The sequence below is a fragment of the Copadichromis virginalis genome, linkage group LG8, assembly GCF_057382275.1.
Source record: "Copadichromis virginalis isolate Kocher_CV1m ecotype Utaka linkage group LG8, C_Virginalis_male_GT1.1, whole genome shotgun sequence".
NCBI classification, from domain to species: Eukaryota; Metazoa; Chordata; class Actinopteri; order Cichliformes; family Cichlidae; genus Copadichromis; species Copadichromis virginalis.
In genome coordinates, this window is record NC_140625.1 from 498,549 (window position 1) to 560,702 (window position 62,154).

General features: G+C 41.8%; 3 protein-coding genes and 2 long non-coding RNA genes across 9 annotated transcripts in view; 3 read left to right on the forward strand and 2 right to left on the reverse strand.

Annotated features, from left to right (window-relative positions):
- Positions 1 to 7,019, forward strand: part of LOC146702456 (uncharacterized) — a 19,763-nt gene extending 12,744 nt beyond the window's left edge. The window contains exons 16-28 of the mRNA XM_085467289.1: positions 341 to 467; positions 1,077 to 1,247; positions 1,332 to 1,366; positions 1,601 to 1,765; positions 1,874 to 2,008; positions 3,557 to 3,595; positions 3,677 to 3,817; positions 4,417 to 4,496; positions 4,621 to 4,644; positions 4,875 to 5,128; positions 6,136 to 6,252; positions 6,327 to 6,448; positions 6,541 to 7,019. Of these exons, the coding sequence (XP_085323415.1) occupies positions 341 to 467; positions 1,077 to 1,247; positions 1,332 to 1,366; positions 1,601 to 1,765; positions 1,874 to 2,008; positions 3,557 to 3,595; positions 3,677 to 3,817; positions 4,417 to 4,496; positions 4,621 to 4,644; positions 4,875 to 5,128; positions 6,136 to 6,252; positions 6,327 to 6,448; positions 6,541 to 6,615 (1,485 nt within the window). The 3' untranslated portion in view covers positions 6,616 to 7,019. The remainder of the gene's footprint in view (positions 1 to 340; positions 468 to 1,076; positions 1,248 to 1,331; positions 1,367 to 1,600; positions 1,766 to 1,873; positions 2,009 to 3,556; positions 3,596 to 3,676; positions 3,818 to 4,416; positions 4,497 to 4,620; positions 4,645 to 4,874; positions 5,129 to 6,135; positions 6,253 to 6,326; positions 6,449 to 6,540) is intronic.
- A 12,207-nt stretch (positions 7,020 to 19,226) lies between these two features.
- On the reverse strand, positions 19,227 to 38,987 carry LOC146702457 (uncharacterized). 3 transcript variants are annotated; one of them, XM_085465338.1, is made up of 28 exons: positions 38,850 to 38,987; positions 36,070 to 36,869; positions 33,447 to 33,508; positions 33,110 to 33,148; positions 32,657 to 33,001; positions 32,220 to 32,446; positions 31,803 to 31,978; positions 31,551 to 31,595; positions 28,892 to 28,967; positions 28,658 to 28,759; positions 28,522 to 28,556; positions 27,635 to 27,787; positions 27,334 to 27,462; positions 27,087 to 27,125; positions 26,421 to 26,546; positions 25,779 to 25,905; positions 24,999 to 25,169; positions 24,880 to 24,914; positions 24,481 to 24,645; positions 24,238 to 24,372; positions 22,651 to 22,689; positions 22,429 to 22,569; positions 21,750 to 21,829; positions 21,602 to 21,622; positions 21,118 to 21,371; positions 19,994 to 20,110; positions 19,798 to 19,919; positions 19,227 to 19,705 (listed from the first exon to the last, which is right to left on the reverse strand). In XM_085465338.1, exons 2-28 carry the CDS (start codon positions 36,586 to 36,588, stop codon positions 19,631 to 19,633), a joined length of 3,555 nt encoding a protein of 1,184 aa, XP_085321464.1. In that variant the 5' UTR covers positions 36,589 to 36,869; positions 38,850 to 38,987; the 3' UTR covers positions 19,227 to 19,630. The 3 variants fall into 3 exon arrangements, with proteins under 3 accessions (XP_085321464.1, XP_085321463.1, XP_085321465.1); XM_085465337.1 differs by having other exon boundaries at positions 21,602 to 21,625; XM_085465339.1 differs by lacking the exons at positions 19,227 to 19,705; positions 19,798 to 19,919; positions 19,994 to 20,110 and having other exon boundaries at positions 21,329 to 21,364; positions 21,602 to 21,625.
- Positions 31,950 to 32,439, forward strand: LOC146702458 (uncharacterized). Its single transcript, XR_014921831.1, has 2 exons — positions 31,950 to 32,015; positions 32,356 to 32,439. It is a non-coding gene; the product is annotated as an uncharacterized LOC146702458 (long non-coding RNA).
- Positions 38,988 to 39,950: 963 nt separating the features above from the next.
- Positions 39,951 to 59,713, forward strand: LOC146702459 (uncharacterized). 3 transcript variants are annotated; one of them, XM_085465334.1, is made up of 28 exons: positions 39,951 to 40,088; positions 42,071 to 42,870; positions 45,432 to 45,493; positions 45,792 to 45,830; positions 45,939 to 46,283; positions 46,494 to 46,720; positions 46,962 to 47,137; positions 47,345 to 47,389; positions 49,973 to 50,048; positions 50,181 to 50,282; positions 50,384 to 50,418; positions 51,153 to 51,305; positions 51,478 to 51,606; positions 51,815 to 51,853; positions 52,394 to 52,519; positions 53,035 to 53,161; positions 53,771 to 53,941; positions 54,026 to 54,060; positions 54,295 to 54,459; positions 54,568 to 54,702; positions 56,251 to 56,289; positions 56,371 to 56,511; positions 57,111 to 57,190; positions 57,315 to 57,338; positions 57,569 to 57,822; positions 58,830 to 58,946; positions 59,021 to 59,142; positions 59,235 to 59,713. In XM_085465334.1, the coding sequence occupies exons 2-28, from the start codon at positions 42,352 to 42,354 to the stop codon at positions 59,307 to 59,309; spliced, it is 3,558 nt and encodes a 1,185-aa protein (XP_085321460.1). In that variant the 5' UTR covers positions 39,951 to 40,088; positions 42,071 to 42,351; the 3' UTR covers positions 59,310 to 59,713. The 3 variants fall into 3 exon arrangements, with proteins under 3 accessions (XP_085321460.1, XP_085321461.1, XP_085321462.1); XM_085465335.1 differs by having other exon boundaries at positions 57,318 to 57,338; XM_085465336.1 differs by lacking the exons at positions 58,830 to 58,946; positions 59,021 to 59,142; positions 59,235 to 59,713 and having other exon boundaries at positions 57,576 to 57,611.
- On the reverse strand, positions 46,501 to 48,018 carry LOC146702460 (uncharacterized). The gene is made up of 2 exons (XR_014921830.1): positions 46,925 to 48,018; positions 46,501 to 46,584 (listed from the first exon to the last, which is right to left on the reverse strand). It is a non-coding gene; the product is annotated as an uncharacterized LOC146702460 (long non-coding RNA).
- Positions 59,714 to 62,154: the final 2,441 nt, after the last annotated feature.

Here is a 62,154-nt window from a genome sequence, read left to right on the forward strand (position 1 = left end):
GAGATAATGTGTCTAGATTTGGATGCTACTTATCTTGAGGAAAGCACAACTGCAAAACTATAGCGATAGTAAAGAGAGACTGCCGATAAGCTGCTCGCTGAGCAATTCTTCATATGCTCATGCGCACTAGTATTTATCACATTACAGCATTAGTGCAGGGGTCATGTTGAGCATGGCTCCAGTGCATCATTGAGCCAGGATTTCTGACTCTTGAATCCAGTGAACTCCACAATAAAGCTGTACTTAGTTCACTCTTTCCACGTGTGCTTAGCACTTGTTTTCTAACATTTACAATGTGAAGGTAAAATGTTCAGAATACATTTTCTTTCTTGTGTTTCAGGTGTTTATCGAATTTCAGTCTCTTCGTGATGCTGATCGCCTTGGCGTTTGGTACAGCCTTCTAAAACGGCCCACCGGCCACAAATTGTCAAGGCTGAAAATACCACAGTGTGGATGTACCTCACTGCGTAAGTGTTTTTTAAATGGGATTTTAAACAAATATGAATTAAACGGAAACAAAAAGATGGGTTAAGTTAATGGAAGGTCAGACCTTTCTTTCGCTTTCTGTTTGTGAAACACTCATGAATAGATTTTTCAGGTCTCCCCTGGGCTGTGGATAAAGTGCAGACAAAACTGCTGATTTATTGTTGTTCACAATCAATCATTGTGACACATTCCCTCAACTTTTATCCACTAACACTGTGATTCTGGTTCCCACAAATCCTTTGATGCTCATTTGCCTTATTATCTCTCTGACCTCTTTTCTGGCCCCTCCAGAAATCTTTGCTCCATCAGTGGTCAATTTCCTTCTGCTTGTCTCTGCCCCAGACACATGAGCCAGAGCCATTACTTAAACTGCACTTTTTCAGTCTGGCATTTGATCTAACCCACTAATCGTTGTTTTTCTGATGTCTATGATACCTTGGGTATCTGTAAAGGTGCTTAAAGTTCAAATAAAAGTCAAAACATTGATATTACTGGATCATTGTAAACATTAAAAACCTGTTTTGCACCACTCGTTTTTCCTTTTCTTTCCCCCACAAAACTTTTAACAAAACTTATTTTTGCTTGTGCAGCACCAAGATTGCCAGACAAAGCTTTGCCAGACAGCGAGGTTGCTGTTGATGGTGCAACTGTCCCAACAGAAGATATTACCATCCCACAACGCAGCACTTCACCATATTGGATCACAATGACAACTAGTCCCTTTGTGTTCCCCACTGTCTCTCCTTGGTTCACAATCCCAGGTGAGAGAAACAGCTGGAAACTAAAATTAACCTCCAGATATAAAGTGTTGACTGTTACTAACTGTGTCTGTTTTACACTTCTAGAGTATTTAACTGTCAGTGAACCTGATGACATTGAGGTGAGTGCATCTTATAAACCCAGGTTTCATGTGTTAAACAGGAATCCTTGAGTAAATACCAAGAGGTGTCCATTTTTCCAAATACTCACCTCAAAAACCACATTTCTTTTTTTCTGCTAAAGTTGGTTTCATTTTGTCTTCTCTATGTGCTCAGTAATAATAATATATTTTTTAAAAAGTACCGCAAAGTTTCTCTTCGAATAAACTTTGGTTCTTGAACCTTGTGTCTTGCAGAAAGCCCAATCTCAAGGTTCTACGTTCTCCACCATCATGTTGACCGGTTTGCCAGAAGGAAACTACAGACAGGAGGATGTCACCAAGCTGGTGTGGCGTTACGTCCCTGATCAGACTGTTCAGACTCTGTACTACAAAATAATCGTTTTATCACTGCAGAGGAGGGTGAGGAGTAGACCCAGCAGGCTGATACAGAGAAATTTGCATTTGCAAATTGAATTCAATTTAATGATTGATATTGAATGTTTCCTCTGCATCATTTTTCCCCTCCAGGCCTTTGTGTTTTTTAACAGCTGGGATGCGTGCTGCGATTTCGCCAGGGATTACCTCAAAAATCCAGTTACTGTTGGAGAGTGGACGCTCAGAATCCACATTGTTTTACAAGACATGCTTCCTGGTACAAGTGAGGTATGAAAATGGAGCAATCGGGGGCTGTTAAATCGGGGGCATGCTCCTGTTTCACTCAAACTATTCAGATCCCAATCAAAACAGATTTCTCCTCTAAGGAGTGAGCACAGCATCATCCTTCTCTGGGCTAATATTACTAGAATGAGAATACTCAGAGTACTTTATTGATCCCTGGGGGAAATATATTGGTTACAGTACAAACAGTAACACAGACAGATACAAGAAGTAAGGAATAGCACAATATATACAATATATACATACATATAAGTCACTCATTGATAAATATCTGAATAAGAAATGGAAAAACTAAAAATATGCATGAATTTCAAATCAACTATTTATTGTTACTTCGTCTGTATTTGTTCCTTCCTTTTTGCAACAGCAGCACAAAAGCTGCATGAACTTTATCCACTTTTCTGTTCGTAGGCGACAACCCACGTCATTCCGCCACCACTTTAAATTTCCACAGAGCTCCTTGTGAAGTCAGCCCCGTGTAAACTTTAAAGACCCAGACATAGGTTCCAGAGTGTTTTACTGACTATTAAGTAATGCCCTTACTTATTTTGAAACTTCAGTCGCTGCTAACCTTCTAGCGTCAGCGTTTCCCCTCTCAAGTTTCCTTGTGGGCTAGCTATTCAGGAGCTTTCTGAGAGCTCTCTCCACAGCTACATGTTAAGAGGAATTGAGGTCTGACAACTGTTGCGGAAAGTCACTGAGTGTTAAGGATGGTGAGTTAGTGAACCCAGACGCGGACCTCTCGTTAAAGTTGAACAGTGTCTTTATTTACAGTGAAGCCAATCCACAGTTATCCATAGTGCAAGTCCCTTCAGTGCTCCTCTCCCCGTCTCTCCTCGTGTGTCCACACAACTCCCGTGCATCAGTGACGTCTCTCCTTCCGTCTCTCCGCCTCGTTCGCTTCCTGGCAAAAGGCAAAACAGCCACGATTAGCCTCCCTCCGCTATCAAACACTTGCTTTACCCTTGCTGAGCTCGAGTCACTACCAGGCTTGGTGCAATACTCCAGCGCTGTCTGTCACTCAGCCACACCATTAAATAGCTCTGCCAACGACGGTGGATGATTGGCAGCAGCTGGCGAGGAATCAGTCGCAGGTGGGACAGCAGCTCAGAGCGGCAGCACTTCCGGGTCGGAGATCTCCCATTGCTACGCGACCGCGTACCAATCGCAGCGGAGCAGGAGAGGAAGAAACAGAGCGAGAGAGAGGAGAACAAACACACACATACACACAGGGCGCCGGTCGGGGCACCGTCAGACCTGACACTGAGACTCAAATAGCATCAAATAGTTCCTGCAAAACCTTGTTATATGTTGTGTCGTTACTGTCCTGAAGTATGAATCCTTTGCCACAAAGATGCAAACCAGGATCGAGTCACTTCTCACTTACAGTGGAGTCCAATATTTATCTTATTAAATGTGCTCAATAGAAGATTAAAAACACTCTAACCAGGAGGAGAGTTATTCAATATTTATTGTACAAACAGAGGATCAGCGATTGATGTAATCCCCTTTCATCTTCTGCTCTTTTCACAGGAGAGCATGTATAGAAGCATGATGAAATGGAGCACCACTGTAAGGCAGCAGTCACATAAATCTGTCTTGTAAAAGCAGCAGGCTCGGGTCTCCCTGATCTTAACGCTGGTTGTTTTTCAGCATGTTCCAGAGTCGGAGTCTCTGGAGGACCGGCTGCTGAGTGTGGAGGTCTCCGAGGTGAATGTGGACCTTGTCATGATGATCATGGAAGTGGTGGCGTCCATCGCTGCTTTTGTCAGATTCTTGCCGCTTGCCAACAGGGTACGATTTCATAAACACGTGCAACTGTTTTATGTTTTACAGAAGGCTGCAAGGCTTGTCATGGTGTCTGCTGTTCTTTTCATATTGAGAAACATTTTAAATGAGTCTGAAGGAGACTTTGTGGTTTTTTAACACGAGTTGAGCAAGTTTAAATATTCCATGTACAGACAGTCCCTGCGGCAGGCAATCTGAATTACACATGCCTTTGCAAACACTGGTGAAGAAGGACTGCCTGAAATGCACCAAGTTCTCAACCAAGTAGTAATCTTATGACCTGTTCAGCCTTTTGTCCTGGCCCATCGAGCAGGGGAGATCCCTGCAGTTTGAGGCAGCGCTAAGTTATTCTTTTAGTGTTTCTTGCTCAGTGGTTTTATTGTTCAATCAAAACTTTGCAAAAGTATAGAAATATGTTTGCACTTATTTCCCATTTGCAAGTTTAAAACTCCAAGATTTTTTTTTCTTTGCCTTGTACTATCGTACAGGGCAGTAAAGAAACTCGCCAGGACAAATTCTTTATCGCCCTGTACAATACAAATCGTGCCTGTAGCACACCCATTGAGTACCACTGTGTTGCTCAAATATCCGTTCTGTTCTCTCAGATATGCATTGAGATGGCCGAACCTGGTGGATTAACACAGGTGATGGAGAGCAAAGTCACCAAGGACTATTTATCTGCTTGGTAAGTGTGTCCCACGATCAGAAGTGAGAAAAAGAGGAAATTTATTTTACACTGTGTTTCTTCATTTTCTTTAAAGTGTCTTCATGTCTGTCTGACCTTGTGCTTCTTTCTCTCCTCTTCATAGCAGTAAAGCTGGACGTATTGAGTCGTGAGTATCTTTCTTTTTCAGCTTTAGTGGCAGAGTCAAATATACCATACGCTCCTCAAGGTCGTCTGTAGTAAACAGTTCCCAAAGATGCAAAAAGAGCAGCATGTGATTTAGATATAAGCAACTCTAGATTAGGAATTTGAAATGGAATTTCTTATTTCACATGAACATTTTGTGACAACAAACCTCTTTTCGTGGTAACCTACTGGCATCTTTGCTTTCAAATTCAGTTTGAAGAGCCTGAAACAGCGTCTGCAAGACTCTGGTGACAACCTCAAAATGAAAACCAAGAAGACCGCAGAATCGACTGATGCAGTGACCAAAGGTGACTGCCAGGCGGAGAGCCAGAGGACCGAGGAGGAAGCAGGGACCCAGCCCGATGCTGCAGCCGCCCCTGCTGGACAGCAGCCAGAGCCCAAGTGTCCTGATGACGAGACACAGGAGGGAGAGGAGAATGATGGATGGAGCATGGCCGACATTAAAGGTACAAAGAGCTGCTTTAAATCAGCAAAATACACCGCTCTGACAGCCAAAACACAGTAAAGTGAATATAAAAAGACAAGTTGTGATATTTTGTGGCTCTGATCTCATATTTGTGCTCCTCACTGTGCTACAGACATTCAGCCTGGTGGTAGTAATATATTTTATATATGTGGTGTTTAAGAAATGCTCCGTTGGTGCGATGACTATGTCCCACACCATCACCAGCCTGAGATTTTGATACAAGGCAGGATGGATCCAAGATTTCTGACCCTACCATCCTAATGTCACAGCAGAAACTGAGATTCAACAGACCAGGCAGCGTTTTTATTTTACAGCGTTGCTGAGCCTGTGTGAATTGTACCCTCAGTTTTGCGTTCTTAGCTTAGAGAAGTCGAACCCAGTGTGGTCTTCTGCTGCTGTAGCTCATCTGCTTCAGTCTTGGATGTGCTGTGCGTTCAGAGATGCTCTTGTGCATTGTAATAAGTGGTTGTTTGGCTTGCTCTGGCCTTCCGGTCAGCGTGAAGCAGTTATTTCATTCTCCTCTAAACTCAAAAATGCATTTCCTCCAGGGAACTGCCACTCACTGGATATTTTCTGTTTCAGACGGTTTTATGTAAACCCTAGAGATGCTTCTGTGGGAAAATCCCAGCACATCAGCAGTTTTTGAAATGCTAAGCTCAGCAAACATGCCACGTTTAAGTGACTTAAATTATTTTTCTTCTTCATTCTGATGCTCAGTTTGAATTTCAGCAGGTCATCTGACCATGTCTACATACCTAAATCACTAAGTTGCTGCCATGTGATTGGCTGATTAGAGAGTCGCATTAATGAGCAGTCAAACAGGTGTACCTAATAAAGTGGCCGATGAACGTTTCAGCTTTTCAAGTAAATCGAAATCATTTGTTCAATTATTATTGAGTTATAATTGAATGTTTAAATATGTTATAAACCCAGTGGCTCCTGTAGCAGATTCGTTGATGATTAACGTGTCGCTCTTTTCATTTTCAGTTGTGGCTAAACGCAGGAGGGAGCTTGTCGGAGCTGAGGCAAAGCGATCTCGCTCTCAGTCTCCGTGTGTTGTAGCAGATTTCAGACTGCCTCAGTTCAACCCTAACAGCCCCATCGGTCAGACACACACACTCTAAATTCAAATGTGTTGTTAATACTTGTCTAATCTTCCTGTTTCTGCTTCTCTGCAGGTCAGGAGTTTGTGGTCCCTAAATCAGGATTTTTCTGTAACATCTGCTCTGTTTTCTGCCTGAATGAGAAGACCGCCAAGGAACTCCACTGCTGCAGCCAGAAACACTACGACAACCTGCAGGTACGCACGCACATACATATACACGATTCAGCACACAAAATCACACTGTTGGCCTAACGATGTTTGTTTTCTCACTTTTCCCTTTTTTTTAGAAATATTATGAGGAACGTCGACAAAGAGCTACAAAAGCTTTGTCTCAGACGTCTCCAGGCTCCGTTTCTGACTGATGGACCTGATCTACTGTATTTTTAACACATAACTGTGCAGAGTGTATATATATGTGTGTCCTGGATGACTGTGGATATGTTTGCGGTTTTGTGATTTGTTTCTTATTTCCTGTTTTACTTTGAAAGTTCATGTCTTATGTCAGTGTGTTCAGTTTTACCTCTCCCCTGTCTCGTTAGCCTGATTTCTCCCAGCTGTGTCTCCCTCCCTCCCGCCCATTCCCTAATTACTCCCCTGTGTATTTAAGCCCTGTGTTTTCCTGGGCTCCCTGTCGCGTCGTACCTTCAACCTGCTGTGTGTTTGTAATGTCCAGTCCTCCAGCACCTCGCTTTAGAGTCTTGTTTTCCTTTTGTAAGTTTTATTTTGTCAGTCATTCTTCCAGCAATAAAGCTGCGTTTTCAGTTTATTCCCGTCTCCAAGAGTCCTGCATTTTTGCGTCCACCGCTTCTGCTCGCCTGCCACACAGCCAACCATGACAATAGCAGAATCTAGTATAACATGGAAACACCTACCTGAAACACAGACTTTATGTATTTTAAGTACTTGAGTAAATGTTCCCACTACTATCTGCACTCACTTCTGAAGATATTTAGACTAGTGAGAGAACTCTGAGCTCCTCCGCTTCATGTGAGATTCACTTTCCACTGTTTCCTTTCTTTCTTTCTTTTTTTTTAAATCCCTTTCCATTGCATTAATGTCTTGAAATACCAGGAAACCAAGCATCTGCCTCTGGAGACTTTTGACTCAAAAGGCAATAAAAACCAAAACAAATGTAAAAAAAATGAATACAGGAAAAATTCCATTTTCACAAATGTCAAAACATTTTTTAATTAAAATTAATCTTTTTTTCCTATTAAAAAGTTGTAAAAATGAGTCCAAGGCCATGATGCCATAGCAGAGGATGTACTTCCTGAGGGAGCTGAAGAAATTCAACCTGCCAACACGGGCGATGATGCAATTCTACACTGCAATCATCGAGTCCATCCTCAACTCCATCACCGTGTGGTACGCTGGAGCCACTATCAGGGACAGTGGCGGTCCTAGCCTGTTTGGCGCCACGGGCGAACACTCTCTCTGCCCAATGGTGTGCTTGGTTATCCTTTCATGAGTTATTTACAAGTTTCTCTTTGTTCACAGCCATTGATATGTCGAAGAGGTTAACATGTTAGGAGCGGATCGAAATTGTGTTGATATCTGGTGAACGCAGTAACCGGGTCATTGCAGCAGATTTCAATGCAAGACACCCTACGAGACCACCCATCTCCCATGCTACAGTCAGCAAACTGCTCGCTAAGTTTTGTGAAACTGCTTCAGTGTTTATTTTGCGAAGCAGCAGGCGCACCTCGCAAACGGAGGGCGCCCTTACTCCCAGCAAATGGGCGATAGAAAACCGATCGGTGCCTGTACCATTCCCAATATGCGCCGGCTGATGTCGGGGCAGCATGAGTACGAGCAATTTTTTATTTTTTTTTTTCTCGCCGATGCCCGTGATGCCGCCCCCCACCACGATGCCGCCCCGGGCAACCCTTGTGCGCTCTGCTGAGAAGGTGATTGGCTGCAAACTCCCATCTCTGCAGGACCTGTACACCTCCAGGACACTGGGGCGTGCAGCTCAGATCACAGCTGACCCTTCTCACCCTGGACACAGTCTGTTTCTGTTAAGAAAAAAATATACCATCTCAAAAGAAACACAACTCAAACATGCACACAACAAGACAACACAGCCTGTTCCCCTACAGCACAGCAGATTTCAACATAAGCCACAGCACTATAACCCAGCTCAGTGTATTCATCAGCAGAAATATCTTATTTTAATAGTTTTTAAATAGAGTGTTTGACAGCTTCGCGTGTCATTTTTCTACAATGCCAATCCGATTACTCATATCATGTGAGGATGAAGACAGCACTGCTTGATAAGATTGTCAAGGTGTGCTGTGTTTTGGTGAATATGTGCCCCAGTGTGGTTGTCAGGGCCGTGGCATTGAATTCTGTAAAGTGGTTTCAATAAAACAGAAAAGATAAGTATGTTTTGTTTTCAGGTTTTTTTATTCAAGATGTGTTCACATGTACTTAGCAAGCGTGAGTACACAGCGTGAGGAAGGCGAAAAGCAAGGCAAGTGTATGAAGGTAATATTGAAGTAGGCTTAGTTTTGAAGTGGTGAAAGGCAAAGGCATGAGTGTAAGGTAATAAAGGGTAATAAGAGAGATGTAGAGGGGGCGGAGGACTTGGCTGGAGCAGGCAAAAAGGAAACGCGAGTGCGCTTCCCCGCCCCCCGCGCAGGGCCGTGGCATTGAGTTCGTGGGGGGTTCGAACTGGCGGAGCTCTGTAGCAGGGTGCTCCGCCACATGTCATGCGCCAAACGGCCGGCCGAGTGAATGCTTAAAAAAAAGGACATTTATCATTTCTTCTTCAGACACCTTTTTTCCCCATTGTTTTTACAAACTACACATTAAGCTTCTTCTGCAATGACACACTAATTACACATGCAAACCTACCTATTTCTTTCTTCATTGGAAACAATTACACTTTATGGAAAGTGCTTTCAATAAAACACAAAACAAAAGTACCTTTTCTTTTACTTTTTTTATTCAACATCTCTTCACATGTACTTAGCAAGAGTCACTACACAGCGTTAAAAAATCCTACTTAGTGTAGTGAGGAAGGCCAAAAGCAAAGAGAGCGTATGAAGGAAGTGGTGAAAGGCAAAGGCATGAGTGTAAGCCTCATTGGGATTTTCGGCTAATAAAAGGTAATGAGAGAGATGTAGAGCAGGCGGAGGACTTGGCGAGAGCAGGAAAAAGCAAAAAGGAAACGCCAGTGCACGTCTCCCCGCCCCCCCCAAGCGAGGCACTGAAACGGCAGGCCAGAGAGGGCTTGAAAAAAAAGGACATTTATCATTTCTTCTTCAGACACCTTTTTTTCCCCATTGTTTTTACAAAGTACACATTAAGCTTCTTCTGCAATGACACACTAATTACACATGGAAAGCTACCTACTTCTTTCTTCATTGGAAACAATTCTGTAAAGTGGTTTCAATAAAACAGAAAAGATAAGTATGTTTTGTTTTCAGGTTTTTTTATTCAAGATGTGTTCACATGTACTTAGCAAGCGTGAGTACACAGCGTGAGGAAGGCGAAAAGCAAGGCAAGTGTATGAAGGTAATATTGAAGTAGGCTTAGTTTTGAAGTGGTGAAAGGCAAAGGCATGAGTGTAAGGTAATAAAGGGTAATAAGAGAGATGTAGAGGGGGCGGAGGACTTGGCTGGAGCAGGCAAAAAGGAAACGCGAGTGCGCTTCCCCGCCCCCCGCGCAGGGCCGTGGCATTGAGTTCGTGGGGGGTTCGAACTGGCGGAGTTCTGTAGCAGGGTGCTCCGCCACATGTCATGCGCCAAACGGCCGGCCGAGTGAATGCTTAAAAAAAAGGACATTTATCATTTCTTCTTCAGACACCTTTTTTCCCCATTGTTTTTACAAACTACACATTAAGCTTCTTCTGCAATGACACACTAATTACACATGCAAACCTACCTATTTCTTTCTTCATTGGAAACAATTACACTTTATGGAAAGTGCTTTCAATAAAACACAAAACAAAAGTACCTTTTCTTTTACTTTTTTTATTCAACATCTCTTCACATGTACTTAGCAAGAGTCACTACACAGCGTTAAAAAATCCTACTTAGTGTAGTGAGGACATGTTTTGCCTGCTCCAGCCAAGTCCTCCGCCCCCTCTACATCTCTCTTATTACCCTTTATTACCTTACACTCATGCCTTTGCCTTTCACCACTTCAAAACTAAGCCTACTTCAATATTACCTTCATACACTTGCCTTGCTTTTCGCCTTCCTCACGCTGTGTACTCACGCTTGCTAAGTACATGTGAACACATCTTGAATAAAAAAACCTGAAAACAAAACATACTTATCTTTTCTGTTTTATTGAAACCACTTTACAGAATTGTTTCCAATGAAGAAAGAAGTAGGTAGCTTTCCATGTGTAATTAGTGTGTCATTGCAGAAGAAGCTTAATGTGTACTTTGTAAAAACAATGGGGAAAAAAAGGTGTCTGAAGAAGAAATGATAAATGTCCTTTTTTTTCAAGCCCTCTCTGGCCGGCCGTTTCAGTGCCTCGCTTGGGGGGGGGCGGGGAGACCTGCACTGGCGTTTCCTTTTTGCTTTTTCCTGCTCTGGCCAAGTCCTCCGCCTGCTCTACATCTCTCTCATTACCTTTTATTAGCCGAAAATCCCAATGAGGCTTACACTCATGCCTTTGCCCTTCACCACTTCCTTCATACGCTCTCTTTGCTTTTGGCCTTCCTCACTACACTAAGTAGGATTTTTTAACGCTGTGTAGTGACTCTTGCTAAGTACATGTGAAGAGATGTTGAATAAAAAAAGTAAAAGAAAAGGTACTTTTGTTTTGTGTTTTATTGAAAGCACTTTCCATAAAGTGTAATTGTTTCCAATGAAGAAAGAAGTAGGTAGCTTTCCATGTGTAATTAGTGTGTCATTGCAGAAGAAGCTTAATGTGTAGTTTGTAGGGTTAGGGTTAGGGTTAGGGTTAGGAGAGGGTAAGGTGGGGGCCCGATTGGGTCCCAATGCACAGGCCATCCTTGCTCCCGGCTCAAGGAACCACGTCCCCGATTTGGTGCCCTGAAAAGGGATTGTTTTAGCATCCTGAGCATGAGGCCTCCAGATGGGGAGGGAGGGGAGGAGGGAGGGAGGGAGAGCGAGAGAAAAGGGTGAGGGAGAGGGAGAACGGGGAGGGAGGGGGGGGGGGGGGGGAAGGAGAGGAGGGTTTTTGGGGTCAAGGGTCAAACCAATATGGGGTTCAAGGTGGTTAGGGTCAGGATTGAATTCAGGGCTGGGCATCAAAGATGAGGTTAAATCCAGCGCAGGTTTCGAGCCGGTTAAGGTTAGGATAAAACCTCATGGTCAGGGTGCTTCAGCAAATATATACAGAGACCGGTGGAATGATGATAACAGCAATAATGATGATGAGTATAACAAGCATGGCAACAAGCATAGCAACAACAAGACACTAATAAACAACAATTATGTACACTGTGTGGATTTTATGTCCCTTTAAAAACTTTTTTCATTTAACCCCTTAGGGTGTACAGTGTCTAATTTGGCAATCCAGCCTCTTTCAGCCTTCCTCCTCTGCTGAGCTGTCCATCTGGGGTTTGCCTGTATCACTGTTGCTTTGACCGATTTCCAGCCGTGTGACAGGAAGTGTTTCACCAAATGTGTGTGTGTGTTCCTTTTCCTTAACACATTGTACCTGTGCTGGGTGAATCTGGTCAGAAGTGTGTTGCCTGTCTCACCAACATATTGGATGCCACATTGGCTGCAAGTAATCACATAAATACAGTTCCTGGAGCGTGGGGTACCGTTACATTGTGAGTGGAATACATTTCCATTTGAGAAGCTGCGCAGCCATGTTTGGTGCTTAAAAAATTGCCCCTGGTCTCTGAGTTTGGGCTCAGAGAGAGGTGAAAGTTTTGCCTTAATGAGGAAATCCCTCAGGTTTTTATTCCTCTTAAAGGCCGCTATCACCTTATGATCACCCAGTAATTGGGTTTTCTGGACAAGATCTTGAAAGTTGTTCTTAATCACTCTGATCAGTTTACATGTTGATGGGGCATATGTCACAATCACTGGTAGGATAGGGGTCAGATCAATAGGTTTGGTCTGTAGGAATGATTTAAAACATTTCCTAAGGAAAGAACGACAGTACCCCCTAGTGGCGAGAGCTGCAAATAGAATTTTGGTCGCTGCTCTGAAATCACTCCGCTGGGTGCAGATTCTGTGGAATCGCAATAATTGGGACTTAATTAGACCAGCAAAGGTATGTTTCGGGTGGAAGCTTGTTTTATATAACAATGCATGCGTGTCCGTGGGTTTGAAAAACACTTTAATGTCCAATTTGTGGGTCTGTGAAAAATTTGGGCCTTTAAAGGTGGTTGTGTCCAAGAAGTCAATTGTAGAGTCGCTAATTGTGGATTTAAGTTTAATTGAGTCATTGTGATCATTCAGAGTGGTTAGAAACGTTTCAAAATCTTGTTCAGAATGAGGCCATACTCCCCAGATGTCATCAAGAAACCTGTAATAATACAGCGGTTTTTTATTACATTTTGCCAGGGCTGCAGTTTCCCATTCAGCCATGAATATGTTGGCGTATGCTGGGGCAAATTTCTTACCCATGGCTGTCCCTTTTATTTGTAAGAAGTAGTCCCCGTTGAACTCAAAGTCATTTCTTGTCAGATTGATTTCCAATAATTGCAATAATTCTTTTTCTGGCCTTTTCTTTTCTGGATATTTGTGGAAAATATTCCTAATGGAGTTCATTCCCTCCTTAATATCAATATTGGTATAAAGGCTGTCAATGTCAATCGAGAAAAGAAATGAGTTTGGGGGTACCTCTGCCTGTTTCACCTTCTCCACAAAGTCATATGTGTCTTTAATATAACTGTCATGCTTTGTGGACAAGGGGTTCAGGAAAAAGTCCAGATATTCTGCTGTGTGGTATGTTTCACTTTCACAATCAGATACAATGGGACGCCCGGGAGGCACCTGGAATGGTACAGACCACTTTGCCGGGTCTTTGTGGATTTTGGGAAGCAAATAAAACAGCCTTCCTCTTGGCTCAGAGGAGCCCAATAAATAGTTTTTCTGTTTCATATTAATGAATTTCTTTTGATAAAGATTATTAATTATTTTCTCCACAATAGGCAGTGTGTCCAAATAGATGGGTTTCTTCAATTTTGAGTAGTATGTTGTATCATTTAGTTGTCTGTAGCCCTCCTGTAAATATTGATCTCTGTCCAGGATGACCACAGCACTTCCTTTGTCTGCCGGTTTTATAATTATTTGTTTATTTTCTCTTAGTTCTTTTAGAGCTTTGGTTTCTTCTCCCTTTAAGTTAGGTTTGATGCGGTCAATGTGGAAATGATTATCAAAATATTCATAATCAGCTTTCACCAAGGTGGACACCTCATGTGGAAGCTGACCCAAGGGAGGAGACCAATTAGATTTGGGAGTGAAGGGTTGGATTTCTGTGTCAGATTTATCTCCATAATGTATAGCCAATTTGACCCTTCTGTGATATTGTTGAATGTCGTATCTACATTGTAATAGGAAATTTTTATTGTGGCCCTTTGTGGGAATAAAATTAAGGCCCCTACTTAAAAGGGTCCGCTGAGCAGTGGAAGGCTGAAAGTGTTTAGATAAATTGATGACACTGTTGCAATTGACATCACTTACCCCCTCCCTGTTAGCTGGGTTCACGGGGATACAACATTTACATAGTTGCTCCAATGCTCCAACATACACATCGCTGTCTTATCAGTCCAATGGATATTGTCCTTTTCTGTGTGGAACATTGAATCAGGAAGAGTGGGTATGTGTTCGTCCAGACCTGCAATAAAAGTGTTCAAATGTAGCAGTGTTTCCTGCTCATTCCGGGGCAGAGTTGAGGAAAAGTTAATAGCTGGAATGTAGATGTCGGCCTCAGGAAATCTTTCCTGGGCTGTCTGCAGTGCCTTTTTCAGCTCTGTGACCGGTGTGTCTTTGTCTCTTTGTGACCTATTGTTTAGGCCAAAAGATAACACCAGTGTTTCCAAATCTTCGTCGCAGGTCGCTTTTTCCAAAAGGGCTTGTGCGTGGCACCATTTCGCCCCGGGAAAACTGTCAATTTGTATTCCTGGTGCTGAAAAGGATGGGAGTTTACACACATTTGAGTCACCCATGATGAGTGATGTTTCTCTGATGTGAAGACTCCAGTCTTCCAGTTTCTTCTGCGTGTTCGGGTGTCTTGTTGGAGGGTGCGTTTGCTGAATGGGTGTACCTGGTGAAGAGGGAGGAGACAAGGAGGATTCCTCAATTCTCCTCGTTTGGAGGCGGGTCTGCACGCAGGATTTCAGTTTATCCTGAGTGGTGCGTGGCAGGCTGGAGCGTGAAGCTGTCGGGGATTTGGGCGCTGTTCTTCTGCCTCCCTTGGATTTGGTGGGGGTGGATTCCCCCTGTGTGAGGTCCATTACCTCGATCTCCATGTTCTCAGAAGGCTGTGGAGGCTGAGTGGGTGGAGGTGACTTCTCCCCAGTGGGGGTCACGTGGAGAGCGTCGAGGACCCTTCTCACTCTCTGGTCTTTAGATGACATTGGTTCAGGCTCTGGTTCAGGAGGATCTTCCTGAGGGGTGGTGGTGGGCCTCAGGTCACCGTTCTCCTCCACCAGTCCCTCTGTGAGGGGTGACCAGTCACCTCTGATGGGGTCAGTCATGGTCGTCGCTGTCACCATGGTTACAGCGCTCGCTACAGGCGGAGCATGGATCTGCGCAGTAACTTTAATGGCCCGGCTGGTGCTGGGCTGTGGTGTGGCAGGTCGCGTGTGGGAGGAGGCTGGCTGCAACACCTCCACCGGAGGTTCGACAGGGTCGGGTTGTATCAGGTCCTCCCTCGCCTCTGGTTGTCGTCTCGGCTTGCCGGCTGTATGGTCCCGCTCTGCCGATCTGGTGTCTGCCAGCCTAGCTACGATGACTGCCTCGGTCTGTTCTAGCGACTCAGGCTGGAGGCGGCGGCCCAGGTTGCGTTTGGCCCAGGATGTCGCCACTTCAAAGGGTCCCCTCCAGTCCTGCTTAGGGAACTCAAAAAGGCTTTTTAATTCCTCCTCCATCGCCTCAGAATAATGTTCACGGAGGATTGAAACAGTGTTGTGCGCCCAGTTTTGAGCATTACCCTCAATCAGCGCCTGTGTCCGTTCATTTGGGACGGCCGGCTTAACAACAGTCATCAAGTTCTGGGCTATTTTATTCAAAGAGGGCGGGTATGCATCCCTTGAGACATTTTTAAGGTGGTGGACTGATTTAATGAGTCTATGAATAATACGCACTTTGATAGAAAAGTCTGGGTCATCAGACGGTATTTTGTTCGTGGGAGGCTCAGATCGCTCGGATCTGGCGTGTTTCACATACCGTCTATTCTGGGCTGGTCTCTGTTCAAAACGCCGCTCTCGGTGACGGGCAGTATGGTGGTCCGCAGTCGTTCGCCATCTCTGCTGGTTTGGCTGCCATGTGTGCGGGATTTCTCTCACCTCCCGGTGGTCCCGTCCTCTCACTACCGATGCGTAGGTCCGGCGCCCATTGCGGGACGGGTAGCTGGTCCGTCGGGGTGACCTCCGGTCGCTCGTGAAGTAGCGATCTCCCCGTGTGTCCTGGGCTCGCCCCCGTTCAAACCGCTGCTCTCGTTCAGTCCGATCTCTGTGTTGGGCAGCATAGCGATCCTCAGTCGGCCGTTCTCTCCGCTGGTTGTGCTGCCATACGTGCGGGATTTCTCTCTCATCCCGGTAGTCACGTCCTCTCACCACCGATGCGTAGGTCCGGCGTCTGTTGCGGGACGGGTAGCTGGTACGCCGGGGTGATCTCCGGTCGCTCGCAAAGCCGCGATCTCCTCTCCGGTTTCCACGTCGTCGGACGGTGGTCCACCGGTCCTCTGCTGTAAACGTGGGCATGTTTGCGGTCTCACTCGTGGCTTTAACTTAACTAACTGGTCACTTGTGACTGTGCTAGCAATGTTAAGCAGCTGTGCGCAAACTGATGACACTCACGTTAGGGGTTAGTAAAAGAAAAAGTAAAAGAAAAGTACCTTTTCTTTTACTTTTTTTATTCAACATCTCTTCACATGTACTTAGCAAGAGTCACTACACAGCGTTAAAAAATCCTACTTAGTGTAGTGAGGACATGTTTTGCCTGCTCCAGCCAAGTCCTCCGCCCCCTCTACATCTCTCTTATTACCCTTTATTACCTTACACTCATGCCTTTGCCTTTCACCACTTCAAAACTAAGCCTACTTCAATATTACCTTCATACACTTGCCTTGCTTTTCGCCTTCCTCACGCTGTGTACTCACGCTTGCTAAGTACATGTGAACACATCTTGAATAAAAAAACCTGAAAACAAAACATACTTATCTTTTCTGTTTTATTGAAACCACTTTACAGAATTGTTTCCAATGAAGAAAGAAGTAGGTAGCTTTCCATGTGTAATTAGTGTGTCATTGCAGAAGAAGCTTAATGTGTACTTTGTAAAAACAATGGGGAAAAAAAGGTGTCTGAAGAAGAAATGATAAATGTCCTTTTTTTTCAAGCCCTCTCTGGCCTGCCGTTTCAGTGCCTCGCTTGGGGGGGGGGCGGGGAGACGTGCACTGGCGTTTCCTTTTTGCTTTTTCCTGCTCTGGCCAAGTCCTCCGCCTGCTCTACATCTCTCTCATTACCTTTTATTAGCCGAAAATCCCAATGAGGCTTACACTCATGCCTTTGCCTTTCACCACTTCCTTCATACGCTCTCTTTGCTTTTGGCCTTCCTCACTACACTAAGTAGGATTTTTTAACGCTGTGTAGTGACTCTTGCTAAGTACATGTGAAGAGATGTTGAATAAAAAAAGTAAAAGAAAAGGTACTTTTGTTTTGTGTTTTATTGAAAGCACTTTCCATAAAGTGTAATTGTTTCCAATGAAGAAAGAAATAGGTAGGTTTGCATGTGTAATTAGTGTGTCATTGCAGAAGAAGCTTAATGTGTAGTTTGTAAAAACAATGGGGAAAAAAGGTGTCTGAAGAAGAAATGATAAATGTCCTTTTTTTTAAGCATTCACTCGGCCGGCCGTTTGGCGCATGACATGTGGCGGAGCACCCTGCTACAGAGCTCCGCCAGTTCGAACCCCCCACGAACTCAATGCCACGGCCCTGCGCGGGGGGCGGGGAAGCGCACTCGCGTTTCCTTTTTGCCTGCTCCAGCCAAGTCCTCCGCCCCCTCTACATCTCTCTTATTACCCTTTATTACCTTACACTCATGCCTTTGCCTTTCACCACTTCAAAACTAAGCCTACTTCAATATTACCTTCATACACTTGCCTTGCTTTTCGCCTTCCTCACGCTGTGTACTCACGCTTGCTAAGTACATGTGAACACATCTTGAATAAAAAAACCTGAAAACAAAACATACTTATCTTTTCTGTTTTATTGAAACCACTTTACAGAATTCAATGCCACGGCCCTGACAACCACACTGGGGCACATATTCACCAAAACACAGCACACCTTGACAATCTTATCAAGCAGTGCTGTCTTCATCCTCACATGATATGAGTAATCGGATTGGCATTGTAGAAAAATGACACGCGAAGCTGTCAAACACTCTATTTAAAAACTATTAAAATAAGATATTTCTGCTGATGAATACACTGAGCTGGGTTATAGTGCTGTGGCTTATGTTGAAATCTGCTGTGCTGTAGGGGAACAGGCTGTGTTGTCTTGTTGTGTGCATGTTTGAGTTGTGTTTCTTTTGAGATGGTATATTTTTTTCTTAACAGAAACAGACTGTGTCCAGGGTGAGAAGGGTCAGCTGTGATCTGAGCTGCACGCCCCAGTGTCCTGGAGGTGTACAGGTCCTGCAGAGATGGGAGTTTGCAGCCAATCACCTTCTCAGCAGAGCGCACAAGGGTTGCCCGGGGCGGCATCGTGGTGGGGGGCGGCATCACGGGCATCGGCGAGAAAAAAAAAAAAAAAAAATTGCTCGTACTCATGCTGCCCCGACATCAGCCGGCGCATATTGGGAATGGTACAGGCACCGATCGGTTTTCTATCGCCCATTTGCTGGGAGTAAGGGCGCCCTCCGTTTGCGAGGTGCGCCTGCTGCTTCGCAAAATAAACACTGAAGCAGTTTCACAAAACTTAGCGAGCAGTTTGCTGACTGTAGCATGGGAGATGGGTGGTCTCGTAGGGTGTCTTGCATTGAAATCTGCTGCAATGACCCGGTTACTGCGTTCACCAGATATCAACACAATTTCGATCCGCTCCTAACATGTTAACCTCTTCGACATATCAATGGCTGTGAACAAAGAGAAACTTGTAAATAACTCATGAAAGGATAACCAAGCACACCATTGGGCAGAGAGAGTGTTCGCCCGTGGCGCCAAACAGGCTAGGACCGCCACTGTCCCTGATAGTGGCTCCAGCGTACCACACGGTGATGGAGTTGAGGATGGACTCGATGATTGCAGTGTAGAATTGCATCATCGCCCGTGTTGGCAGGTTGAATTTCTTCAGCTCCCTCAGGAAGTACATCCTCTGCTATGGCATCATGGCCTTGGACTCATTTTTACAACTTTTTAATAGGAAAAAAAGATTAATTTTAATTAAAAAATGTTTTGACATTTGTGAAAATGGAATTTTTCCTGTATTCATTTTTTTTACATTTGTTTTGGTTTTTATTGCCTTTTGAGTCAAAAGTCTCCAGAGGCAGATGCTTGGTTTCCTGGTATTTCAAGACATTAATGCAATGGAAAGGGATTTAAAAAAAAAGAAAGAAAGAAAGGAAACAGTGGAAAGTGAATCTCACATGAAGCGGAGGAGCTCAGAGTTCTCTCACTAGTCTAAATATCTTCAGAAGTGAGTGCAGATAGTAGTGGGAACATTTACTCAAGTACTTAAAATACATAAAGTCTGTGTTTCAGGTAGGTGTTTCCATGTTATACTAGATTCTGCTATTGTCATGGTTGGCTGTGTGGCAGGCGAGCAGAAGCGGTGGACGCAAAAATGCAGGACTCTTGGAGACGGGAATAAACTGAAAACGCAGCTTTATTGCTGGAAGAATGACTGACAAAATAAAACTTACAAAAGGAAAACAAGACTCTAAAGCGAGGTGCTGGAGGACTGGACATTACAAACACACAGCAGGTTGAAGGTACGACGCGACAGGGAGCCCAGGAAAACACAGGGCTTAAATACACAGGGGAGTAATTAGGGAATGGGCGGGAGGGAGGGAGACACAGCTGGGAGAAATCAGGCTAACGAGACAGGGGAGAGGTAAAACTGAACACACTGACATAAGACATGAACTTTCAAAGTAAAACAGGAAATAAGAAACAAATCACAAAACCGCAAACATATCCACAGTCATCCAGGACACACATATATATACACTCTGCACAGTTATGTGTTAAAAATACAGTAGATCAGGTCCATCAGTCAGAAACGGAGCCTGGAGACGTCTGAGACAAAGCTTTTGTAGCTCTTTGTCGACGTTCCTCATAATATTTCTAAAAAAAAGGGAAAAGTGAGAAAACAAACATCGTTAGGCCAACAGTGTGATTTTGTGTGCTGAATCGTGTATATGTATGTGCGTGCGTACCTGCAGGTTGTCGTAGTGTTTCTGGCTGCAGCAGTGGAGTTCCTTGGCGGTCTTCTCATTCAGGCAGAAAACAGAGCAGATGTTACAGAAAAATCCTGATTTAGGGACCACAAACTCCTGACCTGCAGAGAAGCAGAAACAGGAAGATTAGACAAGTATTAACAACACATTTGAATTTAGAGTGTGTGTGTCTGACCGATGGGGCTGTTAGGGTTGAACTGAGGCAGTCTGAAATCTGCTACAACACACGGAGACTGAGAGCGAGATCGCTTTGCCTCAGCTCCGACAAGCTCCCTCCTGCGTTTAGCCACAACTGAAAATGAAAAGAGCGACACGTTAATCATCAACGAATCTGCTACAGGAGCCACTGGGTTTATAACATATTTAAACATTCAATTATAACTCAATAATAATTGAACAAATGATTTCGATTTACTTGAAAAGCTGAAACGTTCATCGGCCACTTTATTAGGTACACCTGTTTGACTGCTCATTAATGCGACTCTCTAATCAGCCAATCACATGGCAGCAACTTAGTGATTTAGGTATGTAGACATGGTCAGATGACCTGCTGAAATTCAAACTGAGCATCAGAATGAAGAAGAAAAATAATTTAAGTCACTTAAACGTGGCATGTTTGCTGAGCTTAGCATTTCAAAAACTGCTGATGTGCTGGGATTTTCCCACAGAAGCATCTCTAGGGTTTACATAAAACCGTCTGAAACAGAAAATATCCAGTGAGTGGCAGTTCCCTGGAGGAAATGCATTTTTGAGTTTAGAGGAGAATGAAATAACTGCTTCACGCTGACCGGAAGGCCAGAGCAAGCCAAACAACCACTTATTACAATGCACAAGAGCATCTCTGAACGCACAGCACATCCAAGACTGAAGCAGATGAGCTACAGCAGCAGAAGACCACACTGGGTTCGACTTCTCTAAGCTAAGAACGCAAAACTGAGGGTACAATTCACACAGGCTCAGCAACGCTGTAAAATAAAAACGCTGCCTGGTCTGTTGAATCTCAGTTTCTGCTGTGACATTAGGATGGTAGGGTCAGAAATCTTGGATCCATCCTGCCTTGTATCAAAATCTCAGGCTGGTGATGGTGTGGGACATAGTCATCGCACCAACGGAGCATTTCTTAAACACCACATATATAAAATATATTACTACCACCAGGCTGAATGTCTGTAGCACAGTGAGGAGCACAAATATGAGATCAGAGCCACAAAATATCACAACTTGTCTTTTTATATTCACTTTACTGTGTTTTGGCTGTCAGAGCGGTGTATTTTGCTGATTTAAAGCAGCTCTTTGTACCTTTAATGTCGGCCATGCTCCATCCATCATTCTCCTCTCCCTCCTGTGTCTCGTCATCAGGACACTTGGGCTCTGGCTGCTGTCCAGCAGGGGCGGCTGCAGCATCGGGCTGGGTCCCTGCTTCCTCCTCGGTCCTCTGGCTCTCCGCCTGGCAGTCACCTTTGGTCACTGCATCAGTCGATTCTGCGGTCTTCTTGGTTTTCATTTTGAGGTTGTCACCAGAGTCTTGCAGACGCTGTTTCAGGCTCTTCAAACTGAATTTGAAAGCAAAGATGCCAGTAGGTTACCACGAAAAGAGGTTTGTTGTCACAAAATGTTCATGTGAAATAAGAAATTCCATTTCAAATTCCTAATCTAGAGTTGCTTATATCTAAATCACATGCTGCTCTTTTTGCATCTTTGGGAACTGTTTACTACAGACGACCTTGAGGAGCGTATGGTATATTTGACTCTGCCACTAAAGCTGAAAAAGAAAGATACTCACGACTCAATACGTCCAGCTTTACTGCTATGAAGAGGAGAGAAAGAAGCACAAGGTCAGACAGACATGAAGACACTTTAAAGAAAATGAAGAAACACAGTGTAAAATAAATTTCCTCTTTTTCTCACTTCTGATCGTGGGACACACTTACCAAGCAGATAAATAGTCCTTGGTGACTTTGCTCTCCATCACCTGTGTTAATCCACCAGGTTCGGCCATCTCAATGCATATCTGAGAGAACAGAACGGATATTTGAGCAACACAGTGGTACTCAATGGGTGTGCTACAGGCACGATTTGTATTGTACAGGGCGATAAAGAATTTGTCCTGGCGAGTTTCTTTACTGCCCTGTACGATAGTACAAGGCAAAGAAAAAAAAATCTTGGAGTTTTAAACTTGCAAATGGGAAATAAGTGCAAACATATTTCTATACTTTTGCAAAGTTTTGATTGAACAATAAAACCACTGAGCAAGAAACACTAAAAGAATAACTTAGCGCTGCCTCAAACTGCAGGGATCTCCCCTGCTCGATGGGCCAGGACAAAAGGCTGAACAGGTCATAAGATTACTACTTGGTTGAGAACTTGGTGCATTTCAGGCAGTCCTTCTTCACCAGTGTTTGCAAAGGCATGTGTAATTCAGATTGCCTGCCGCAGGGACTGTCTGTACATGGAATATTTAAACTTGCTCAACTCGTGTTAAAAAACCACAAAGTCTCCTTCAGACTCATTTAAAATGTTTCTCAATATGAAAAGAACAGCAGACACCATGACAAGCCTTGCAGCCTTCTGTAAAACATAAAACAGTTGCACGTGTTTATGAAATCGTACCCTGTTGGCAAGCGGCAAGAATCTGACAAAAGCAGCGATGGACGCCACCACTTCCATGATCATCATGACAAGGTCCACATTCACCTCGGAGACCTCCACACTCAGCAGCCGGTCCTCCAGAGACTCCGACTCTGGAACATGCTGAAAAACAACCAGCGTTAAGATCAGGGAGACCCGAGCCTGCTGCTTTTACAAGACAGATTTATGTGACTGCTGCCTTACAGTGGTGCTCCATTTCATCATGCTTCTATACATGCTCTCCTGTGAAAAGAGCAGAAGATGAAAGGGGATTACATCAATCGCTGATCCTCTGTTTGTACAATAAATATTGAATAACTCTCCTCCTGGTTAGAGTGTTTTTAATCTTCTATTGAGCACATTTAATAAGATAAATATTGGACTCCACTGTAAGTGAGAAGTGACTCGATCCTGGTTTGCATCTTTGTGGCAAAGGATTCATACTTCAGGACAGTAACGACACAACATATAACAAGGTTTTGCAGGAACTATTTGATGCTATTTGAGTCTCAGTGTCAGGTCTGACGGTGCCCCGACCGGCGCCCTGTGTGTATGTGTGTGTTTGTTCTCCTCTCTCTCGCTCTGTTTCTTCCTCTCCTGCTCCGCTGCGATTGGTACGCGGTCGCGTAGCAATGGGAGATCTCCGACCCGGAAGTGCTGCCGCTCTGAGCTGCTGTCCCACCTGCGACTGATTCCTCGCCAGCTGCTGCCAATCATCCACCGTCGTTGGCAGAGCTATTTAATGGTGTGGCTGAGTGACAGACAGCGCTGGAGTATTGCACCAAGCCTGGTAGTGACTCGAGCTCAGCAAGGGTAAAGCAAGTGTTTGATAGCGGAGGGAGGCTAATCGTGGCTGTTTTGCCTTTTGCCAGGAAGCGAACGAGGCGGAGAGACGGAAGGAGAGACGTCACTGATGCACGGGAGTTGTGTGGACACACGAGGAGAGACGGGGAGAGGAGCACTGAAGGGACTTGCACTATGGATAACTGTGGATTGGCTTCACTGTAAATAAAGACACTGTTCAACTTTAACGAGAGGTCCGCGTCTGGGTTCACTAACTCACCATCCTTAACACTCAGTGACTTTCCGCAACAGTTGTCAGACCTCAATTCCTCTTAACATGTAGCTGTGGAGAGAGCTCTCAGAAAGCTCCTGAATAGCTAGCCCACAAGGAAACTTGAGAGGGGAAACGCTGACGCTAGAAGGTTAGCAGCGACTGAAGTTTCAAAATAAGTAAGGGCATTACTTAATAGTCAGTAAAACACTCTGGAACCTATGTCTGGGTCTTTAAAGTTTACACGGGGCTGACTTCACAAGGAGCTCTGTGGAAATTTAAAGTGGTGGCGGAATGACGTGGGTTGTCGCCTACGAACAGAAAAGTGGATAAAGTTCATGCAGCTTTTGTGCTGCTGTTGCAAAAAGGAAGGAACAAATACAGACGAAGTAACAATAAATAGTTGATTTGAAATTCATGCATATTTTTAGTTTTTCCATTTCTTATTCAGATATTTATCAATGAGTGACTTATATGTATGTATATATTGTATATATTGTGCTATTCCTTACTTCTTGTATCTGTCTGTGTTACTGTTTGTACTGTAACCAATATATTTCCCCCAGGGATCAATAAAGTACTCTGAGTATTCTCATTCTAGTAATATTAGCCCAGAGAAGGATGATGCTGTGCTCACTCCTTAGAGGAGAAATCTGTTTTGATTGGGATCTGAATAGTTTGAGTGAAACAGGAGCATGCCCCCGATTTAACAGCCCCCGATTGCTCCATTTTCATACCTCACTTGTACCAGGAAGCATGTCTTGTAAAACAATGTGGATTCTGAGCGTCCACTCTCCAACAGTAACTGGATTTTTGAGGTAATCCCTGGCGAAATCGCAGCACGCATCCCAGCTGTTAAAAAACACAAAGGCCTGGAGGGGAAAAATGATGCAGAGGAAACATTCAATATCAATCATTAAATTGAATTCAATTTGCAAATGCAAATTTCTCTGTATCAGCCTGCTGGGTCTACTCCTCACCCTCCTCTGCAGTGATAAAACGATTATTTTGTAGTACAGAGTCTGAACAGTCTGATCAGGGACGTAACGCCACACCAGCTTGGTGACATCCTCCTGTCTGTAGTTTCCTTCTGGCAAACCGGTCAACATGATGGTGGAGAACGTAGAACCTTGAGATTGGGCTTTCTGCAAGACACAAGGTTCAAGAACCAAAGTTTATTCGAAGAGAAACTTTGCGGTACTTTTTAAAAAATATATTATTATTACTGAGCACATAGAGAAGACAAAATGAAACCAACTTTAGCAGAAAAAAAGAAATGTGGTTTTTGAGGTGAGTATTTGGAAAAATGGACACCTCTTGGTATTTACTCAAGGATTCCTGTTTAACACATGAAACCTGGGTTTATAAGATGCACTCACCTCAATGTCATCAGGTTCACTGACAGTTAAATACTCTAGAAGTGTAAAACAGACACAGTTAGTAACAGTCAACACTTTATATCTGGAGGTTAATTTTAGTTTCCAGCTGTTTCTCTCACCTGGGATTGTGAACCAAGGAGAGACAGTGGGGAACACAAAGGGACTAGTTGTCATTGTGATCCAATATGGTGAAGTGCTGCGTTGTGGGATGGTAATATCTTCTGTTGGGACAGTTGCACCATCAACAGCAACCTCGCTGTCTGGCAAAGCTTTGTCTGGCAATCTTGGTGCTGCACAAGCAAAAATAAGTTTTGTTAAAAGTTTTGTGGGGGAAAGAAAAGGAAAAACGAGTGGTGCAAAACAGGTTTTTAATGTTTACAATGATCCAGTAATATCAATGTTTTGACTTTTATTTGAACTTTAAGCACCTTTACAGATACCCAAGGTATCATAGACATCAGAAAAACAACGATTAGTGGGTTAGATCAAATGCCAGACTGAAAAAGTGCAGTTTAAGTAATGGCTCTGGCTCATGTGTCTGGGGCAGAGACAAGCAGAAGGAAATTGACCACTGATGGAGCAAAGATTTCTGGAGGGGCCAGAAAAGAGGTCAGAGAGATAATAAGGCAAATGAGCATCAAAGGATTTGTGGGAACCAGAATCACAGTGTTAGTGGATAAAAGTTGAGGGAATGTGTCACAATGATTGATTGTGAACAACAATAAATCAGCAGTTTTGTCTGCACTTTATCCACAGCCCAGGGGAGACCTGAAAAATCTATTCATGAGTGTTTCACAAACAGAAAGCGAAAGAAAGGTCTGACCTTCCATTAACTTAACCCATCTTTTTGTTTCCGTTTAATTCATATTTGTTTAAAATCCCATTTAAAAAACACTTACGCAGTGAGGTACATCCACACTGTGGTATTTTCAGCCTTGACAATTTGTGGCCGGTGGGCCGTTTTAGAAGGCTGTACCAAACGCCAAGGCGATCAGCATCACGAAGAGACTGAAATTCGATAAACACCTGAAACACAAGAAAGAAAATGTATTCTGAACATTTTACCTTCACATTGTAAATGTTAGAAAACAAGTGCTAAGCACACGTGGAAAGAGTGAACTAAGTACAGCTTTATTGTGGAGTTCACTGGATTCAAGAGTCAGAAATCCTGGCTCAATGATGCACTGGAGCCATGCTCAACATGACCCCTGCACTAATGCTGTAATGTGATAAATACTAGTGCGCATGAGCATATGAAGAATTGCTCAGCGAGCAGCTTATCGGCAGTCTCTCTTTACTATCGCTATAGTTTTGCAGTTGTGCTTTCCTCAAGATAAGTAGCATCCAAATCTAGACACATTATCTCTTTTGAAGGATGGATTTATGAAGGTTGGTGCACGTCCTTTAGTTTGGTGTGCAAGCGGTTAATCTGTCAATTTTTCTGTATGGTTAAGATTACACTTACACAAGCACATATCTCACACAGCCTTTCACAGACTTCTAACACATGCACTTGTTGGCATTTATGAGTGTGTTTATACCTTGTTGAGAAGAGGCAGGTAGTTTCTTACACAATCCATTTTTTTCAAAGCTTCTCTGAGATGCCGGGACTCGCCTGGCGAGATGTTCCTGATGTAGATTAATCGTGCTCCATTGTCAGTCACTTGCTGCTTCGAGAAAACCGGGTTAACGTGAAAAAACAACAACCCCACAAACAGTATGACATTCCAAACATTCTTATACTACAGCTCCAAGATCAAGGCCATAAGTTTGCACTTATATTCACACAGCAGGTATGCACCCTGGCAGCTATCTTCATTTTCCAAACAATTTATAATTGCAGCTCTCGCTGTTTTTGATAACACTGGTTGAAAAAGTATTTAAACTAATGTACACACAGTGCCGTGGAAAACGCATTTGGCTCGTTCCCAATTTCCTAATTTTTTGCACAAGTTTCAAATCGTTAAACAAATGTTTAAAAAAAATACAAAATGCATTTTTAAATGAGGATTTAATTTATTCCAGGAAAAGAGTTCTCCAAACCTTTCCTAGCCCTGTGTGAATATCTGAAAAAACGGGTATGTCCCCATTTTTCAAGGTGTTTTGACTTGGATGTGAGTGCTTCCAGTTATGACTTTATACTCTGACCAATAAATCTAAAGGTATTCGAGTGCAGTCTTTGTTTCTGAGATATGTGCGTTACTTACATAGCATAGCCGTTTCATCAGAGACTTATAAAACTCAAGCTGAAAGAAAAAAAACAGTTCAAAATCATTACATCACTTCGGATTCGGTTCGATTTATTTCAGCTTAAAGGTATTTTTTTCTACAAAAAGAAATATTTTTTACATTTATAATCACACTTTAAATAAACAAGCAGAAACAAATATTTTCAAATAATTGTAATAACATCTGTCACAACAGTAGATTGCATTATCTACACACAGTGCTTACCGGCGTCATTAAAATGTTGCCCTTCTCAACCTGCAGTCGAAGTTTAGAACCACTGAGAATAAAATCGTGATTTTCTGATGCTAGCACGATGTTTTTAGCTGCCACTGCTGTCGGCATGAGGGCAAAAGCCTGAAGGAAAAACAAACAACCAAACACTGATTTTTACTGAATAACCATGAAGACAGGCACTCACAAAATATGTATTAACTAACTAAATGTTAGTTAGGTCGTCTTAGAAAAGAGATTTAGAGCGCCATTAAAATGAAGGTCATAACCCAGCCCAATGCAAACTGGTGCTTACCATGCGTGCCTGTGGTATAACGTAGATCGTGTCGTCGTAATACTCAAATCGGTGTCGAGTGAGCAGACCGGCGATGTCCTCCTCTGCGTAACAGCCATCGTGATACTCTGGCAGGTTGCTTATTAACAGCACCTTGTAATCAAGCGAAACAAGCTGTGCAAACGAAAAGAATTTCAGGATCAGTTCACAATTGCAATGGAAGAAATTCCAGACAGAAATCTGAAAAATGCAAACATTAACTTATAAACCTCACTTTGAGCACTGTCTACAACTATGAACACAATCAGGTACCTATTACAAAATGTTTCTGATGCTAATTTTCCTTTACTTCTTTTTTTCTTTCTTTGTTTCACGTAGTGCAGCTCTACCTTGACTCACTGACAAAAAAGGCAGTAAGAGTCAGCTATGAAAGTACTTTTCATTTAAGGTGGATCCATAAACAGTGATAACTGATTCCCAAAAGGCAATGTGTAAACAGCACTATTGCACATGTCAAACTTGGGAAGGAAAAACCTTTTTAAGCACTCAAAACCACCATGTCCTGGATGACTGTGCATATAATTTGAACATGTTAAACTAGCTTTTCAATAAAGGAGTTTTAGTATGTGTTAGTACATGAGATAATTGTTTTATTACAATACTAAATTGGTAACCAAGAATGGTGCAATTCTATTGGTGTCTATACTGACTACAAAATCTCTGGTATTGCGACATCCCTAGTGAATTTTTAACATTTTTCTACATTTACACCTACTTGAGCGTCACCTGACAATGAGATATAACTACAAACTTGTAAAACAAACTGAACTATTTCAGATCAAAACTTAACCACTTTGATAAAGCATGTTTTTCTTACAGGTATAATTGAAGTGTTTTTTTAATGTTACCTTTGAATTGGGAAGTTTGACTGTCTTGAGACAACCTGTGAAGTGCAGAGCAAAAGAAAAACCAAAAAATAATTATGAAATAGAAAATATCTTCACATTGAGAAATCTTTCATACAGATCTTTGGGGATTTCTTACGGATTCTTTCTGGACGCAGTTGCTCTTGTATCCGCTCCCAAAATGTTGGGTGGGTAACAGCGACCGGCTGATCCTTTGAGATCTTCTCTGCAGTCACAGAGTCTTGGAATAAAGGAAATGTAGTTAAGTTCAATAGTGGTAGTTTAGATAGGATGCAAATTACCCAGCTGATCTAAATACAAATCTGCGTGGTTGAGGCCGTTTCTGCTTTGGAAGCCAAGACTTTTGGCTCACCGTCAACTGCAGCACCTTTAATTGGTTCAACAGCCTCCGTAGCCTTGGCTGTATTTTTAGGTGCCACTGCAGCTTCCTTACAAACACACACACAACGAACATACATTAGTTTGTATTACTACCAAAACTGTTAAGTTACTACATTCACACTAAGAATCATACATGAGCACTTGTCATGAGCTTACAAGTATTTACAGACAAGTTGGAGTCTTCCATGCAAACCACAAGCAACTGTGGCAACTTGCAAGCAACCAGTGCGATTCCAAGGATGTTTTCAGTGCAATGTGTATATATAGATTTAAAAAATGCATAATGCAACACAGCAAAATAAAAGTACAGTGTGTATGCTTTCATAGCATTAGACTTGAGCGGAAGCTTCCTGACATGGGGATGACTATATAAAAGCTCAGTATAATCCAAAGTAACTATGAATTTGAGGGGTGCGAGACTGTAGAAGAAATGTAAGGATAACCAACTGACTTTAAACCGCATAATGAATGCAGGACTACAACCGTGAACGGACAGTATATTTATAGAGAATTGTAGCTACGGTGCATAAATATCTATCTTAGATTGCAGAAGCAAACCAGGAGACAAACAGGAGAGGAACTTTCTCTCGATTCACAAGTAGGTCAATGAACTCATCCATCTATAACAGTGACAGGGGCGGATCTAGAAGGGTGGTATGGGGTGGCAAGTGCCACCCTAAAATGATCCCTTGCCACCCCAAGTGCCACCCCAGTTTTGCATATGACAGTGTTGTTTATTAAAATAAGACAGCATTAACAGTTTGAACGTAGTTACAGTCAACAGTGAATATAAATGCTAAAACTGAAAATATTGCATAGTGTTCCCCCCTCCACCATTAACAAATGGTTCAGCCCATAGCAGGACCGGCTTTTTTCTTGTTTTCAGTAGCAAGCGATGCTTATGATTGTGCCAGAGCACATTCTGAACAACACCATGGGAATTTCGCTTTTTACACAGGTGGGTGGATGTTACACTCTGGAAATGGAAGGAAGGTGAGTGTTATTAACCCTCTGTGGTCCACGGACACGCTGCACCTCCAAATCACATGACTGATGTAAGCTGACACAGCAACAAGCTGCAGCCACGCTGAGTTTCTATTTCAGCCCACATTGAAAATTCGGACTTCAAAGTTTTTAAATTTTAATTACAGGCCAGTAAATCCAGAGTTATGATAATATATATAAGCCACGCTTTGTTCTAAATACTGTCGTCACGTTTTTGTGTGTGTGTGTTTTAAGCGTTTTGTAAGGACAGCACGAAAACAGTAAAGAAAGAAAAAAAGCCACCACCTTCCTAAATGTACCATGTCGACCAATTAAAAAAACAGTCAACGCGTGGGATTTGATTGTTTAGGAAGAGGGAAACGTTTTAGGAGTGACGGTAACGGCAGCGAGACAGAGCAAGCAAGTGAGAGAGAGAGTTTTTAGATGTGGGAGATTTGTGACGTTTAGTGTGGAGTGTTTACTTAGTGTGTTGTCTTGTGTAGTTCTGTTGTGTAGTCGTTTTGTTTTGTGTGTCAGTGAGGGCACTAATGAATGTCACAAAGGCACATTTGCAATGTAAACACTGTCACTAAGTAGAAAACCAGCGGAGTGATACAGCTGCTGTTATCAGGCCTGCAGGTTTGTCCCTGTGCTGTTCTGTCTTTTGGTGGACAAACTTTTTTTTTACTGGCACACATAGTTTGTGGGGCATCTTAGTGCGACACCTAATTGTTCTCTCATTTTAGTTGTAGTAATATTTTTAAATTCTTATACAAAATGAAAAAAAAACAAAAAACGGCAGGTGTATCGGCTGCATTTTTAGATAAATAGTTGTATATGTTTACAAAATGTACAATTTATATTTGCATTTCAAGTTATAAAAATATACTGTGGTGTTTTTTTTTTACAGTAAAAACATACTACTAGGATTTTACGTTCTTTGTGTGGTTTCAGATCAGTAATACTAATGCAGTATGTCAGTGAAAAAAACAACTAAATTCAGTTGAGCTGAAAAGAATGACACCAAACAAGGCAAGGGGAACAAAATAAAATGAAACAATCTGAGGGTGAAATACAAACGTAAACTCAAAAGGAGTCAAAAATGGCCGATTGTATTTCAGACCTCAGTGGGTTCATCCAACAAATCATGAAAAATTAGGTTTAAATTGTTGTTCATGACAGTGCAGATTTCTGACATTTTGTGTCATTTAAGCTGTAACAATGTGACTGTTTTCTAACAGTGTGTCTGGATTTTATACTTGTTGGGCTACATATTTATTTATTATACAGGCTATACAGAAACTCACATGTTTTATGTAACTAAAGTGTGTAATTATGTGGGCTACAGACAATAATTAAGTTCTAGACTATATTTATATGAAAAACGTGTATACTTACTGCATTTGAATTATTCTAACCATATGTAACCACCTGCATATGTGTTTGAAAAATAAGAAGGCTTCGATTTTGCCACCCTATTTGATTTCTTTGCCACCCTAAGAAAATTTCTCTAGATCCGCCCCTGAACAGTGAACAAATTTCAGTGTACATACCTGTAATTTTGACCTAAACAAAACAACTGACTTAGTTTTTCAAAATGTTTTCTCCATAGCAGAAATCACATCACTGTGACAGAGACTACTTACAGTCCCTTGTAGCCTCACCATGGTCGGAGGGGAAGATTTGCCAGCCTGTGGAAACACAGGGAAGAAAATTATGAACAAACCAAATGCAGATTTCATCATGACAACTTGACTCAAACTATCTGCTTGTATAAATCTGTGTTGAAAGATTTAATCTTGGTTGTGTGGCATCAACAATCACGTCATCTGTCACTGATCACATTATAAATTGTCCAAAACTGTGCATTCATGAAAAAAGGCATAATATGAAGTCACCTCTGTCTTCTCTGTGCTAGGCGTCCCTTTAGTTGTTTCTGGAGATGCAGAACGTGAGGACGATGATGATGATGTTGATGGGGACGACTTCATCTTGACTAGCTCAGCCAGCAGGGCAGGAGCCAAAGTTTTGACGACAGTCTCCAGGTCAGACTGGTTTGATAAGGACTGGAGAGCTAAAAGACCACAGGTGCAAAAGAGATTCACACTTTGGTGGGTGCCAAGTCTCGAAAATCATCTACCGTTTCTGAAAGTTTTATAATAGTAGAAAAAACTATGCTGACATTTCTGGTGGCACTGGTCTTTATTTATCCTTTACATTAGTAAAGTTAAGGTTGTGAGGGGGGAGGAGAACTTTGATCTTAGAAAAACTAATGAGTACATACAAAAAAATAAAACATGAAGCAATTTTCAAACCTGATGTTTCCAGCAGTTTCTTTGCCAAGATCTTTGAGCTGCTTGACTTCTTTCGCCTCGGAGATGACCTCTCAGTCGACGATCGCCTCTCCCAGCTTTTCCTCGGTGATGAACGTTTCTCATCTCTTCTTCTCAGTGAGGATCGTCTCTCGCGGCACCTTGAGCGTGATCGATATCGTGAAGAGGAAGGACGGTCATACCACGAGGAGTCAGAATGAGACCGGGACCTGAAAAAAGTATGGATCAAAGAACTTAATAACTCAGAAACATCTCAAAGCACACACCCAGCATGGATACAAAAGGTAAATGCTGTCCACCAATTAAGTTTTTTCAAGTTGATATTTTTATATATATGTTATATTTCACCCTTTAACAATCCACTGGAGAGCTAAATCTTCTTGATTGATCCTAGTTCTCAAAATGTTTGTTGGACAGACCTGCGATTGCGTCTGGACCTGTACAGAGATCGTGATTGGCTTCTGTGTCTCTCCCTTCGGCGGCTGCGTGATTGAGAACAGGAATGACTGTTCCTCCTATTCTGCAAGTCACGGTGGCGACGTGGGCTGCCGGAGCGGGAATGGCTGCTTCGCCTGTCCCTGCTACGCTCCGAGTCACGATGAGTGCGGGGTCTGCGAGAGCGGGAAAGCCTTCTTCGCCTGTCGCTGCTTTGCTCCGAGTCACGATGACTGCGGGGGCTGCAGGAACGGGAACGACTCTCATGTCTGGTTTTCTTCTGGGAAGTCTCAGCAGACGTTGCGGGAGAGGGCTTGGCACCTGACGCACTAACAAGTGCATTAAAAAGAAAAGCACAGTTAAATGAAAGAAAATGAAAGGCTCCAATGCTGGCATGTTTTTTTATTCGCCAAATGACTTCAAATGAAGATATTTACCCTCGCGGTGATGCTATTTCACCGTTCCACTCTGGGTATCTGTGGAAAAACACAGGTACATTTTTGTCAGATGTTGCCAGGTAGAATGTCCTTAAAAATATATTATTGTTCATTAATTCAAAAACTTAGAAATGTATTCAGCCTTTTAACAATAAATCATTAAGGTGCTTTACAGGAACGCAACAAATATGACAAAGAAAAATGAAAAAATACAAATGAACAGTTCTTAGGAAGCTATCCTAGCATTACAACCCCGACATCATTTCGGCACAACCATGGTTGCGCTGCCCCAAAGATATCGGTTCATAATCACGAAGTACAGAGAAGAAAGACTGACTGCTTTCGCAGAAGTTTGCAGTTCTCGATGTGAAGGCTGGTATTCTGGTGGGAGACCCAATCCTAGTGGTCACAACAAAAAACAAACATTTAGACCAGATTCATTATTATCAGGAGCAATGTTTGTCATTGACATCACTTGCTGATAAAAAGGTCACTAAACTTTGCAGTGGCCTTAAAAAAAATCTTAAAATATTAACAGTTAGTCCTTCACTGAACGGAGAAGCATTATAACATTAGCCAGGAGCCTGGATTGCACTTAGAAACCTTCATGGGCCAAAAACAAAACAGGAACAAATAAGCATGACACATTATACCTCTCCTGGGATACAATTTTAAAGATGAAATTATTTAGTATATATGGAAAACACAAGTCAAACATCTGACTACAAACAACCAAAACAAAAGGGTCATCTTAGGCTCTGGATTCTGGACTCTCAGGCTTAGGGGTGGGTTTTTATAATCGATTCATCGATTAAAATCGATTCTGGCTTGGATAACGTAAAATCGATTCATTAAAATCCTGAATCGATTTTTTAATATAAATTTATTTTGCCCAAAATGCCAGAATCTCAGGTGACATCTCACAAAATTTCAAGAACCACCAAACAGTTAAGACAGTAAATGAGAGCAGGAACACGGCTTCTGCACATAGACTTAAACACACAGCGCGACCCGCGGATCAGAATCAGTGAGATGTCGCCTTTCTCACGGTCGGGGCTGAAAGCCGACAGCTCGCTGATTCTGATCTGTCGGCGGGTCCGCGCTGTGTGTTCACGCCCTTTATGAGCCGATTCTAAAGCTGTTAGTTTGATCTCTCTCCAAACAATATTGACCGAACCAGCAGCAAAAGAAGATCCAAACGCTTCACATAAACATCATCATGAATTCACTCTGACTTTTACTGTTTTGCTTCCACCGCGATGCACAGCTCTCTCTCCCTCTCTCTGTACTTCAAGAACAGTTTCCCTTTCTTCATTATTCGCTTGCTTGTTACGCACAAGTCTACCGCTGTTTACAGGCTGTCGGCCGCTGTTTTTTTCCCTTTTACCTTCTTCCGAAAAGAAAACCTCATTTCTGCTGTTCAATACTGAACAAATTTAAACTTTTTAAAATTATTCAAAATGTAAAACGCTTAACCGTGTCTCTAATAAAACCGCTGTAACGTCAGAGGTGATGTTCATATGTTGATTAATGGTTTTCTTTCATTTTTGATGTACTGCAGAATATTTTTATAAAATCCCAGGCCAGGAAAATCACCTTCATGTTTTTCTGTGTTTTATCTTCAGCTACTTTGACACAAAAGCATCTGCTGTGACGCTTACACCTGTGATAAAGTCTTGCGTGTGTCAGCTTCCTTTTGATTGATACAAAAATATGTAAATGTACTGATCTGAATTATAATATTTCTGACTGTCAAAATTTCCCAGATTTAAATCGAATCGAATTAAATCGAATCGTGGATCGAATCGATTCGGGACCTTGTGAATCGGAATTGAATCGATTCTAGAAATCAGTGACGATACCCAGCCCTACTCAGGCTCTTCTTATGGCATCAAAATTTCCCAAGGTTCCAAGAAGGTCGTCTCAGGAGAGGCCAAGTTTGGATTAGGACAAAATGCACCACCTATGTTGATCACAGTTAGAGTAGCGACAGGAAGATGATGTTGAAATAGGCCAGAAGAGGAAGGCGCTGTTTCTTTGACGAGGAGCCCAAATGTGAAATTTGGTGCAGCAAAGGAAGGCACATCCATAAAGAGAGATTCAACAATCAGTCAAATTAAAGCTGGTGCTTGTGTAGCTCATGACTGGGCGCTGCGCCCAGGGTGCTTATGTTTGTGGTAGTAAAAGTCTTGTGACACCGAAACACTAACTTAAAGTATGAGCAAAGAAAATTAGTATAACACAAAAACAAGGTGCCTACTGATATAAAATAAAGGACCAAACACACTATTGTTCACTCTAGTGACAAAAGACAAAAAGGGGAACTTTTACATTCAGCAACAGTTCCAGGAAAAGCAAAGCTGAATGAGCACTGTGGAACAGTAGCCCAAGGACAGAGACAAATGAAAAAACAGCCCTCTTCCAACATTTTCTGATGCACAGGTTCTTCATGCTTGCAGATTCTTCCTCATCACGTCATCTGAGGCCTTGGCTCCATTGTTAGCAAATGCCTTGAATGTCTTCGCATGGGTTTACATCAAGTCAAAAGACATTAAATCTATCAATTGCAAGTACAGACCACTGAAGTTTCTGAAGGTCTCTTTGAAGTAGTTTTTTAAATTACAACATCTGGTAGACATATAGTTAAGTTTAGTCTGGACTGTAATCCTTCAAAAGTTCTGTTACAGAATACTGAATTGCAGAAATATGGGAAAATGTGTCCAAATGTTTGCAGTCCAAGTTGGTAGTCTTCCTACAGTCATCATTATGCAGTAATAGTGAATAAAACAAACCAAATAAACTTTAAAGTAGCATCCATGAAGCTTTTTCAAAACCAAAATCCTATAATGGCATTCAAAGTCAAATAATTAAAAACAATCCCAAAACAAAACAAAAAACATTGCGTTTCAAATAAATAAAAACTGACTGAAAGCAAAAACATCGAACAATCTTCGACTTACCTTCATCTGATTACATTCCTTGTTACATAGAGAGCAGGTATGCGGAAAGACCCTAGGTGAAGTGGCAGTGTAGTCTTGCATCTGGGCCAGCACTGGGATATCCTCTGTCACTTGTAAGGTAAAAGGCAGGTTGTCAGGAGTGATCTGATCTTCAGAGTATGAGATTGGATGTTCCAGGTCCTCTTTTTCAAGTCCAAATTGCATAAGGATGTTCACAGCTGTTTCTGAAGTAGACTCTGCAGAGCCCACAGGTTTGGACTTCTTTATGTCCTCTTCCATTGAAGTCTTACTCCCTTCTGGCCTGCAGCTCATTGGCATAGTTAGCAGTGATGGGATTGTTCCTCCAGATTTTGCAGGAGACGCAGATGAAACTCCAGAAGAGCTAAAGCTGGACCCAGGCCCAAGATGAGGAGGTGTCTTATGAGAGTCTCTCTCTGCCTGCATACTCGACTGTCCATAGCGCCCCTGGGCTGAACTTTGTTTCCCAGAGGCATAGGGGTTATATAAGGGATGGGACATGGTGTTAGCAACCTTCAGAAGGTTTAGTAGACTGATGGCTGCAGCTGTCAGGAAAGGGGGGTGTTGTAGATATAAATGGGGCGCGTGTATTGGTTCGGCCACCAATAGCAATGGCGTTATTTATCTGTGTCAACGCAAGGCGGGCTTTCAGCTGAGCCAGCCGCAAGCATGCAGCTTGCTGTCCGATCAGTAAAGAGCTCCCTGGGAGCCTACCATGTAGGGGGCTCTGTTTGTACCCTGGTGCAGGAGAAGGGGTGTAACGCTTCGATGGCAATGGAAAGCTGGAAAGTTAAAAATAAAGAAAACAAAGAAAACAGGTTAATGAGTTGTACTGGGCCTCAGAATCTTGGAAAGATGAAATCCACACAGATGGACCTGGACTGGTGCAAACTGCCATAAGTCATGAACACATCCTCCTACCCCCTAAACATGATCGCAACAAGCAGGATTCACTGCACTGTTAATGTTAGCTATGTTATATTGCTGCCTCTGTTCGGTGGTGTCGAGCCAAACGGACTTTAACGTGTGTTTGAACGAGCTGACGGTTCACTCGTTAAGCTGAAAGAAAGATGCTTTAATCACAGCAGTCACACATGTGTCCACTGTACCATCTGGGAACTCTTCTTGTGTAGCACTCGTAATAACACAAACACTAAATCCTCCTTCTCTGGTGCTGTTGTGTAGCAGTGTGTACACCTGAGACTGTCACCTGTCTGTCTGTCCTGCACTCTCTCTCTGTTTCTTTCTCTCTGATTGTGGAATAAAAGTATGAACGTGTGTTTATAAGTTACACTTGTGTCTGAATCCTGCAGCTTATCACACATTTCATTTCCATGTGTGACAACTGCAAGTGTCCAGAGTGAGGACAGACTGAGGGACCCACTGCTGCACATCATCTGTGAGGCTTTGCAGCCCTGATGATCCACCAGGACAAACTCAGCAGTGTGTGAGGAAGAGGAGGAGGAAGAGCCAGCAGCAGCTGACAGATGGAGAGAATAGACAGACTGTTCCCTGTTTGTGAAGGACTGCTAGGAAAGTTTAACATAACTGTCTGTGCTGAATCAGTCTTATTAGGTAATGTTCAAATAATGTTATCATCCCAGTGTTTTCAGTGTGAGAGAAAGTACTCAGGGCCTTCAAGTTACAAACTATGAAAGGCAGCAACAAGTTCAATGTTCAGAAACCTAAAGTATGTATCAGCAGCAGAATGGAGCTAAAATAAATGTTTGTTTCAGTTCTATGAAGCTTTGAGTATTTTGGATCAGTAGCACTGCTGTGTTTGTTGCATCATATTGCTGTAATTGTTTATATGCTTTATATATTCTGAGCTAAGTTGATCTATAGTGTTACATCATATTCTATAAGGATGTTATGTGATTGTAGACTTTCTGCCCAGTTTGACCCATTTAGCAGAAGTCAGCCTGTTTAAGGCTCTGATATCTATTCTGTATGACTTAAAGCAGTTATGACATGGTCTGATTTTCTCACCCAATAAAGGAATATTTCATGTATCAGTCTACTCTTCATTCTATCAGACACAGTTACCACAGCTCGCACATTTTCTTTTTACACATATATGTAAGCATTGAGCCAAATTTAGTAATGCCAGCATATTAAACGAACAATATTTGTCTTTTCTATATGATACATCTATATACACACTGTCAAACATACTTGTCTTTGAGTGAAGATTTAAGGAGATAGGAAATATAAATAATTGTAACTTGAATCTTATGGCGTTATTTTTGTGCCACTATTCTGAGCGCAAGTAAAAAGAATTTGAGCATAGTGGCACTAAAATAACGCCATAGAATCTTTACTGAAGCTCAGTATTTGACAGAGTTCGAACTCACTGCTGTGATAACTAATAATGATTAAGATAATAACTATCATATTGGCCATATTATATTTACATTACCAAAGTAAGATGACTTTAGTCTCATGAACAACATGAGCTAATTGTTATTTACTAGCTAATCTTAAAATGACTGTTCAGTACAAAAATGAAGCCCAACAATCATGTTTTACAGTCGTGTGGTCTCAGCCTCAGATACTTATCACATCACACAAAGCTCATGTAGAAACAAATGAACAAAATATGTTCTACTCCGTTTCTGTCAAACAAAGCTGTATGAAACGTTTCCCGCTTTTAGTATAACGGTTGATAGGCAACCTGGGCAGCGCGAGGGAGGCTAGACCGTCCCATTTCACAAGCCTACAAGCCTGTTTTTGTTTTCTTTACAACAACTCGGTGTACATACCGTGCTTTATATGTGTGTAATCCCTTTGTTCTGGTGTGCTCAAATGTATACTCGCAAAAAACTTCTTGCAATCTACAACTTTGCTAACGGAAAGTAAACGCTAAACGGTAGCCAGGTGACCCAGCGCAACGATTTCCGTTTCAATGGGCTGCCTTCAAAATAAAAGCACGAACGGAAACGGCAAATTTCAAGATACTGTAGTAATTCCACTAAAGCATATTATTAATGTTTTGCTTTTATTCCACTTGTTTTGTAGTGTATTGCATTTATAAAATGAGGTTGCTGTTGTAAAATGTGTGACTTTGGGATATCCTTTAAGTGTGTGAGCTCTCATAAAAAGAAAAAAGAAATTTGTGGGATTAAAATATAATTACATTTTATCAAGAATCAAGAATCGCACTAACTGTGACATAAAAAATGTGGCATTTTACCCAGCTAACTATTTTAATTGGAATTATGTTTTGTAAAATATATTTTTTGTTTTTATTTTTTGTTTTTGAAGGCTCTGATAGGATAAATTTCTTAGACAACCAAGAAATTGAGGCACTAGTAGCTAACACTGTATTTGAGTCATTTACTTTAGTAAACTATTTGCATTTTCCTCATCATTATTTTTATTTTTGTTTTCTGATTGCTGATTGGTAGTGGTTGCCAGAATTATGCTTTCGCTTAAAATACAGTGTTAGCTACTAGTGCCTCAATTTCTTGGTTGTCTAAGAAATTTATCCTATCAGAGCCTTCAAAAACAAAAAATAAAAACAAAAAATATATTTTACAAAACATAATTCCAATTAAAATAGTTAGCTGGGTAAAATGCCACATTTTTTATGTCACAGTTAGTGCGATTCTTGATTCTTGATAAAATGTAATTATATTTTAATCCCACAAATTTCTTTTTTCTTTTTATGAGAGCTCACACACTTAAAGGATATCCCAAAGTCACACATTTTACAACAGCAACCTCATTTTATAAATGCAATACACTACAAAACAAGTGGAATAAAAGCAAAACATTAATAATATGCTTTAGTGGAATTACTACAGTATCTTGAAATTTGCCGTTTCCGTTCGTGCTTTTATTTTGAAGGCAGCCCATTGAAACGGAAATCGTTGCGCTGGGTCACCTGGCTACCGTTTAGCGTTTACTTTCCGTTAGCAAAGTTGTAGATTGCAAGAAGTTTTTTGCGAGTATACATTTGAGCACACCAGAACAAAGGGATTACACACATATAAAGCACGGTATGTACACCGAGTTGTTGTAAAGAAAACAAAAACAGGCTTGTAGGCTTGTGAAATGGGACGGTCTAGCCTCCCTCGCGCTGCCCAGGTTGCCTATCAACCGTTATACTAAAAGCGGGAAACGTTTCATACAGCTTTGTTTGACAGAAACGGAGTAGAACATATTTTGTTCATTTGTTTCTACATGAGCTTTGTGTGATGTGATAAGTATCTGAGGCTGAGACCACACGACTGTAAAACATGATTGTTGGGCTTCATTTTTGTACTGAACAGTCATTTTAAGATTAGCTAGTAAATAACAATTAGCTCATGTTGTTCATGAGACTAAAGTCATCTTACTTTGGTAATGTAAATATAATATGGCCAATATGATAGTTATTATCTTAATCATTATTAGTTATCACAGCAGTGAGTTCGAACTCTGTGTCAAATACTGAGCTTCAGTAAAGATTCTATGGCGTTATTTTAGTGCCACTATGCTCAAATTCTTTTTACTTGCGCTCAGAATAGTGGCACAAAAATAACGCCATAAGATTCAAGTTACAATTATTTATATTTCCTATCTCCTTAAATCTTCACTCAAAGACAAGTATGTTTGACAGTGTGTATATAGATGTATCATATAGAAAAGACAAATATTGTTCGTTTAATATGCTGGCATTACTAAATTTGGCTCAATGCTTACATATATGTGTAAAAAGAAAATGTGCGAGCTGTGGTAACTGTGTCTGATAGAATGAAGAGTAGACTGATACATGAAATATTCCTTTATTGGGTGAGAAAATCAGACCATGTCATAACTGCTTTAAGTCATACAGAATAGATATCAGAGCCTTAAACAGGCTGACTTCTGCTAAATGGGTCAAACTGGGCAGAAAGTCTACAAACACATAACATCCTTATAGAATATGATGTAACACTATAGATCAACTTAGCTCAGAATATATAAAGCATATAAACAATTACAGCAATATGATGCAACAAACACAGCAGTGCTACTGATCCAAAATACTCAAAGCTTCATAGAACTGAAACAAACATTTATTTTAGCTCCATTCTGCTGCTGATACATACTTTAGGTTTCTGAACATTGAACTTGTTGCTGCCTTTCATAGTTTGTAACTTGAAGGCCCTGAGTACTTTCTCTCACACTGAAAACACTGGGATGATAACATTATTTGAACATTACCTAATAAGACTGATTCAGCACAGACAGTTATGTTAAACTTTCCTAGCAGTCCTTCACAAACAGGGAACAGTCTGTCTATTCTCTCCATCTGTCAGCTGCTGCTGGCTCTTCCTCCTCCTCTTCCTCACACACTGCTGAGTTTGTCCTGGTGGATCATCAGGGCTGCAAAGCCTCACAGATGATGTGCAGCAGTGGGTCCCTCAGTCTGTCCTCACTCTGGACACTTGCAGTTGTCACACATGGAAATGAAATGTGTGATAAGCTGCAGGATTCAGACACAAGTGTAACTTATAAACACACGTTCATACTTTTATTCCACAATCAGAGAGAAAGAAACAGAGAGAGAGTGCAGGACAGACAGACAGGTGACAGTCTCAGGTGTACACACTGCTACACAACAGCACCAGAGAAGGAGGATTTAGTGTTTGTGTTATTACGAGTGCTACACAAGAAGAGTTCCCAGATGGTACAGTGGACACATGTGTGACTGCTGTGATTAAAGCATCTTTCTTTCAGCTTAACGAGTGAACCGTCAGCTCGTTCAAACACACGTTAAAGTCCGTTTGGCTCGACACCACCGAACAGAGGCAGCAATATAACATAGCTAACATTAACAGTGCAGTGAATCCTGCTTGTTGCGATCATGTTTAGGGGGTAGGAGGATGTGTTCATGACTTATGGCAGTTTGCACCAGTCCAGGTCCATCTGTGTGGATTTCATCTTTCCAAGATTCTGAGGCCCAGTACAACTCATTAACCTGTTTTCTTTGTTTTCTTTATTTTTAACTTTCCAGCTTTCCATTGCCATCGAAGCGTTACACCCCTTCTCCTGCACCAGGGTACAAACAGAGCCCCCTACATGGTAGGCTCCCAGGGAGCTCTTTACTGATCGGACAGCAAGCTGCATGCTTGCGGCTGGCTCAGCTGAAAGCCCGCCTTGCGTTGACACAGATAAATAACGCCATTGCTATTGGTGGCCGAACCAATACACGCGCCCCATTTATATCTACAACACCCCCCTTTCCTGACAGCTGCAGCCATCAGTCTACTAAACCTTCTGAAGGTTGCTAACACCATGTCCCATCCCTTATATAACCCCTATGCCTCTGGGAAACAAAGTTCAGCCCAGGGGCGCTATGGACAGTCGAGTATGCAGGCAGAGAGAGACTCTCATAAGACACCTCCTCATCTTGGGCCTGGGTCCAGCTTTAGCTCTTCTGGAGTTTCATCTGCGTCTCCTGCAAAATCTGGAGGAACAATCCCATCACTGCTAACTATGCCAATGAGCTGCAGGCCAGAAGGGAGTAAGACTTCAATGGAAGAGGACATAAAGAAGTCCAAACCTGTGGGCTCTGCAGAGTCTACTTCAGAAACAGCTGTGAACATCCTTATGCAATTTGGACTTGAAAAAGAGGACCTGGAACATCCAATCTCATACTCTGAAGATCAGATCACTCCTGACAACCTGCCTTTTACCTTACAAGTGACAGAGGATATCCCAGTGCTGGCCCAGATGCAAGACTACACTGCCACTTCACCTAGGGTCTTTCCGCATACCTGCTCTCTATGTAACAAGGAATGTAATCAGATGAAGGTAAGTCGAAGATTGTTCGATGTTTTTGCTTTCAGTCAGTTTTTATTTATTTGAAACGCAATGTTTTTTGTTTTGTTTTGGGATTGTTTTTAATTATTTGACTTTGAATGCCATTATAGGATTTTGGTTTTGAAAAAGCTTCATGGATGCTACTTTAAAGTTTATTTGGTTTGTTTTATTCACTATTACTGCATAATGATGACTGTAGGAAGACTACCAACTTGGACTGCAAACATTTGGACACATTTTCCCATATTTCTGCAATTCAGTATTCTGTAACAGAACTTTTGAAGGATTACAGTCCAGACTAAACTTAACTATATGTCTACCAGATGTTGTAATTTAAAAAACTACTTCAAAGAGACCTTCAGAAACTTCAGTGGTCTGTACTTGCAATTGATAGATTTAATGTCTTTTGACTTGATGTAAACCCATGCGAAGACATTCAAGGCATTTGCTAACAATGGAGCCAAGGCCTCAGATGACGTGATGAGGAAGAATCTGCAAGCATGAAGAACCTGTGCATCAGAAAATGTTGGAAGAGGGCTGTTTTTTCATTTGTCTCTGTCCTTGGGCTACTGTTCCACAGTGCTCATTCAGCTTTGCTTTTCCTGGAACTGTTGCTGAATGTAAAAGTTCCCCTTTTTGTCTTTTGTCACTAGAGTGAACAATAGTGTGTTTGGTCCTTTATTTTATATCAGTAGGCACCTTGTTTTTGTGTTATACTAATTTTCTTTGCTCATACTTTAAGTTAGTGTTTCGGTGTCACAAGACTTTTACTACCACAAACATAAGCACCCTGGGCGCAGCGCCCAGTCATGAGCTACACAAGCACCAGCTTTAATTTGACTGATTGTTGAATCTCTCTTTATGGATGTGCCTTCCTTTGCTGCACCAAATTTCACATTTGGGCTCCTCGTCAAAGAAACAGCGCCTTCCTCTTCTGGCCTATTTCAACATCATCTTCCTGTCGCTACTCTAACTGTGATCAACATAGGTGGTGCATTTTGTCCTAATCCAAACTTGGCCTCTCCTGAGACGACCTTCTTGGAACCTTGGGAAATTTTGATGCCATAAGAAGAGCCTGAGTAGGGCTGGGTATCGTCACTGATTTCTAGAATCGATTCAATTCCGATTCACAAGGTCCCGAATCGATTCGATCCACGATTCGATTTAATTCGATTCGATTTAAATCTGGGAAATTTTGACAGTCAGAAATATTATAATTCAGATCAGTACATTTACATATTTTTGTATCAATCAAAAGGAAGCTGACACACGCAAGACTTTATCACAGGTGTAAGCGTCACAGCAGATGCTTTTGTGTCAAAGTAGCTGAAGATAAAACACAGAAAAACATGAAGGTGATTTTCCTGGCCTGGGATTTTATAAAAATATTCTGCAGTACATCAAAAATGAAAGAAAACCATTAATCAACATATGAACATCACCTCTGACGTTACAGCGGTTTTATTAGAGACACGGTTAAGCGTTTTACATTTTGAATAATTTTAAAAAGTTTAAATTTGTTCAGTATTGAACAGCAGAAATGAGGTTTTCTTTTCGGAAGAATGTAAAAGGGAAAAAAACAGCGGCCGACAGCCTGTAAACAGCGGTAGACTTGTGCGTAACAAGCAAGCGAATAATGAAGAAAGGGAAACTGTTCTTGAAGTACAGAGAGAGGGAGAGAGAGCTGTGCATCGCGGTGGAAGCAAAACAGTAAAAGTCAGAGTGAATTCATGATGATGTTTATGTGAAGCGTTTGGATCTTCTTTTGCTGCTGGTTCGGTCAATATTGTTTGGAGAGAGATCAAACTAACAGCTTTAGAATCGGCTCATAAAGGGCGTGAACACACAGCGCGGACCCGCCGACAGATCAGAATCAGCGAGCTGTCGGCTTTCAGCCCCGACCGTGAGAAAGGCGACATCTCACTGATTCTGATCCGCGGGTCGCGCTGTGTGTTTAAGTCTATGTGCAGAAGCCGTGTTCCTGCTCTCATTTACTGTCTTAACTGTTTGGTGGTTCTTGAAATTTTGTGAGATGTCACCTGAGATTCTGGCATTTTGGGCAAAATAAATTTATATTAAAAAATCGATTCAGGATTTTAATGAATCGATTTTACGTTATCCAAGCCAGAATCGATTTTAATCGATGAATCGATTATAAAAACCCACCCCTAAGCCTGAGAGTCCAGAATCCAGAGCCTAAGATGACCCTTTTGTTTTGGTTGTTTGTAGTCAGATGTTTGACTTGTGTTTTCCATATATACTAAATAATTTCATCTTTAAAATTGTATCCCAGGAGAGGTATAATGTGTCATGCTTATTTGTTCCTGTTTTGTTTTTGGCCCATGAAGGTTTCTAAGTGCAATCCAGGCTCCTGGCTAATGTTATAATGCTTCTCCGTTCAGTGAAGGACTAACTGTTAATATTTTAAGATTTTTTTTAAGGCCACTGCAAAGTTTAGTGACCTTTTTATCAGCAAGTGATGTCAATGACAAACATTGCTCCTGATAATAATGAATCTGGTCTAAATGTTTGTTTTTTGTTGTGACCACTAGGATTGGGTCTCCCACCAGAATACCAGCCTTCACATCGAGAACTGCAAACTTCTGCGAAAGCAGTCAGTCTTTCTTCTCTGTACTTCGTGATTATGAACCGATATCTTTGGGGCAGCGCAACCATGGTTGTGCCGAAATGATGTCGGGGTTGTAATGCTAGGATAGCTTCCTAAGAACTGTTCATTTGTATTTTTTCATTTTTCTTTGTCATATTTGTTGCGTTCCTGTAAAGCACCTTAATGATTTATTGTTAAAAGGCTGAATACATTTCTAAGTTTTTGAATTAATGAACAATAATATATTTTTAAGGACATTCTACCTGGCAACATCTGACAAAAATGTACCTGTGTTTTTCCACAGATACCCAGAGTGGAACGGTGAAATAGCATCACCGCGAGGGTAAATATCTTCATTTGAAGTCATTTGGCGAATAAAAAAACATGCCAGCATTGGAGCCTTTCATTTTCTTTCATTTAACTGTGCTTTTCTTTTTAATGCACTTGTTAGTGCGTCAGGTGCCAAGCCCTCTCCCGCAACGTCTGCTGAGACTTCCCAGAAGAAAACCAGACATGAGAGTCGTTCCCGTTCCTGCAGCCCCCGCAGTCATCGTGACTCGGAGCAAAGCAGCGACAGGCGAAGAAGGCTTTCCCGCTCTCGCAGACCCCGCACTCATCGTGACTCGGAGCGTAGCAGGGACAGGCGAAGCAGCCATTCCCGCTCCGGCAGCCCACGTCGCCACCGTGACTTGCAGAATAGGAGGAACAGTCATTCCTGTTCTCAATCACGCAGCCGCCGAAGGGAGAGACACAGAAGCCAATCACGATCTCTGTACAGGTCCAGACGCAATCGCAGGTCTGTCCAACAAACATTTTGAGAACTAGGATCAATCAAGAAGATTTAGCTCTCCAGTGGATTGTTAAAGGGTGAAATATAACATATATATAAAAATATCAACTTGAAAAAACTTAATTGGTGGACAGCATTTACCTTTTGTATCCATGCTGGGTGTGTGCTTTGAGATGTTTCTGAGTTATTAAGTTCTTTGATCCATACTTTTTTCAGGTCCCGGTCTCATTCTGACTCCTCGTGGTATGACCGTCCTTCCTCTTCACGATATCGATCACGCTCAAGGTGCCGCGAGAGACGATCCTCACTGAGAAGAAGAGATGAGAAACGTTCATCACCGAGGAAAAGCTGGGAGAGGCGATCGTCGACTGAGAGGTCATCTCCGAGGCGAAAGAAGTCAAGCAGCTCAAAGATCTTGGCAAAGAAACTGCTGGAAACATCAGGTTTGAAAATTGCTTCATGTTTTATTTTTTTGTATGTACTCATTAGTTTTTCTAAGATCAAAGTTCTCCTCCCCCCTCACAACCTTAACTTTACTAATGTAAAGGATAAATAAAGACCAGTGCCACCAGAAATGTCAGCATAGTTTTTTCTACTATTATAAAACTTTCAGAAACGGTAGATGATTTTCGAGACTTGGCACCCACCAAAGTGTGAATCTCTTTTGCACCTGTGGTCTTTTAGCTCTCCAGTCCTTATCAAACCAGTCTGACCTGGAGACTGTCGTCAAAACTTTGGCTCCTGCCCTGCTGGCTGAGCTAGTCAAGATGAAGTCGTCCCCATCAACATCATCATCATCGTCCTCACGTTCTGCATCTCCAGAAACAACTAAAGGGACGCCTAGCACAGAGAAGACAGAGGTGACTTCATATTATGCCTTTTTTCATGAATGCACAGTTTTGGACAATTTATAATGTGATCAGTGACAGATGACGTGATTGTTGATGCCACACAACCAAGATTAAATCTTTCAACACAGATTTATACAAGCAGATAGTTTGAGTCAAGTTGTCATGATGAAATCTGCATTTGGTTTGTTCATAATTTTCTTCCCTGTGTTTCCACAGGCTGGCAAATCTTCCCCTCCGACCATGGTGAGGCTACAAGGGACTGTAAGTAGTCTCTGTCACAGTGATGTGATTTCTGCTATGGAGAAAACATTTTGAAAAACTAAGTCAGTTGTTTTGTTTAGGTCAAAATTACAGGTATGTACACTGAAATTTGTTCACTGTTCAGGGGCGGATCTAGAGAAATTTTCTTAGGGTGGCAAAGAAATCAAATAGGGTGGCAAAATCGAAGCCTTCTTATTTTTCAAACACATATGCAGGTGGTTACATATGGTTAGAATAATTCAAATGCAGTAAGTATACACGTTTTTCATATAAATATAGTCTAGAACTTAATTATTGTCTGTAGCCCACATAATTACACACTTTAGTTACATAAAACATGTGAGTTTCTGTATAGCCTGTATAATAAATAAATATGTAGCCCAACAAGTATAAAATCCAGACACACTGTTAGAAAACAGTCACATTGTTACAGCTTAAATGACACAAAATGTCAGAAATCTGCACTGTCATGAACAACAATTTAAACCTAATTTTTCATGATTTGTTGGATGAACCCACTGAGGTCTGAAATACAATCGGCCATTTTTGACTCCTTTTGAGTTTACGTTTGTATTTCACCCTCAGATTGTTTCATTTTATTTTGTTCCCCTTGCCTTGTTTGGTGTCATTCTTTTCAGCTCAACTGAATTTAGTTGTTTTTTTCACTGACATACTGCATTAGTATTACTGATCTGAAACCACACAAAGAACGTAAAATCCTAGTAGTATGTTTTTACTGTAAAAAAAAAACACCACAGTATATTTTTATAACTTGAAATGCAAATATAAATTGTACATTTTGTAAACATATACAACTATTTATCTAAAAATGCAGCCGATACACCTGCCGTTTTTTGTTTTTTTTTCATTTTGTATAAGAATTTAAAAATATTACTACAACTAAAATGAGAGAACAATTAGGTGTCGCACTAAGATGCCCCACAAACTATGTGTGCCAGTAAAAAAAAAGTTTGTCCACCAAAAGACAGAACAGCACAGGGACAAACCTGCAGGCCTGATAACAGCAGCTGTATCACTCCGCTGGTTTTCTACTTAGTGACAGTGTTTACATTGCAAATGTGCCTTTGTGACATTCATTAGTGCCCTCACTGACACACAAAACAAAACGACTACACAACAGAACTACACAAGACAACACACTAAGTAAACACTCCACACTAAACGTCACAAATCTCCCACATCTAAAAACTCTCTCTCTCACTTGCTTGCTCTGTCTCGCTGCCGTTACCGTCACTCCTAAAACGTTTCCCTCTTCCTAAACAATCAAATCCCACGCGTTGACTGTTTTTTTAATTGGTCGACATGGTACATTTAGGAAGGTGGTGGCTTTTTTTCTTTCTTTACTGTTTTCGTGCTGTCCTTACAAAACGCTTAAAACACACACACACAAAAACGTGACGACAGTATTTAGAACAAAGCGTGGCTTATATATATTATCATAACTCTGGATTTACTGGCCTGTAATTAAAATTTAAAAACTTTGAAGTCCGAATTTTCAATGTGGGCTGAAATAGAAACTCAGCGTGGCTGCAGCTTGTTGCTGTGTCAGCTTACATCAGTCATGTGATTTGGAGGTGCAGCGTGTCCGTGGACCACAGAGGGTTAATAACACTCACCTTCCTTCCATTTCCAGAGTGTAACATCCACCCACCTGTGTAAAAAGCGAAATTCCCATGGTGTTGTTCAGAATGTGCTCTGGCACAATCATAAGCATCGCTTGCTACTGAAAACAAGAAAAAAGCCGGTCCTGCTATGGGCTGAACCATTTGTTAATGGTGGAGGGGGGAACACTATGCAATATTTTCAGTTTTAGCATTTATATTCACTGTTGACTGTAACTACGTTCAAACTGTTAATGCTGTCTTATTTTAATAAACAACACTGTCATATGCAAAACTGGGGTGGCACTTGGGGTGGCAAGGGATCATTTTAGGGTGGCACTTGCCACCCCATACCACCCTTCTAGATCCGCCCCTGTCACTGTTATAGATGGATGAGTTCATTGACCTACTTGTGAATCGAGAGAAAGTTCCTCTCCTGTTTGTCTCCTGGTTTGCTTCTGCAATCTAAGATAGATATTTATGCACCGTAGCTACAATTCTCTATAAATATACTGTCCGTTCACGGTTGTAGTCCTGCATTCATTATGCGGTTTAAAGTCAGTTGGTTATCCTTACATTTCTTCTACAGTCTCGCACCCCTCAAATTCATAGTTACTTTGGATTATACTGAGCTTTTATATAGTCATCCCCATGTCAGGAAGCTTCCGCTCAAGTCTAATGCTATGAAAGCATACACACTGTACTTTTATTTTGCTGTGTTGCATTATGCATTTTTTAAATCTATATATACACATTGCACTGAAAACATCCTTGGAATCGCACTGGTTGCTTGCAAGTTGCCACAGTTGCTTGTGGTTTGCATGGAAGACTCCAACTTGTCTGTAAATACTTGTAAGCTCATGACAAGTGCTCATGTATGATTCTTAGTGTGAATGTAGTAACTTAACAGTTTTGGTAGTAATACAAACTAATGTATGTTCGTTGTGTGTGTGTTTGTAAGGAAGCTGCAGTGGCACCTAAAAATACAGCCAAGGCTACGGAGGCTGTTGAACCAATTAAAGGTGCTGCAGTTGACGGTGAGCCAAAAGTCTTGGCTTCCAAAGCAGAAACGGCCTCAACCACGCAGATTTGTATTTAGATCAGCTGGGTAATTTGCATCCTATCTAAACTACCACTATTGAACTTAACTACATTTCCTTTATTCCAAGACTCTGTGACTGCAGAGAAGATCTCAAAGGATCAGCCGGTCGCTGTTACCCACCCAACATTTTGGGAGCGGATACAAGAGCAACTGCGTCCAGAAAGAATCCGTAAGAAATCCCCAAAGATCTGTATGAAAGATTTCTCAATGTGAAGATATTTTCTATTTCATAATTATTTTTTGGTTTTTCTTTTGCTCTGCACTTCACAGGTTGTCTCAAGACAGTCAAACTTCCCAATTCAAAGGTAACATTAAAAAAACACTTCAATTATACCTGTAAGAAAAACATGCTTTATCAAAGTGGTTAAGTTTTGATCTGAAATAGTTCAGTTTGTTTTACAAGTTTGTAGTTATATCTCATTGTCAGGTGACGCTCAAGTAGGTGTAAATGTAGAAAAATGTTAAAAATTCACTAGGGATGTCGCAATACCAGAGATTTTGTAGTCAGTATAGACACCAATAGAATTGCACCATTCTTGGTTACCAATTTAGTATTGTAATAAAACAATTATCTCATGTACTAACACATACTAAAACTCCTTTATTGAAAAGCTAGTTTAACATGTTCAAATTATATGCACAGTCATCCAGGACATGGTGGTTTTGAGTGCTTAAAAAGGTTTTTCCTTCCCAAGTTTGACATGTGCAATAGTGCTGTTTACACATTGCCTTTTGGGAATCAGTTATCACTGTTTATGGATCCACCTTAAATGAAAAGTACTTTCATAGCTGACTCTTACTGCCTTTTTTGTCAGTGAGTCAAGGTAGAGCTGCACTACGTGAAACAAAGAAAGAAAAAAAGAAGTAAAGGAAAATTAGCATCAGAAACATTTTGTAATAGGTACCTGATTGTGTTCATAGTTGTAGACAGTGCTCAAAGTGAGGTTTATAAGTTAATGTTTGCATTTTTCAGATTTCTGTCTGGAATTTCTTCCATTGCAATTGTGAACTGATCCTGAAATTCTTTTCGTTTGCACAGCTTGTTTCGCTTGATTACAAGGTGCTGTTAATAAGCAACCTGCCAGAGTATCACGATGGCTGTTACGCAGAGGAGGACATCGCCGGTCTGCTCACTCGACACCGATTTGAGTATTACGACGACACGATCTACGTTATACCACAGGCACGCATGGTAAGCACCAGTTTGCATTGGGCTGGGTTATGACCTTCATTTTAATGGCGCTCTAAATCTCTTTTCTAAGACGACCTAACTAACATTTAGTTAGTTAATACATATTTTGTGAGTGCCTGTCTTCATGGTTATTCAGTAAAAATCAGTGTTTGGTTGTTTGTTTTTCCTTCAGGCTTTTGCCCTCATGCCGACAGCAGTGGCAGCTAAAAACATCGTGCTAGCATCAGAAAATCACGATTTTATTCTCAGTGGTTCTAAACTTCGACTGCAGGTTGAGAAGGGCAACATTTTAATGACGCCGGTAAGCACTGTGTGTAGATAATGCAATCTACTGTTGTGACAGATGTTATTACAATTATTTGAAAATATTTGTTTCTGCTTGTTTATTTAAAGTGTGATTATAAATGTAAAAAATATTTCTTTTTGTAGAAAAAAATACCTTTAAGCTGAAATAAATCGAACCGAATCCGAAGTGATGTAATGATTTTGAACTGTTTTTTTTCTTTCAGCTTGAGTTTTATAAGTCTCTGATGAAACGGCTATGCTATGTAAGTAACGCACATATCTCAGAAACAAAGACTGCACTCGAATACCTTTAGATTTATTGGTCAGAGTATAAAGTCATAACTGGAAGCACTCACATCCAAGTCAAAACACCTTGAAAAATGGGGACATACCCGTTTTTTCAGATATTCACACAGGGCTAGGAAAGGTTTGGAGAACTCTTTTCCTGGAATAAATTAAATCCTCATTTAAAAATGCATTTTGTATTTTTTTTAAACATTTGTTTAACGATTTGAAACTTGTGCAAAAAATTAGGAAATTGGGAACGAGCCAAATGCGTTTTCCACGGCACTGTGTGTACATTAGTTTAAATACTTTTTCAACCAGTGTTATCAAAAACAGCGAGAGCTGCAATTATAAATTGTTTGGAAAATGAAGATAGCTGCCAGGGTGCATACCTGCTGTGTGAATATAAGTGCAAACTTATGGCCTTGATCTTGGAGCTGTAGTATAAGAATGTTTGGAATGTCATACTGTTTGTGGGGTTGTTGTTTTTTCACGTTAACCCGGTTTTCTCGAAGCAGCAAGTGACTGACAATGGAGCACGATTAATCTACATCAGGAACATCTCGCCAGGCGAGTCCCGGCATCTCAGAGAAGCTTTGAAAAAAATGGATTGTGTAAGAAACTACCTGCCTCTTCTCAACAAGGTATAAACACACTCATAAATGCCAACAAGTGCATGTGTTAGAAGTCTGTGAAAGGCTGTGTGAGATATGTGCTTGTGTAAGTGTAATCTTAACCATACAGAAAAATTGACAGATTAACCGCTTGCACACCAAACTAAAGGACGTGCACCAACCTTCATAAATCCATCCTTCAAAAGAGATAATGTGTCTAGATTTGGATGCTACTTATCTTGAGGAAAGCACAACTGCAAAACTATAGCGATAGTAAAGAGAGACTGCCGATAAGCTGCTCGCTGAGCAATTCTTCATATGCTCATGCGCACTAGTATTTATCACATTACAGCATTAGTGCAGGGGTCATGTTGAGCATGGCTCCAGTGCATCATTGAGCCAGGATTTCTGACTCTTGAATCCAGTGAACTCCACAATAAAGCTGTACTTAGTTCACTCTTTCCACGTGTGCTTAGCACTTGTTTTCTAACATTTACAATGTGAAGGTAAAATGTTCAGAATACATTTTCTTTCTTGTGTTTCAGGTGTTTATCGAATTTCAGTCTCTTCGTGATGCTGATCGCCTTGGCGTTTGGTACAGCCTTCTAAAACGGCCCACCGGCCACAAATTGTCAAGGCTGAAAATACCACAGTGTGGATGTACCTCACTGCGTAAGTGTTTTTTAAATGGGATTTTAAACAAATATGAATTAAACGGAAACAAAAAGATGGGTTAAGTTAATGGAAGGTCAGACCTTTCTTTCGCTTTCTGTTTGTGAAACACTCATGAATAGATTTTTCAGGTCTCCCCTGGGCTGTGGATAAAGTGCAGACAAAACTGCTGATTTATTGTTGTTCACAATCAATCATTGTGACACATTCCCTCAACTTTTATCCACTAACACTGTGATTCTGGTTCCCACAAATCCTTTGATGCTCATTTGCCTTATTATCTCTCTGACCTCTTTTCTGGCCCCTCCAGAAATCTTTGCTCCATCAGTGGTCAATTTCCTTCTGCTTGTCTCTGCCCCAGACACATGAGCCAGAGCCATTACTTAAACTGCACTTTTTCAGTCTGGCATTTGATCTAACCCACTAATCGTTGTTTTTCTGATGTCTATGATACCTTGGGTATCTGTAAAGGTGCTTAAAGTTCAAATAAAAGTCAAAACATTGATATTACTGGATCATTGTAAACATTAAAAACCTGTTTTGCACCACTCGTTTTTCCTTTTCTTTCCCCCACAAAACTTTTAACAAAACTTATTTTTGCTTGTGCAGCACCAAGATTGCCAGACAAAGCTTTGCCAGACAGCGAGGTTGCTGTTGATGGTGCAACTGTCCCAACAGAAGATATTACCATCCCACAACGCAGCACTTCACCATATTGGATCACAATGACAACTAGTCCCTTTGTGTTCCCCACTGTCTCTCCTTGGTTCACAATCCCAGGTGAGAGAAACAGCTGGAAACTAAAATTAACCTCCAGATATAAAGTGTTGACTGTTACTAACTGTGTCTGTTTTACACTTCTAGAGTATTTAACTGTCAGTGAACCTGATGACATTGAGGTGAGTGCATCTTATAAACCCAGGTTTCATGTGTTAAACAGGAATCCTTGAGTAAATACCAAGAGGTGTCCATTTTTCCAAATACTCACCTCAAAAACCACATTTCTTTTTTTCTGCTAAAGTTGGTTTCATTTTGTCTTCTCTATGTGCTCAGTAATAATAATATATTTTTTAAAAAGTACCGCAAAGTTTCTCTTCGAATAAACTTTGGTTCTTGAACCTTGTGTCTTGCAGAAAGCCCAATCTCAAGGTTCTACGTTCTCCACCATCATGTTGACCGGTTTGCCAGAAGGAAACTACAGACAGGAGGATGTCACCAAGCTGGTGTGGCGTTACGTCCCTGATCAGACTGTTCAGACTCTGTACTACAAAATAATCGTTTTATCACTGCAGAGGAGGGTGAGGAGTAGACCCAGCAGGCTGATACAGAGAAATTTGCATTTGCAAATTGAATTCAATTTAATGATTGATATTGAATGTTTCCTCTGCATCATTTTTCCCCTCCAGGCCTTTGTGTTTTTTAACAGCTGGGATGCGTGCTGCGATTTCGCCAGGGATTACCTCAAAAATCCAGTTACTGTTGGAGAGTGGACGCTCAGAATCCACATTGTTTTACAAGACATGCTTCCTGGTACAAGTGAGGTATGAAAATGGAGCAATCGGGGGCTGTTAAATCGGGGGCATGCTCCTGTTTCACTCAAACTATTCAGATCCCAATCAAAACAGATTTCTCCTCTAAGGAGTGAGCACAGCATCATCCTTCTCTGGGCTAATATTACTAGAATGAGAATACTCAGAGTACTTTATTGATCCCTGGGGGAAATATATTGGTTACAGTACAAACAGTAACACAGACAGATACAAGAAGTAAGGAATAGCACAATATATACAATATATACATACATATAAGTCACTCATTGATAAATATCTGAATAAGAAATGGAAAAACTAAAAATATGCATGAATTTCAAATCAACTATTTATTGTTACTTCGTCTGTATTTGTTCCTTCCTTTTTGCAACAGCAGCACAAAAGCTGCATGAACTTTATCCACTTTTCTGTTCGTAGGCGACAACCCACGTCATTCCGCCACCACTTTAAATTTCCACAGAGCTCCTTGTGAAGTCAGCCCCGTGTAAACTTTAAAGACCCAGACATAGGTTCCAGAGTGTTTTACTGACTATTAAGTAATGCCCTTACTTATTTTGAAACTTCAGTCGCTGCTAACCTTCTAGCGTCAGCGTTTCCCCTCTCAAGTTTCCTTGTGGGCTAGCTATTCAGGAGCTTTCTGAGAGCTCTCTCCACAGCTACATGTTAAGAGGAATTGAGGTCTGACAACTGTTGCGGAAAGTCACTGAGTGTTAAGGATGGTGAGTTAGTGAACCCAGACGCGGACCTCTCGTTAAAGTTGAACAGTGTCTTTATTTACAGTGAAGCCAATCCACAGTTATCCATAGTGCAAGTCCCTTCAGTGCTCCTCTCCCCGTCTCTCCTCGTGTGTCCACACAACTCCCGTGCATCAGTGACGTCTCTCCTTCCGTCTCTCCGCCTCGTTCGCTTCCTGGCAAAAGGCAAAACAGCCACGATTAGCCTCCCTCCGCTATCAAACACTTGCTTTACCCTTGCTGAGCTCGAGTCACTACCAGGCTTGGTGCAATACTCCAGCGCTGTCTGTCACTCAGCCACACCATTAAATAGCTCTGCCAACGACGGTGGATGATTGGCAGCAGCTGGCGAGGAATCAGTCGCAGGTGGGACAGCAGCTCAGAGCGGCAGCACTTCCGGGTCGGAGATCTCCCATTGCTACGCGACCGCGTACCAATCGCAGCGGAGCAGGAGAGGAAGAAACAGAGCGAGAGAGAGGAGAACAAACACACACATACACACAGGGCGCCGGTCGGGGCACCGTCAGACCTGACACTGAGACTCAAATAGCATCAAATAGTTCCTGCAAAACCTTGTTATATGTTGTGTCGTTACTGTCCTGAAGTATGAATCCTTTGCCACAAAGATGCAAACCAGGATCGAGTCACTTCTCACTTACAGTGGAGTCCAATATTTATCTTATTAAATGTGCTCAATAGAAGATTAAAAACACTCTAACCAGGAGGAGAGTTATTCAATATTTATTGTACAAACAGAGGATCAGCGATTGATGTAATCCCCTTTCATCTTCTGCTCTTTTCACAGGAGAGCATGTATAGAAGCATGATGAAATGGAGCACCACTGTAAGGCAGCAGTCACATAAATCTGTCTTGTAAAAGCAGCAGGCTCGGGTCTCCCTGATCTTAACGCTGGTTGTTTTTCAGCATGTTCCAGAGTCGGAGTCTCTGGAGGACCGGCTGCTGAGTGTGGAGGTCTCCGAGGTGAATGTGGACCTTGTCATGATGATCATGGAAGTGGTGGCGTCCATCGCTGCTTTTGTCAGATTCTTGCCGCTTGCCAACAGGGTACGATTTCATAAACACGTGCAACTGTTTTATGTTTTACAGAAGGCTGCAAGGCTTGTCATGGTGTCTGCTGTTCTTTTCATATTGAGAAACATTTTAAATGAGTCTGAAGGAGACTTTGTGGTTTTTTAACACGAGTTGAGCAAGTTTAAATATTCCATGTACAGACAGTCCCTGCGGCAGGCAATCTGAATTACACATGCCTTTGCAAACACTGGTGAAGAAGGACTGCCTGAAATGCACCAAGTTCTCAACCAAGTAGTAATCTTATGACCTGTTCAGCCTTTTGTCCTGGCCCATCGAGCAGGGGAGATCCCTGCAGTTTGAGGCAGCGCTAAGTTATTCTTTTAGTGTTTCTTGCTCAGTGGTTTTATTGTTCAATCAAAACTTTGCAAAAGTATAGAAATATGTTTGCACTTATTTCCCATTTGCAAGTTTAAAACTCCAAGATTTTTTTTTCTTTGCCTTGTACTATCGTACAGGGCAGTAAAGAAACTCGCCAGGACAAATTCTTTATCGCCCTGTACAATACAAATCGTGCCTGTAGCACACCCATTGAGTACCACTGTGTTGCTCAAATATCCGTTCTGTTCTCTCAGATATGCATTGAGATGGCCGAACCTGGTGGATTAACACAGGTGATGGAGAGCAAAGTCACCAAGGACTATTTATCTGCTTGGTAAGTGTGTCCCACGATCAGAAGTGAGAAAAAGAGGAAATTTATTTTACACTGTGTTTCTTCATTTTCTTTAAAGTGTCTTCATGTCTGTCTGACCTTGTGCTTCTTTCTCTCCTCTTCATAGCAGTAAAGCTGGACGTATTGAGTCGTGAGTATCTTTCTTTTTCAGCTTTAGTGGCAGAGTCAAATATACCATACGCTCCTCAAGGTCGTCTGTAGTAAACAGTTCCCAAAGATGCAAAAAGAGCAGCATGTGATTTAGATATAAGCAACTCTAGATTAGGAATTTGAAATGGAATTTCTTATTTCACATGAACATTTTGTGACAACAAACCTCTTTTCGTGGTAACCTACTGGCATCTTTGCTTTCAAATTCAGTTTGAAGAGCCTGAAACAGCGTCTGCAAGACTCTGGTGACAACCTCAAAATGAAAACCAAGAAGACCGCAGAATCGACTGATGCAGTGACCAAAGGTGACTGCCAGGCGGAGAGCCAGAGGACCGAGGAGGAAGCAGGGACCCAGCCCGATGCTGCAGCCGCCCCTGCTGGACAGCAGCCAGAGCCCAAGTGTCCTGATGACGAGACACAGGAGGGAGAGGAGAATGATGGATGGAGCATGGCCGACATTAAAGGTACAAAGAGCTGCTTTAAATCAGCAAAATACACCGCTCTGACAGCCAAAACACAGTAAAGTGAATATAAAAAGACAAGTTGTGATATTTTGTGGCTCTGATCTCATATTTGTGCTCCTCACTGTGCTACAGACATTCAGCCTGGTGGTAGTAATATATTTTATATATGTGGTGTTTAAGAAATGCTCCGTTGGTGCGATGACTATGTCCCACACCATCACCAGCCTGAGATTTTGATACAAGGCAGGATGGATCCAAGATTTCTGACCCTACCATCCTAATGTCACAGCAGAAACTGAGATTCAACAGACCAGGCAGCGTTTTTATTTTACAGCGTTGCTGAGCCTGTGTGAATTGTACCCTCAGTTTTGCGTTCTTAGCTTAGAGAAGTCGAACCCAGTGTGGTCTTCTGCTGCTGTAGCTCATCTGCTTCAGTCTTGGATGTGCTGTGCGTTCAGAGATGCTCTTGTGCATTGTAATAAGTGGTTGTTTGGCTTGCTCTGGCCTTCCGGTCAGCGTGAAGCAGTTATTTCATTCTCCTCTAAACTCAAAAATGCATTTCCTCCAGGGAACTGCCACTCACTGGATATTTTCTGTTTCAGACGGTTTTATGTAAACCCTAGAGATGCTTCTGTGGGAAAATCCCAGCACATCAGCAGTTTTTGAAATGCTAAGCTCAGCAAACATGCCACGTTTAAGTGACTTAAATTATTTTTCTTCTTCATTCTGATGCTCAGTTTGAATTTCAGCAGGTCATCTGACCATGTCTACATACCTAAATCACTAAGTTGCTGCCATGTGATTGGCTGATTAGAGAGTCGCATTAATGAGCAGTCAAACAGGTGTACCTAATAAAGTGGCCGATGAACGTTTCAGCTTTTCAAGTAAATCGAAATCATTTGTTCAATTATTATTGAGTTATAATTGAATGTTTAAATATGTTATAAACCCAGTGGCTCCTGTAGCAGATTCGTTGATGATTAACGTGTCGCTCTTTTCATTTTCAGTTGTGGCTAAACGCAGGAGGGAGCTTGTCGGAGCTGAGGCAAAGCGATCTCGCTCTCAGTCTCCGTGTGTTGTAGCAGATTTCAGACTGCCTCAGTTCAACCCTAACAGCCCCATCGGTCAGACACACACACTCTAAATTCAAATGTGTTGTTAATACTTGTCTAATCTTCCTGTTTCTGCTTCTCTGCAGGTCAGGAGTTTGTGGTCCCTAAATCAGGATTTTTCTGTAACATCTGCTCTGTTTTCTGCCTGAATGAGAAGACCGCCAAGGAACTCCACTGCTGCAGCCAGAAACACTACGACAACCTGCAGGTACGCACGCACATACATATACACGATTCAGCACACAAAATCACACTGTTGGCCTAACGATGTTTGTTTTCTCACTTTTCCCTTTTTTTTAGAAATATTATGAGGAACGTCGACAAAGAGCTACAAAAGCTTTGTCTCAGACGTCTCCAGGCTCCGTTTCTGACTGATGGACCTGATCTACTGTATTTTTAACACATAACTGTGCAGAGTGTATATATATGTGTGTCCTGGATGACTGTGGATATGTTTGCGGTTTTGTGATTTGTTTCTTATTTCCTGTTTTACTTTGAAAGTTCATGTCTTATGTCAGTGTGTTCAGTTTTACCTCTCCCCTGTCTCGTTAGCCTGATTTCTCCCAGCTGTGTCTCCCTCCCTCCCGCCCATTCCCTAATTACTCCCCTGTGTATTTAAGCCCTGTGTTTTCCTGGGCTCCCTGTCGCGTCGTACCTTCAACCTGCTGTGTGTTTGTAATGTCCAGTCCTCCAGCACCTCGCTTTAGAGTCTTGTTTTCCTTTTGTAAGTTTTATTTTGTCAGTCATTCTTCCAGCAATAAAGCTGCGTTTTCAGTTTATTCCCGTCTCCAAGAGTCCTGCATTTTTGCGTCCACCGCTTCTGCTCGCCTGCCACACAGCCAACCATGACAATAGCAGAATCTAGTATAACATGGAAACACCTACCTGAAACACAGACTTTATGTATTTTAAGTACTTGAGTAAATGTTCCCACTACTATCTGCACTCACTTCTGAAGATATTTAGACTAGTGAGAGAACTCTGAGCTCCTCCGCTTCATGTGAGATTCACTTTCCACTGTTTCCTTTCTTTCTTTCTTTTTTTTTAAATCCCTTTCCATTGCATTAATGTCTTGAAATACCAGGAAACCAAGCATCTGCCTCTGGAGACTTTTGACTCAAAAGGCAATAAAAACCAAAACAAATGTAAAAAAAATGAATACAGGAAAAATTCCATTTTCACAAATGTCAAAACATTTTTTAATTAAAATTAATCTTTTTTTCCTATTAAAAAGTTGTAAAAATGAGTCCAAGGCCATGATGCCATAGCAGAGGATGTACTTCCTGAGGGAGCTGAAGAAATTCAACCTGCCAACACGGGCGATGATGCAATTCTACACTGCAATCATCGAGTCCATCCTCAACTCCATCACCGTGTGGTACGCTGGAGCCACTATCAGGGACAGTGGCGGTCCTAGCCTGTTTGGCGCCACGGGCGAACACTCTCTCTGCCCAATGGTGTGCTTGGTTATCCTTTCATGAGTTATTTACAAGTTTCTCTTTGTTCACAGCCATTGATATGTCGAAGAGGTTAACATGTTAGGAGCGGATCGAAATTGTGTTGATATCTGGTGAACGCAGTAACCGGGTCATTGCAGCAGATTTCAATGCAAGACACCCTACGAGACCACCCATCTCCCATGCTACAGTCAGCAAACTGCTCGCTAAGTTTTGTGAAACTGCTTCAGTGTTTATTTTGCGAAGCAGCAGGCGCACCTCGCAAACGGAGGGCGCCCTTACTCCCAGCAAATGGGCGATAGAAAACCGATCGGTGCCTGTACCATTCCCAATATGCGCCGGCTGATGTCGGGGCAGCATGAGTACGAGCAATTTTTTATTTTTTTTTTTCTCGCCGATGCCCGTGATGCCGCCCCCCACCACGATGCCGCCCCGGGCAACCCTTGTGCGCTCTGCTGAGAAGGTGATTGGCTGCAAACTCCCATCTCTGCAGGACCTGTACACCTCCAGGACACTGGGGCGTGCAGCTCAGATCACAGCTGACCCTTCTCACCCTGGACACAGTCTGTTTCTGTTAAGAAAAAAATATACCATCTCAAAAGAAACACAACTCAAACATGCACACAACAAGACAACACAGCCTGTTCCCCTACAGCACAGCAGATTTCAACATAAGCCACAGCACTATAACCCAGCTCAGTGTATTCATCAGCAGAAATATCTTATTTTAATAGTTTTTAAATAGAGTGTTTGACAGCTTCGCGTGTCATTTTTCTACAATGCCAATCCGATTACTCATATCATGTGAGGATGAAGACAGCACTGCTTGATAAGATTGTCAAGGTGTGCTGTGTTTTGGTGAATATGTGCCCCAGTGTGGTTGTCAGGGCCGTGGCATTGAATTCTGTAAAGTGATTTCAATAAAACAGAAAAGATAAGTATGTTTTGTTTTCAGGTTTTTTTATTCAAGATGTGTTCACATGTACTTAGCAAGCGTGAGTACACAGCGTGAGGAAGGCGAAAAGCAAGGCAAGTGTATGAAGGTAATATTGAAGTAGGCTTAGTTTTGAAGTGGTGAAAGGCAAAGGCATGAGTGTAAGGTAATAAAGGGTAATAAGAGAGATGTAGAGGGGGCGGAGGACTTGGCTGGAGCAGGCAAAAAGGAAACGCGAGTGCGCTTCCCCGCCCCCCGCGCAGGGCCGTGGCATTGAGTTCGTGGGGGGTTCGAACTGGCGGAGCTCTGTAGCAGGGTGCTCCGCCACATGTCATGCGCCAAACGGCCGGCCGAGTGAATGCTTAAAAAAAAGGACATTTATCATTTCTTCTTCAGACACCTTTTTTCCCCATTGTTTTTACAAACTACACATTAAGCTTCTTCTGCAATGACACACTAATTACACATGCAAACCTACCTATTTCTTTCTTCATTGGAAACAATTACACTTTATGGAAAGTGCTTTCAATAAAACACAAAACAAAAGTACCTTTTCTTTTACTTTTTTTATTCAACATCTCTTCACATGTACTTAGCAAGAGTCACTACACAGCGTTAAAAAATCCTACTTAGTGTAGTGAGGACATGTTTTGCCTGCTCCAGCCAAGTCCTCCGCCCCCTCTACATCTCTCTTATTACCCTTTATTACCTTACACTCATGCCTTTGCCTTTCACCACTTCAAAACTAAGCCTACTTCAATATTACCTTCATACACTTGCCTTGCTTTTCGCCTTCCTCACGCTGTGTACTCACGCTTGCTAAGTACAT

Excerpts from the sequence above, each read along its gene's own strand:
- LOC146702457 (XM_085465337.1), bottom strand. The coding sequence starts at position 36,588 with ATGTCCCATCCCTTATATAACCCCTATGCCTCTGGGAAACAAAGTTCA. Across the intron at positions 33,002-33,109 it reads GAAATAGCATCACCGCGAGG|TGCGTCAGGTGCCAAGCCCT; the intron begins GTAAATATCTTC and ends TGCACTTGTTAG. Across the intron at positions 28,760-28,891 it reads TAAAGGTGCTGCAGTTGACG|ACTCTGTGACTGCAGAGAAG; the intron begins GTGAGCCAAAAG and ends CTTTATTCCAAG.
- LOC146702459 (XM_085465334.1), top strand. The coding sequence starts at position 42,352 with ATGTCCCATCCCTTATATAACCCCTATGCCTCTGGGAAACAAAGTTCA. Across the intron at positions 50,049-50,180 it reads TAAAGGTGCTGCAGTTGACG|ACTCTGTGACTGCAGAGAAG; the intron begins GTGAGCCAAAAG and ends CTTTATTCCAAG. Across the intron at positions 54,703-56,250 it reads TGCTTCCTGGTACAAGTGAG|GAGAGCATGTATAGAAGCAT; the intron begins GTATGAAAATGG and ends CTCTTTTCACAG.